General features: G+C 33.8%; 6 protein-coding genes, 1 non-coding gene and 1 pseudogene across 11 annotated transcripts; 3 read left to right on the top strand and 5 right to left on the bottom strand.

The window, feature by feature from the left end:
• Positions 1–650, bottom strand: part of LOC109134580 (probable carboxylesterase 12) — a 1,914-nt pseudogene extending 1,264 nt beyond the window's left edge.
• On the bottom strand, positions 404–1,771 carry LOC104887862 (probable carboxylesterase 7). The gene has a single exon (XM_010672624.2). The coding sequence runs from the start codon at positions 1,626–1,628 to the stop codon at positions 657–659; it is 972 nt and encodes a 323-aa protein (XP_010670926.2). The 5' UTR covers positions 1,629–1,771; the 3' UTR covers positions 404–656.
• A 1,714-nt stretch (positions 1,772–3,485) lies between these two features.
• Positions 3,486–22,200, bottom strand: LOC104887860 (uncharacterized). 3 transcript variants are annotated; one of them, XM_010672622.4, is made up of 25 exons: positions 22,050–22,200; positions 21,125–21,315; positions 16,551–16,768; positions 16,194–16,299; positions 15,992–16,093; positions 15,855–15,914; positions 15,641–15,719; positions 14,763–14,910; positions 14,276–14,399; positions 12,793–12,973; positions 12,324–12,352; positions 12,073–12,221; positions 11,004–11,106; positions 10,823–10,918; positions 10,397–10,452; positions 10,178–10,313; positions 8,436–8,498; positions 8,252–8,311; positions 8,004–8,165; positions 7,354–7,427; positions 7,162–7,255; positions 6,205–6,341; positions 6,040–6,120; positions 4,355–4,460; positions 3,486–3,926 (listed from the first exon to the last, which is right to left on the bottom strand). In XM_010672622.4, the coding sequence occupies exons 2-25, from the start codon at positions 21,296–21,298 to the stop codon at positions 3,846–3,848; spliced, it is 2,619 nt and encodes an 872-aa protein (XP_010670924.2). In that variant the 5' UTR covers positions 21,299–21,315; positions 22,050–22,200; the 3' UTR covers positions 3,486–3,845. The 3 variants fall into 3 exon arrangements, with proteins under 3 accessions (XP_010670924.2, XP_010670925.2, XP_048496669.1); XM_010672623.3 differs by lacking the exons at positions 21,125–21,315; positions 22,050–22,200 and adding an exon at positions 17,588–17,870; XM_048640712.2 differs by lacking the exons at positions 21,125–21,315; positions 22,050–22,200 and adding an exon at positions 16,933–17,112.
• Positions 22,201–29,880: 7,680 nt separating this feature from the next.
• Positions 29,881–37,713, top strand: LOC104887859 (uncharacterized). Of its 2 annotated transcripts, none has more exons than XM_010672621.4 (14): positions 29,881–30,041; positions 30,128–30,226; positions 30,409–30,555; positions 30,675–30,790; positions 31,054–31,208; positions 31,893–31,978; positions 32,090–32,636; positions 33,167–33,298; positions 34,357–34,520; positions 34,630–34,709; positions 35,300–35,411; positions 36,265–36,339; positions 36,415–36,572; positions 37,413–37,713. In XM_010672621.4, exons 2-13 carry the CDS (start codon positions 30,137–30,139, stop codon positions 36,562–36,564), a joined length of 1,854 nt encoding a protein of 617 aa, XP_010670923.2. In that variant the 5' UTR covers positions 29,881–30,041; positions 30,128–30,136; the 3' UTR covers positions 36,565–36,572; positions 37,413–37,713. The 2 variants fall into 2 exon arrangements, with proteins under 2 accessions (XP_010670923.2, XP_048496667.1); XM_048640710.2 differs by lacking the exon at positions 37,413–37,713 and adding an exon at positions 36,703–36,957.
• Positions 37,714–38,794: 1,081 nt separating this feature from the next.
• On the bottom strand, positions 38,795–40,532 carry LOC104887858 (extensin). Of its 2 annotated transcripts, none has more exons than XM_010672618.3 (3): positions 40,382–40,532; positions 40,165–40,271; positions 38,795–40,063 (listed from the first exon to the last, which is right to left on the bottom strand). In XM_010672618.3, the coding sequence occupies exons 2-3, from the start codon at positions 40,253–40,255 to the stop codon at positions 39,054–39,056; spliced, it is 1,101 nt and encodes a 366-aa protein (XP_010670920.2). In that variant the 5' UTR covers positions 40,256–40,271; positions 40,382–40,532; the 3' UTR covers positions 38,795–39,053. The 2 variants fall into 2 exon arrangements, with proteins under 2 accessions (XP_010670920.2, XP_010670922.2); XM_010672620.4 differs by having other exon boundaries at positions 40,165–40,249; positions 40,382–40,513.
• Positions 40,533–49,530: 8,998 nt separating this feature from the next.
• On the top strand, positions 49,531–57,074 carry LOC104887857 (uncharacterized). The gene is made up of 6 exons (XM_010672617.4): positions 49,531–50,655; positions 50,936–51,147; positions 55,651–55,927; positions 56,007–56,092; positions 56,207–56,298; positions 56,390–57,074. Exons 1-6 carry the CDS (start codon positions 50,191–50,193, stop codon positions 56,650–56,652), a joined length of 1,395 nt encoding a protein of 464 aa, XP_010670919.1. The 5' UTR covers positions 49,531–50,190; the 3' UTR covers positions 56,653–57,074.
• A 2,333-nt stretch (positions 57,075–59,407) lies between these two features.
• On the bottom strand, positions 59,408–64,606 carry LOC104887856 (protein DEHYDRATION-INDUCED 19 homolog 4). The gene is made up of 6 exons (XM_010672616.4): positions 64,413–64,606; positions 64,195–64,306; positions 63,652–63,794; positions 62,489–62,566; positions 60,786–61,039; positions 59,408–59,732 (listed from the first exon to the last, which is right to left on the bottom strand). The coding sequence occupies exons 2-6, from the start codon at positions 64,265–64,267 to the stop codon at positions 59,627–59,629; spliced, it is 654 nt and encodes a 217-aa protein (XP_010670918.1). The 5' UTR covers positions 64,268–64,306; positions 64,413–64,606; the 3' UTR covers positions 59,408–59,626.
• Positions 64,607–64,782: 176 nt separating this feature from the next.
• Positions 64,783–64,856, top strand: TRNAT-AGU (transfer RNA threonine (anticodon AGU)). Its single transcript has one exon. It is a non-coding gene; the product is annotated as a tRNA-Thr (tRNA).
• The last annotated feature ends 6,319 nt before the right edge of the window (positions 64,857–71,175 follow it).

The following is a 71,175-nucleotide window of genomic DNA, read 5'->3' as shown; positions in this document are numbered from 1 at the left end:
ATTTCTATCTTCCCACTTTGGTAAAGGTGGAATACTGGTGAATTATCAAAGATGATTATGTAATCAGTTTTGTTTGAAGAACTTGAATCCATGTTTGTCTAGATTAATTAGGCTCTAATAACAAGAAATAAGATGGACCTCATCCAATTGCTTGATTAAAGGCCAAGTTTAGAAGAGACCTACAACCTAGGCTCTTATCTTTTGGACTAAACTAACTGAATTTGTCTAGACTGAACTGAGTTATAAATGTGAGTGAAAATTAACTGAAACTGAATTTGTCTAAACTGAACAGAACTGACGAAACTGATTTTCCATGAATTCAAGTTCAAAGAAACAAGCCTTAATAAGAATTTTTGATGTCATGGAAATTCAGTTTAGTATTTATAACAATACTGTACTTAACTAAATTTTCATCAAAATCACTTTTTCATAAATACATATATAACGCCAGGTCAATCGAAAACGAGAATCACTAATAAATATCAAACGGGTTGGTAGATAACAAGCGAATGGAAAGACCACAACAGCCTCACCACACAAGACTTAAAAAAACATCCTTACCCTCAATTAGTAACTATGCTATTTTACTAAAAGTATCAATGTCATATTGTCATTACTCATTACAATTTGTGATTCTCCATCAAACACATTGTTATTCAGAGTGCAGAACGTTGAGGATTAAGGAAAGCAACAACTTTTGTCATAAGATAAACAGAGTTAACAGAGGAAGGTTTACGCAAATGAAAGGCATGATTCTCCCCTTTACACTCTACCACATCTACTCTTCCTTGCCACCCACTCTTTACCAAAACCTCCTTGTAGTACAACCCTCGGTCTCTCAAGAAATCATTCCCTGCAACCAAAACCAACACCCTCTTGCACCCTAACCTCCTCAAGTTCGGATCTCGAGCCGGGTTAAACCAAGGATCATCAACACCATCACTACTAGTAGGGCAAGCAAATGCCCATACTTGATCAGCTAAATCCGGGGCCGACATTAGGCTGCATCTTGCAGCCTCATTGCCAATGCGTTGCTTCCCCCAAAACATAGGATGCACCAATATAATGCCACTTATTAAGTCACAAGGTAAGCCCTTAACCCCTAGTCGCATTGCCAAATAATGTGCTATGTTGCCACCTGCACTATCACCCATTAAGTAGACTTTAGTGAAGTCTACATGATCCTTAATCCATACTTCCTTAGCATGAAAAACCACCCAATTTAGAGCATTGCAGCAATCATGATAAGCTGCTGGGAGACGGTGTTCGGGTACTTGTCTATACTCAACAGAAACAATCATTACTTGAGCTTCAGAGGCTAAATTGTTAAGGTAGTTGTGATATTTTGGAGACAATGTACTTTCAAAGATAAATGCACCTCCATGAAAGTATAGTAATAGTGGTACTTTTTTGTTTTTAGGGAGGTTTGGTTTAAACAGCCTAACTAAGACACCTTCTTTTGTTGTTGCATCTTTAGATTCCACCTTTGTTTTGGGATCTAGTGATGGTTGGACAGGAGGAACTTCTGTTAGTCTCTCCATTCGACCGCTTTCGAAAAGGCGAAAATATGGTGTATAATCAATCACCACCTTCTCTTCTATTGTGTTTGTGGAACTTGGAGCATACATGGCTGAATTAGAACTATGCAAAAGAAAGAGTTGGTTAGTTTAGGATATTATTTCAATGGAGATGCTAATTGCTAAGTTATATATAGTGAGGAAAATGAATATTGTACATGTGTGTTATACGTGGATAGAAATGCAAATATTTGGTGTTGATTTTTCATGATTACTTAATGTCATCTGTGTGATGAACAAATCAACTAGTAGATAGGTTGATCAATACACGTAATAGTAAATAGTAATAGTAATAGCAATTATGTAATGTAAGGATAGGACTTGGGAGAATCTGATGTTGATCTTCTTAAGATGTTAATTATAGTCAATAAGCTCCATGCATATCGCGAAGGGAATAAAAAACTTTGATTTGGCAAATTCGTTACACATGCATCAAGAAAAAAAAAAAAACAGCTGTTCTACTCCTATACTTTTCGTCTAATTTAATTATTAACAGATGTATAGTAGAATAAAATCAATAAGGCAGATTTGCTATGTTATGTTCAACTTTGTGGCGGAACATGAACAAGTCTAGAACATAATTTTGATAATGTAAGAGTAGAAAGAAGATGAAAAACAGGTGTACCGTATACATGGTTCAGTTCGTATGACGTACTCCATCTCGAAAATAAAGGATTCCTAGAAAAGAGGTTCTAACCGCCATAAAATTAGGGCCGATCCTGAGGGGTGTTTATTGTTTAGATGGACAAGGACAATAGCCTAGAATCCAAGCTTGGACTATTTTAATAGGATTACAATCATAAGTTTTTTTTTTCCTGTTAAATATGTATTTTTTTAAGGAACCCTCATCTACTATTTTGCCTAGTTCCCCAAAATGATCAAATTCGGGACTGCATAAAATTAACAATTAATGAGTTCGTCGAAAAAAGAAAACCGACCCGACTCAACAATTCGGGTGATGGGCCTACCCGCCCATACCGCCCGAGCTGCCTTTGGTCCAAAACAATGCAGGGACTTGAATTGGTCTTTGGTTCACCTACACGGGCTACTATATTTTGCTCGTCCGAAACTTCTACAACCAGATACCGGATGTCTTGGGGTTATAAGAAACACATAGCAATAGTAGAAAATATGGTTAAAGGGGTTAAGATAGCTAGGTAGGATAGTATAATTTCATGTGATCATCATGATGCTATGTACCTATTCATGTCTTATATTAATGATTACATCCATACCAAAATAAAAGCTACTGTCTCATTTATTTATGTCATCATATGTGTCACTCATTCTTATTGGTTTATATCACCGATAATATTAAATGACACATAAATTGATACAAAAAACTGGGACCTAATTTGGAATTAACATGTGTTTAATGTTTCTATAATAGCAAATACATAATGATAATGATTTGATGTCTACAATCTATCAAATTCAAAAGAGATTAAGTTTTGAAATACTAAGTCAACTAAAATATAATTGAATTTCTCCATAAATGAGAATGGAAAGAAAATATAGCACTTCTTGAATCTTGGGTACGCTGTACGCAACTACGCATACATATTTTATAAGCCTGTAGGAAAGGTGAAGAGTTGTTTGTAGGAGTATTACTTTACATTATCAAATATCTTAAGACATAGCTGTTCTATTATCTTCAATATTATAAAAATTCCATGCATGTATTAGCATGAGCATAATTCAATAATAATTGATGTAATAATGTAAATAAGTTGAGAATCTGATCTAGATCTTTTGTAAGATGTTGGAAGTTTTAACACTTTTCGAAGTGTTACAATTAAATTGGAACATGAAAATGTATTGAAGTGTCGCAATTTAAAAGAGCGAAAAAAGTATCTAAGTTGCCATGCCAAGGGCCAAGGCATTAATCAGGTGCACAAGAGACGAATGTATGGGAAAAAAGCACTTCGAAAGCAAATTCAACAATAACTTTACTGTAGGCTCCAAAGCACCCAGACACGCATACAAATACAATCTGTGTAAGCATATACGATGTGAATACTGCAGGAAAACAACTATATAACGGTATGAAATACAAGACTTAGTACTACTATCACTTATTATACAAACCAACTGAAGGCTAAAATAACCACACATTTAGAGGTTTCAGTTTCCAAAGCACTCCAACGCGCACATGAAGGCAAGAATTAACATAAAATAGGCCTGAATCAGCTCAGCAACTATCAAATCTCTGACAGAAGCAGACAGGTTCGCTATTCTTACAGCAACGGCATTGAGCAGTATATGTTTCTACGGGAAAGAATGAGAGGAGGGTATGCACTCATAAGGATCACTGAACGCAACAAGATTTCCTTGACGTGAGAAAACAATCTGCATCAAGAAAATTTCCAGTTATTTTAACAGGTCTAGTAACAAACGCCGTATCACAGTAATCAATAATAAAGTTCTATAACTTCATAGCATAACTGTAGGTGGACAAGCTATATGCCATTTTGCTGTCCTACACAAGATTCTAGAAATAATGTAGATGATTAATGGTACATTTTTGTGTTTTATATACTGCACATGTATTTCTCAAATTCACCTAAGGACTTAATGAGATATATTTTGAAAGGGAATAATGTCTTAGCTCATGTTAACCCCCATACCTCACGTATCAAATAGCAATGAATTTCTTATGGTGTTCAACCAGAGTCTTGTTCACAAATGGCTGTAATGGATTAATATGTTCTTTGAAAAAGATCTCCATGCCAACTTAACATTCAAAAGAGGAAGTATGCATATTTTCACAAAAATACCTGGTAATCCCCGAGAGTCCTGGTCTTAAACATGGATGCCATATAGTCAAAGTAGTATTCCCATGCCCGCATGAACTTGTCATCAAATCCAAGTGAGCGAATTTTGCTGGCACAATTCAGTAATTATCAGCTTACAACAGCCAATTTAAACAGATTACCTATATGAAATTTTCAGAACTATATTGAATAAATAAAACAACAATGTCAAAGCCTTATTCCCATTAATAATGGGGCCGGTTGCATGAGTCAAGATTTTATATCTTTAAGAAGATATAAAAGAACTACGAAATGCTAGAAAAATGGAAGATGAGCACTTTAGTGCCAATCTACAAAAGTAAAAGAGATGTGAAGGAGTGTTCAAAATATAGAGGGATATAAAAACTAATGAGTCACAATATGAGATCACGAGAAAGGATGAACAAGAGAAAGCAAATTCAGCTTTCATCGAGAACCCTGGTGATCAACTACAGAAGTCATTCCCCTCAAGGAAACTCATGGAGAAAAAACATGCGACTAAAAAGAATCTGCACACGATACGTATCGACATTGAGAAGGTTTATGATAGGTACCAAGATACGTACTACAGTGACCAATGACAAAGAAGGGGTGTCGGTTGTCATGTTGTGAATATATTGCTATAATGAAGGATATGTACACTGGACCCAAGAACATACGTTAGAACAGTTGTGAGAGTGTCAAAGAAGTTTCCAATCACATTAGGCTACACCAAAGATCAAGACCAAATGATCTGACAAAGTACAAGTCGAGGTACCATGGTGTATTTTGTTGGTAAATCATGTTGTTTTAGCAGATGAGGACACTGCAGGTTTCGATGATAAACTAGAACAATAAAGTGGAGCTGGAAACTAGAAACTTAAGGTTGAGTTAATGTACAAAAGAAAATTTTAAGCGCAAATTTGTTGCGGAAGGAGATTATCATCAAGAAATTATGTGGACTTTAGTTCAACGTACTAGATAAGCTTTAGTATTTTAATTCAACGTACGAAATTATGTGGACTTTAGTTCAACGTACGAGATAAGCTTTAGTATTTTAATTCAACGTACTAAATTAAGCGGAAGGAGATTATCATCAAGAAATTATGTGGACTTTTCAATGTAATAAATTATGCCGACTTTAGTTCAACATACGAGATTATCATCAAGACATTTTAATGGTACAAATGCAATGTACGAGATAAGCTTTAATATTTACAAAAGGCTGAGCTGCGTCTTAGTACTGCTTCGCTCGAGTGTCCAATTTATTTATTTTTTATTTAAGGGAAAAGCTATATGCAGCCCTAAGGGCTGTATATAAGAAGCTAAAAATGGAAATAAGTTGCATTAATTGATCATTTATTACATCCCAAAATTTTCCAATAAATTCAAAACTTATTTCCATTTTAAGTAGTGTATTTATGTCTTATATGCAACCCTAAGGGTTGCATATAGCATAACCCTTTATTTAAATCCCAAGTGTCCAATTTTAGAGATTTCTTGATTTATTTTTGTGAAACAGTGAAGCTATTTATTTGAGAAAGAAAAACAGTTTTTGCCTTTTCAATGCAGCTACAAATGTGATGCCAATGGTGCCCACTCATTTGAAAGGTTTCAAAAGAAAATAAAAAGTGTATGAAAATCATATGCTTTTATGTATAATAATGTCAAACGAATTTAAGAAAACTAACCCCTGATTCTCCAGGAAATTCTTCCTCCAGCATCTTAGTGCTTGTCCATAATGAACTCCAATATTCTCCACATGTTCCACACTGTAAAAGGAACAATTGAGTATTTCCAAAAGATAAAGATTTTAAAATATCAATATGTATTTCAATTGTTGCACTTGCACATACCAAAGTCTAGATGCAGAAGCCATGGCTGTTGTCAATCGGCTCAAAGAAGGTAGGCATCCTCCTGGGAAAATGTATTCCCTCATAAAATCTGAACTCTTCTTGTGCCCGTCATACCGTTCATCCGGTATCGATATGGTCTGAAGAAGAAAAAACCACAGTATATATCAGCAAGAGACATTATTAACATGCAACAAGTAAAAGAACTGCACTTGTTTTTGGGTGCACATATAGGTTATAAACCCCCCCCCCCCCAAAAAAAAAAAAAACAAAAAAAAAAATCTCAGGTATACAAGCCATTCCAATGCGCAATTCAAATTTGTGAGGGAGGTAAACTACCCACAAGCAGTAGCAGCGAGACTCGAACTTGGGAGTTGGGACCTTCAAGTTACCAAGTGGAGCTACCACTAAATCTAGCTACGCATAAATTGGCCCGATGAAATGGTGGGGCTATATGCCTATATCTCTATTATATAAGCCAAGGGGGGAGCTATGGTGTCCCCCAATGAAATATCTTTTTTATCCTTAGCTATATATATATATATATATATATATATATACATACTTAATTGAATATTCAGATTTTGTAAAATTACATCCTTTCCTAATTTAAAGATGGGTAAAAAATTCCAATAATTAAAATAAGCATTAACAAAGTAACTTGACATAATGAGAAAAATGGTTACTCGATAAAAAAATTACAAATTTAATTTGACTACAAAACTTTACATCTAAATGTTCATCTCAATTTCTAAAAACTTTATTAATTACAGTAGTTTGTATAATAATAATTATAAATCACTTCTATAATTATTATTTGATGAAATTTATTAAGAACAGACCCAAACAATCGAAGCACGCATCGCGTGCATAGAAGACTAGTGAGTATATGACACAACATGATCATGACAAACATAGACACTAGTTGCTCCCAAAATATTACTTCCAACATGCCATTACCTGAAGGACAAGAAGTCCGGTATCTGCCAAAAGGGATTCACAATGGCGGAAAAAATCCTCATAATATTCATCTCCCACATGTTCTAGCATCCCACTATTAAAAATTAAGAAAAGCACACACAAGAAAAAGGGTCAGTTCATAACTAACCAGGTTATTTGCATACTATCCACTATCCAGTAAGAGGGTCTCACCAAGATATTATCCTATCAAATTTGTGGGAGGCTGGCAACTGACGATAATCACAGAGAAGAAACTTTATGTGATCCTGTCAGCAGACAATTAATCAAAGGAGGCATAAGCATTGTATCAGGTAAAGAGGAAACAAGAATAATGATGATAGCAGAAAATTCTAGATACAATGGGCATCCTATCCATCCCACTTGATAAGTAATCCAGGGATACTGGTACATAGTATATGATGTGAGGTTTAAGCTTGCTGATACTATTAAATTGAATTTAGGTGGTTATTAGTTTTGTAAGACGACGAGAGGAGAGTGCTTGTTTGTTCCCCCCCCCCCCCCCTTTACTTCTATTTGTGCTAATTAATAGCATATCTTGAAGCTTTTCCAGTAAAAAAAAATAGAAAAGACAATCAATACAGAAAATAATCGCACTCTACAATCAATTACTTCAACATCATAATATGTTAGCAAAATTTATTACTAAATAAAAAAACAGCCTGCTTCTTGTACAGTAATATATACATGATATAATATGCAGATGAAACTAAGGAGAGGAGATGAGAATTTGGAAAAACAAAGTGCACACATGAATGTTGACAATGCTCATGAAGTTGCCAATAAAATCAGAATGCTATTGAAGTTGCCAAAGTAGAGAATACCTGTAAGCCAGCCTCCTTCACCCTTTGTTCTGCTAACTTTAATTGCTCTTCAGCTAGAGTGATACCAGTATATCGGCATCCAGTTTTCTTTACAATTTCAATAGCAAGGCTACCCCAACCACAACCAATGTCAAGGACCTCATGTTGCTTCTCTACTCTAGCCTAGATTATGTCAAAAGTTTAAATGTCAGCATGTATGCAAGTCAGGATTATTTCGTGGACAGTAGAATGAACTGGAGAATACTCACCTTTTCTATCAGAAGATGGAGTTTTCTAAGCTGTGCAACCTTCAAGTCTTCATCTTCCGACTATCATGCAAAATAACAGATATACAAGAAAAATATATCCAAATTAATAAAACCAAGTTGCAAGAGAGATTATATTTTGAAACTTGCCTAATACAGCATTGAGCTAAAAGGCTTAAACTCTGACCTTAAAGACCGCACAAGAATATGTCATTGTGTCATCCAGAAAAAGGGAAAACATTTCATTACTCTGTGGATAACAGAAAAATAAAGTCAAATCAAAAGCTGGCCAAATCGAATTCATTATGTTTCATCATCTATTATTTAAAAAAAAAAAACTGCAACATTTCATTATATAACCTATCAGGCTATCAGCTATAATTTCTATCTGTACAACCAGTCAAGACCAGTGAAATCCTTCCGAGGAACTTATGTCAGAGTATAACTATCTACAATCTACATGCAGCATTAGGGTAGACTAGAATCATGACAGGAAATTTCTAATCCAATAAATTTTGTCTCAAATTATCGCATGATACTATTCTGCTAAGCATTGTTCTTTGGCAATAGAAGGGGGGGAGGTCAATCATGGACGTTTTTATGTTTCTGCATTGCAGTTACCTATCCCTGTCTCATGAGTTCGAAGATACCACTATACCCTAGTGTAAGATACCGTCATAGTATTTCATAGATCTGGAAAAGGCAAGACAAATCTGGAATGAACTTTCAGTTAGAAGAGTTTCTTTTCCCACACCCTATAAGCTAAACAAGCAATTAGATCAGGAATTTCAACCTGTCTGTGCCTCCAACTACCAAGAAACCTACAAGCCGTCGTAGCTAGTTTCCTCTCTCCTTTACAACATAAACTAAGAAAAAAGTATTGTATCATGTTTAAAATGTCCATAGCTACTTCAGAGATGAACTGACATGAACATGATTTAATGAACTGACATCTTTAAAGCTGATTATAGAAGAAGATTAAGAAATAAAAGTGATAATTTGATTAGTTAAGAACTGAAAATAACAGTACAAGCTTTCTAAACTCTCCAATATTTTCAGTATGCTCTCTCTCTCCTTAATGTCCTGCATTTATTGCATTTCTTTCCTCACTAGCTCTGTAACTGTACCTCAAGCTACTACTACTACTAAAACTAACTAATTACAAGAGTGCCCCTTTCATGAGGTCGATTGATTACACATGATATAGATAAATCCATGACTAATTTGGTTTCTTCACCTAAAATAAGGTGATGTGGTCTAAATAATCAAGATTTGGTCTGAATCTTTCTAGTTTAGTGTCCTGGTCTAGCGGAACTGTTTGACCATATGTTTAAGCTAATATAGAGAAATCTTGTTAGATTCTTCACAATGTGTATTTTTCAAAAATCTAATTCGCATAATTTTTACTCATATGGAATCAAATATATATATATATATGGTATAAATAGCCGAAAAAAGGTCTGGTACTGAATTTTTTTGTTTTTTTTAGGAGTTTTTGGTATGATATAATTAGATCTCATTTTAGCAAAATATAAGTAATAAGTTCCCAAAATAAGTTCTTAGATGTTGATAGTGTAATTATCTTCTTCAACATTCTTGTTAATAGTTTGTAGTTCGTACTTCGTTGTACTAAGCGAGCCTTCATTGCTGTAGAGCTTACTTAATTCCTTTTCAACCCTAACTATTGATTCAGTTTCAGTTGCTATTCCTTGACCCGGGGGGTTTATGTTCTTTCATTTAATATAGCTCGGACATGTTTCCTTTTGATCTATAGGTTTATATAGCTTTGTATGTAACCAATACCGCTTCAAATCTTTAATTACTCTTATCTTAGTAGAAAACATATGTGCAAGCATTCTTTGTAGCCAGTGAAAGGTTTAAAAGTTCGAAGGAATGAAAGTGAACACATAGGTGCTTAATAAGTCATACCAAGTCATAATGGCGAGCAATATTACGACGGGCTAATGTAACCGAGTTTTTTCTAGAAAGATGTTGGTAGAAATATTTTGCAGAAGCTATCCCAGCCGTGAAAAACATAGGCGTCCACCAGCCCTTGAAATCAAAGCTGGAAGAAACAAAAGATTTGAATGAACCGCATATAAGTGATTGGTTAATGAAATCTCATTTAAGCGATAGCAAAAAACTTGCCTCTTTTTCTCATCCATTGACACACAACGATACAGATACATGTTGGCAAGAAAGATCTGCATGTAAAGTCAATAACAAATAAATAAACACATAAGCAAGAAAGATTAGAATGATACTATGCTAAGGAAGTACGTAATGGAAACTACTCCCTTCATCTAGATCTTGTCATAGTCCTATTGCCACTTAAGGGTATAACATGATTCTACCAAAAAGAACCTTTAACATTCCAGACTCTGCCAATTACTTAATTTTAGTGGGGGACTCTTTGGAGGAGCCAATCACACTTCACAAATACTACTATTTTAACAAACGCGACAACAATTTGACATCCTAAAATAGTATATGTAATTACATATTTCGGATGGAAGACGAAAGGAGTAGTTATTAGTATCTGAAAGCAGTGCAAACTATAAAGACTTCTTTTACCCTGAAAAGATCCAGGAGCCCATCATCCTTGTCGACAATTGAGATGTCTCCATTAATAAATGCATCTGCGAGACCTAGGTCAGCCTCTAGAGCAACCTGAGGATAAAAAAAGGGCTGAGCACCAATGGCACCAGATGATCCATATACTTGACATGAGACTTTGTTAATTAAGGAGATATACCTTCCAGTAAAACTGAGGATTGTGCACTCTTATTGCAGTTTTCCAAGTACATCTTTTGTCTGAACCCTCAAATTTCAGAACTGTGCCTCCGTCCTCCAACAAACTGCCACAATAAAAGAATGCAAAAAGAATAACCAGGCCAACAAATGGTTACATGAGAAGATACATGAAAAGATGCGCCTGCATTAGGGACGACTAGTCTGCAGTCTACTGACCTTGTAACATAAAAAAAATAGAATGCAGAAGCAGAACAGAAGATTATGAACTCCAAAGATCAAATGAAGCAAGCAGACAACACTTGGCATGCGACAAAGAACAGAGGATGCATCCTAAAGCGTTGATGATTTCATCTTACTTTTATTTGACAGCCACAGCCCACGAGCCACCAATAGAGCATAATGAGACCCAAAATTTAAAACACATAACTAGAGACTCTTCCCAGCCAAATTTGCCAATACTTGAGCCTCTTGATGCATCTATACCAGAAGGAGACTACTTATTCATAACAGGGGCATTTGCATAATTGCATCTAACAAAATATTAGGTGTGGGTTTTCAAGTAGGTGCCTACAAAACCACAACATCTTGCACAAAGATATCTTCGTATGTTTGCTCTTCAAAAGCTTCACTCGCAACGGAAAAGATGTTAACTATTTCATGTACACAAAAAAAGGTTGTACAAGTCTTACGCTAGGTTCCAATGAAAATTAGCATATTACTCAACTGTAAGCTGGATACAAAAAAAAAATTGTCTTCATAAATGGTAACAGAATTGACACTCAATAGTCAATAATCTTTCCCTTCTCATTTCAAGATTTATACCTAATTGACCAAATTATATTAGTAACATTTTACTTAACAAGCACTTATCAAAAATTTTAAAGAAACATCACTTTGATAACAGTATAACACCTTCAAAATCATCACTAGTGTATGTTATCATTATGAAAAAAAGTCAAAGGTACCCTCAAAAACAGTAGTCGTCAAGTTGGAAGATTGTTCTGGACAAGGGGGACATGTTAAAAAAAAATGACACAGAAATCGCACATACATAAAAAGAGAGAACTCACAGTAAGCAGCCAGCAGAAATAAAACTCTTAAGATATCTGATTATATAACGTCGAGCTGTTGCTTCAGTCCAGGAAAGCGCCATCTTTTTGGGGTTTGGGAGTGGAAGGAAGGTCCTTTTAAGAACATCATTTGCAGCAATCAAGCCAGCCTGATAGATAAGTATTAGGCCACACCAACATGTTCAGTATCATAGAAGATTAATTATATTCTATTGTGTCAGTTTTTGGGACCAGAAAAGCAGATGACATACCTTTAATCCATCCTCATGAAAACCATTGCCTAATAAACATACATAAGAAAAAAGATAAAGTTAAGTAATTCAGACAAGCACTGATAGTTAGCAAGTATATGTTCTTTGTAACAATAGCTACTCTATATATATTAGCTTGACAAAGATAAAAGTTTCCAGAGTGCAGGTCTTCCTAATCTGCTTTAACCAAAAAGGAAATAGGCTGTGAACTGATGCACATTATTGCAAAACAAGCCAACAGTCACTAAAACCAAATTAAGTCATTGATGAAGCTGCTCTTATAAGGTGGGGATAGATAAGATGATCCCAGCCCATAAGGAAACCCTCAGCCAGTTAGACTGATAACTATGAATTTCACCCAGAAAAAGACCACCGAAGTACCGCAAGTTGATTCTCGATAGCACGACAATTGAAGACCAAATGCATGTATGATATATGAGTTGATCCAAAACTTCTTTGATTAACTTACCATGACGTGTTCCGCAAAACCAAATTCCTCTCTTTCCTTGAATATTACGAAGCTCAAGTGAGGCCTTCATTGAAGCAACAGAAGGTACAAGAACACCGGTTGATCTTTTTAGCAAGAAATTTTCTGGTGGATGAGGTGGATTAATGGTGAGAAGAAGAGGCTGGTCTGTTTTGGAAATATTCTGCAAGCAAAAATAACCAGAAACTAAGCCAGCAGTAAAAAAAAAATAGGAGTAAAACACTTCCATAACTATAGTACCAGAACAAGATGGATTTTGTATATGTTCTGTTCCAAAACTATTAACATCCAGAAGTCAGAACAACACTCATGAGCTATTCAAAGAAGAAAATAATGTGCTCCAGTGATATTTCTGGAGTCTGGACAACAAAAGATACAAAGAAAGTAAGGATGAAAGCTCTTAAAAGTGAAGAAGAGCTCCAGAGCTCATTCTATTACTAGGCCATGCTCATCTAATCTAACACATGGAACCTCTTTTGAATGCTAATGTCCCCTCTATTATTTAAGGAAATAAAATATGGTTTACATGAAAAATACTTCCTTCGTTTTTTAATACACTAAATTAGCCACGCGATTTAAGACATTAGAGATGGTAAACGGACATATTCACAAAATATAACTTAAAACACCAGTTAGAGGGAAGGGTTATATTAATACTACTTCGTTCGTTTACCATCTCTACTTTTTTTGTTAAACCGTGTGCTCACCTTTTACATTGCAAGTATTAAAAATGGGGAAAGTATTTGATCATACTAACCATTTTCTAATACTTGCAACGTAAAAGGATAGTATGATCAAATACTTTTGCCCATATTTCAATACTTGCGACGTTGAAATGTGCACAAGGATAAAGGAAAGAGAGAGATAGTGAGAGAGAAAGAGAGAATATATATCCAAAGATCAACCTTACAAGTAATAGAGACCTTCCTAAAATGGAAAAATTGCCGGTATTAAAACATGGAGGAATTATAATGTTCCCATGATTGTATATATAATCATAGTTTTTTTTTTTTTGAGGGGGTATATATAATCATAGTAATAGAAGAATCTTCTCAATATATAAAAAAGTAGTTGAAATTACTAATCATACAAAATATTTCCATAATATTAATTTTCAATCAACGGTTGTAGTATCTAATGACTTTTGAAAATTATCTTATTTACGATTAAATTTTTGGTATTTGCTCAACTAATATATAGGCTACTATATTTATAAATAAATAAATAAGTATTTGTATGAAATGGGTCACAATTCTAGTTATTTGAAACGAGTTTCTGTGCACCATTAAATTCTGTATGGACAACAATAGCATTAGCTGTTGTATTTCAGTAGCAAATATTCAAACGTCACATATATAGCATCACTACAACAGTTAACCATCATTAGACATCCCAAAACACATAAGAAAGCCTTAAATAATCATTGACCCAGTGTAATCTTATAACAGGGAGAACTGGTACACACCTGCAGCACATTAATCCAGTATGTCAAACATACTGTATTGTCTGTGCTCCCCTGAAAATTCAATGCACTCCATGCTGCTGGATTTTGGGGCATAAATTTTTTGTCACGGTGAAGAAATATATCCCTGCCAATACATAGTTGAAACTTGAAAATTAGATATTGGTTTAGGAAGTAGAACAAATACGAATCAGCATCATCATTTTACAGAATATCATAAGACATTTGAAATATATGCACAGAGCACAGCTTCTGAAGAGTTTAGACCAGGATAAATTAGAAGTTGCACACATCACAAGACTAGAGCATGAACAGGATCTCCAAAATGATTACTGGGTTATAAAATGCGTAATCAAGTTTCTAGAGAGATGATGAGATTTAAAAGTATATACTAAAACGACAACAGCAATACGACGAGCCAATCTTATCATAAACTTTGATTTATCTGCATACACTAACTAACTTGTCATCTAAAAGGAGGAAGGTGCACCTGCCGACATATTGTAAAGCACCAAGTATTCTTGTTTCGTCATCTGTTGCTTCTTTTCCTAATATCTTCAAGGCATTTGGAGCAGGCACAGCTATAATGCATCCATCATATAAATCCTCTGACCCATCCCCATAAAGCAATGCACATCCTGAAAATTCATTTGTTATGCTATTAAAAACTATATGTGGACTTCAGCCCCAGAAAAGGGGAGGGGGGAATCAAAGTTAATAACTTCATTAAACTTTGATTCGGAAAGAAAATAATACTGTGCTTTTGGTCCATTGATTAGGATAGAGGTATGTATTGTTTCCTTTCAAAAATGTTCTATTCCTTAAACTATCTCACTTACATTCGCTTCAAATTTCTTGTATATAGGTCTTCCTAAAACAAAATTCTCTACTAGACTGCCGGGGAATCTCAATAACAACAAAAGGGCGTGTTTGTTAAATAGTGTATATAATGGGCATGTACTTTGCATTTGATTTTCACGTGAAATGAAGTATACATTTCTTGAATTCAATACAACGATCTCCTGGAAGCAAGAAAGTTTGGTGATACTTTAAGGAGAATACTAATAAATCACTTCCATTATCTAATAAGCCTTTGCTGCATTTCCCAACAATAATATACTAATAAATCCAAAAAGCTCCAGCTTTATACTCGAGATAAGAGTTCACTTGCATGATGCAATAGTCACTATTTTAGTCAAGAGATACAAGATTAACAAGTCGGTAAAATTTGCTTGCAGAACTTGAGGCATTGGGGAATGAGGCCATTTGCGTGTCTCTCAAAGTTTCCATATTTCTTACAGTAAAACTTTACCAACAAGCATTAGACATCAGGTGTAACTACAAAACATGTAGAATTTGACTACTAACCTTTGTCACTTGTTGAAACAAAATTCACTTCACAGCTGGTTCTTATTTGACTTCCTCTAACCTCCAGCTCTTCTCTTAGCTGCAAAAATATCAGAGTTATTAAGACACAACAAAACAAGAATAACATAAACTAGCAGAGAGGGAAACGACAATTGCCGATATTCTGCCATAAAGTGAAGTTATACATCCAAAAGACAGAATAGATAAGGGAGACCTTATTCACATATTGCTGTGAGCCTCCGCTCACAGAAAGCCATTGTGGACCGGCGGATAGCTGTCAGAACCATCTTTAGTAATCAGTAAGATGGAAATGACCACAATACAACAAACAAAAGAAATTTTCAGTGAAACCTCAAGCAGGTGATGGTTGCGACAGAAAGAAAGCACCGAAAATGCAGAGAAGTCCATCACTCTCTCTGATGAACAACACCAGAAGGAAGCAAATACAGGAATCTACATAAAAAAAAGTTTCAACATTATTACTCCAGAGATATAATCATTTTTTAGAAATAGAAACACTAAAACATGCGATAAACAAATATAACGATCTTACCAAATAAGCTTTTTGGAACAACTCAGAGTAACTCCTAGACTTGATGAAATGGCCAAAGGTTTCAGCACGGTCGATTTCTGGATTAAGCTCAAGACCATCAAGGTACCTTCAGGAAGGAGTGAAGAATGAAAACTCTCAGTGCAACATAACTACTGTATATGATTGGTAGAGGTGAATTAGTTCTTGGAGAATAAGCTAAAACTTCTCAACATTTGAGAGAACTCTAATTGATTGCTTAAATATGTCTTGGCTATGCCGTAGTTATTTTCATGTATCCATTTTTATTCGCATTACTTGTTAGGAGACTGTTAAGGTAAAGTTTGTAATTGTTCTTTTAAATAGCAAAGAATGTCTTACATGATCACATCATCTTTGAATTTCTTGATTTCTTGGACCATCCTCCAAAAGTTTGGCTTCAGTGCATTAGTTGTCTGTGCTAACAAACTTCTGAATCCATTTCGGCTTCCCCACTCACATCCTTGGCCCTTGTCTAAACTCACAGAAACTGACATGTCAAAGGCATCCACGTCAATACCGAGGCCATCAAAGAGCTCTGCCGTATGGGGGTATGAAACCTGCCAAAGGGGACAAATATTTCGCAGTTTAGGACAGGGAAACAATTCAATTTAGACATGAATACCGTTATATTGCCTTCACTACCAACAAGATGTAAACACAAATCCTTATAGACATGAAAAATGACATCTAAAGCTACAAGTCCTACTATAATCCAACTCACCAGATTGATAGTCACTAGTTTTTCTATTCTTATGTTGATAAGGATAGTTCACCCTATGACAATATTCCCTTTTGTACGTACAAACCAAATAGGATCGTCCAGTTCCTATAGAACCTATCACTAAAATACCTCTAGAGAGGGATAGGGCTAAGCGGAGCGAAAAGGGTTTTCCATGGGAAATGAAAACTGTTAGCCTCACACGAGGTTATGTTCTTATGAAGCGTCTTCCAAATGTTGGAACACCCTACTAGTGATTACGGATGATAAGTTTGCGTACTCTCGTATTCCTCGACTTCAGCAAGTGGAATTCATGAGATCATAGTTTATCTAGCATTAGATATCTTAGCCAACTATTCATCAATTATAAGATTAATCAAAGAAAATTTAATAAAATTAGCATACATTATTATTCCTTATTTACAGTCAATTTGATCTTTTAGTTCAATAACAAAATAATCAAATAATTGACCTATATTCTAAACATCAATCCATAAATCAATTGATCAAATACCAATTCAAGCAAAAAGTTCACCAATTTCATATCCCTTTCAAGAATCAACTGATCAACTGATCAAGTACCAATTCAAGCAAAAAATTCACCAATTTTGAACCCTAAACCCTAAAAAAAGACCAAAATGTGAAACAAAAAGGGTACCTTCCATGATTTTGACTATAAATTGAGTTGAAATTCGACATTATAGTAGCAATCCAACTCTTCTTTTTTTTGGATGGTGAAATGAAGGAAAGTAAAATCGAAAGAATTCCCAAATCCAAAACCCTAAACATGGAGAAACCCATATCATTATCATTAATTCCTAATTTTATCACTCATTCTTTTTCTATAGACATCATCTCTCTCAATCTCTCTCCTCCAGAGAGAATTTTAGCATTCGTTCAGTCGCTCTACTGGAAGTCATAATTTTACCTACTGGTGTGTAATTTTGGCATTTTTAAGTCGAATCTTACCATTAACCATTCGGATATAAAGGGGTGTTTGGTAAATGGCTTTTTGCTTGGTTTTTAGGTTTTACGTAGCTTTTTAGTTTGGTCAAACAGCCAACAATCATGTTTGGTTTGTGACTTTTTTGTTAGTTTTTAAGCCGACTTTTCAGCCAAAAGCCAAAAGCTACTCCAAGTAGCTTTTCTTCCTTGGTTGTTGGCTTTTTAATAATAAAATTACAAATATACCCTTATGGCATAAGTTGGATGAAAAAAATCAATGCCCATATAGTCATTTTATAGTTTAACAACCAACCGTCAAATACAATTTTACCAAACATGTTTATAAAATAAGAATAGTCAAACAACCAACACAAACAGCCAAATACAAACAGCCAGTTAAACCAGCCACACAAAACAGCCAACAACTAACAGCCAACCGCCAATTACCAAACAAGGCCAAAGTAAGTACTACGATTAAAATGGTAATCCGTGGATTGTGTTGGTTATAAAGAATTTGCTCCCCAAATACAAAATAAAACATTTATGAAAATGAAAATGAAAACGAACATTTTACTATTGAGGTAGAACATTACAAGAGTTCACTTGTGAAAACGAACATTTTACCGTTGAAGTGGAACATTATCATAAATCATTTACGAAAATGAATATTTTACTATTGAATGGGAACATTACTATAATTCAATTACTTAAATATAACATTTGCTCATCAAATATAGAACATATTTTCACGAAAAATAGAACATATTTTTTTTGCTGAGAAATAAGTTTTAAACGAACATTTTTTAAAATAAAACATTTACTTATCAAAAATTCACGAAAAATAAAACATAACTTTCAGCTGAAAATAAATTTAAATCAAACATTTATTGAAATATAACATTTTTGCGGAAATTAAAATATTCTTTTGCTGAAAAATATGCTTAAAATGAACATTTGTTGATATAAAACATTTGTTTATTGAAAGAGAACAATTTTTAAGAAACATTGACCATATTTTTCGCTAAAAAATATGCTTAAAACGAACATTTGTTGAAATAGAACATTTACTTATAAAAAAATGGAATAAATTTACTGGGTGCATTTTGTCCACCGTGCTCCTGGTAATCACAATAAAGTTTTCATTAAAATGGGACACGGGGAGTATTTTGATTTTTTGTCATAAGATATACTACGACTTTTTGTTGATTAACCCTAGCATTCTTAAGATGTAAAAAACTTATATGGACTTGGTCTATACTAAATTAGTGCGTGGACCAATTTTAATTTATGTGATTTATGGGAAAAAAGGGTCACTATAAAAAAAAGATATAAAAGATGAGTAGATATAAATTGTGAAGTTTGACTATGTGAAAAAAAAAGGTTACTATGTCACAAAGTGAAAATTTCATCATGATAAACTAATGTGAGAAAAGGTGACTACTTGTTTTAAAAAAGAAAAAAAGTCTTTGTGGTATAGTTGTTGGGTTGTTTGGCAATTAGAGTTTTGGAGCAAAGACCACTTTTAGAGTTTTGACTAGTCAAAAACTTTAAAATGGGCGTGTTTGGTAAAAGAGAGTTTTTAGAAAGATCTAGGGGATAAAACTCGTAAAATAACTTTTTTTGTAGAAAATTAGGGAAAAAAAAATTTCGATAACTTTTTTACCTCTAATAAGAATACTATAAATATGAGATTTTGTTGGATTTGTCAATTAATATGGAGTAATGCTTACTAAAATATAAGTAAATATATTAATCATGTAAATTGTGCATTGGTAAAAGTGAAATAAGACGTGTTGTAATCAAATGGAAGTGGAGGAAATAATTTTCTAAATGATCTATCTTTGTCTATAATATTAAAGGGAAATATTTAGTCATTAATATAAGTTTTCATATACATTGTTATAGATTAAGATAGTCTATTTATCTCACAATAAGTACTTGTAAGATTGGAATGATGCACTTCTTTCTTAATAAAAGATGTTAAGTTACATCATATAATAATTAAAAGGTTGTCTATTCCGTTCATTATTCTGAAATTATTCACGTGCATCATGGTCTTTTAGGCACCTTTGACCATTAAAGAATTTATATCATCTCTTATATATTATCAAAAATTATATATTTTTTTAATGAAAATACACATCAAAAAAGATTTTTACATGATCTTACACACACGCATGTATATATATATATATATATATATATATATGAAGTGCATTTTCTTGTATATAAATAAAAAATAAAAAATTATATCTATGGTTCACTTAAATGATAGTAAATGAGTATAACTTAGAAAAATAAGAGTAATATCTATTATATAAGTGAAGGGGAAAAAAATGGTGTCCCCTTATAAAAGTATGATGTATCTTTAATGGATTTAAATTTGTAATATACATTAAATAACCTTTTCTTCTTCTTACTTGCCATATATTAAACAAGTTAACAATAGAATTGAATTTGAAATTCAATTAAATATTAAATTAAGGAGAATGATTTTCTACACTAGGTGGAAAACTCTGATAAAAAATTAATTTGACAATATAACTTGATTGACACAATAAGAAGAAAAAAATAAAAATTTGAATTTCGTATTAATAATTATAGTGATAATATTTTAAAACTTAAATGTTGATTGTTATTCGGTAATCTCTATTATATAAATCAAACTCTTCCACTTTTTAAATATTCAACAATTGAACCTAATACAAAAATTCTTTCAGTTTATTTGAGCACAAGCTTTCTTCTGTTTTAAATTTCCTTCTCTAATTGAGAAAAAAAAAACGTTAATATACAACACATGCATCGCATGCAAAAAATGTTAGTATATATTAATTGAAGAGCATATCATCTAAAACTCGATCTACTATTTTTCTAGGGATTAATTAGGGTGATATCTAGGTGATGATTATGTATTTATCTGGTATATATCTTCCTTATTGATTTCCTAAAAATATACTACTATTTACAATATCTAATTTCTCATTTGGTTTACTTCTACCATACATAATTAATTAATTAATTAAGTGATTACTTGCTGACAAATCTTTCTCACAATCCCCATAAATGTGGACTGATAAGACAATAATCAGTAATAAAAAAAACACGCAAATGATTGACATTTTCCGATCTACCCCCTTCAGAAAATTTTTTTGGGGGGTCAAATAATGGTGGAAATCAAAGTGTTTAACTACATTATATATTCATCCATGGATGTTAGACAGAAAGAAAGAAGGATAACAAAGAAAAATACCCTGTTGAAGACCATGAAATTAAGGTCTACATCGATGCCATTAACGTTAACAATTTGAGCATGGCCACCCAACAATTCCTCTTTCTCGTACAACACCACTTCAACTCCTGCTTTGGCTAGCTCAAATGCTGCCCCTAATCCACTTATTCCTCCACCAATCACTGCAAATCTCATCCTTTTTAATTATAATCCTGCAAATATAAACTATATCAACCCAAGTCCTAATTTAATTAGATTAGCAAGAACGTAACATTTTTAAAACAAAAACTACGCATAAAAAGTTATTTGTGGATAAAGATGCTCAGATATATATATATACTGTGCTCCTTTCATTTCATATTCCGAACTCATTTAGTGAATTAACTTTTCTCGTTTCTCAAGAAATACTTTTGCTTAAAAGGTTAAAAGGAAAATGCACTCCATCAATGAATTGAAGCTTTAGTACGGTTCAACATGTATCGATGCAAGGTTGTGTTTCCATAATTAGTTATTATATATCTAAGTCTCTAAGGTGATTAGAGAGGAAACTAGTTCTTTAGATGAAAAGAAAAGTTAGATCATTTAATTGACTAATTTAATTTAAAATCATTAGAAAGTTATTCCAAATTATGGTACATGCATAAGAAATTTACAAAATTATCTACTTAATTGACCTAGGTAAAAGTATATAAGAAACACATATCTTTGTCTTATTCATTCTTACAAACTTAAATCATATAGAATTACATTTTTTAAAAGTATACTAGTTCTACAAAAAAAAAAATCATTGAAATCTGACGTATTAATAGTACAAATTACAATTCAAAAAAACTCTTAAAAATGGTTAATGAATTAAGTTTCATATAAAATCTTTTTCCAAGAAATTGGCAAAAATGGTATGAAAAGATTCGATCACTTCAAATTAAGAAAATGTCAGATAACTTACGAGTTTAAAGATGACTAATTACTCGACACTAACTTTAGTTCTTCGATCGCAACCCTTGTTGTATTATAGCTCGATCAGCTTACAAAAACAACCCTGAATCCCTGATAAATAGAAAGGTGTACATAGAAGATAATTGATTGGATTACATATAATAAGTCTAAGGCAATATGTCCTATTTATAACCTAGATTGCATTGATAAATTAAACATCTCCTAATATTTAAATAATTCAATTAGCAACTAAGGTACTCAACCATGTGAATTATCATAATCTCCAGATCATGATGGCTTACAAAATCAATACTAAGAAGCAAGCTAAGTTTGTTATTACTTATTAGTATGAACTAGGATTATTAAATAATTATTGACGCAACCCTTTTGAATGGAATTCAATAACAAAGCTAGCCATCCATATTTTATTAGGTATTGTTCCATTTACAACTTGCTGAATTTCTGCTTGATTATTTAATCGGTCCTCCCCGACGACTACGTCACAAAAATGCTGGAACTACTTCAATGAATCTCGCACAATCTGCCCACCGGATTAATCAATCAAGAGACCTAATTGGCAAGCTAAGTATCGTGTTGTATTTCTTCGTCGTCGTTTCTTGATACATGCAATATTGGCAAATAACACGTAAATAAAGGAGGAGGAGAGAAAATAAACACGACTTATGTAATAAAACTTTATTTGTATAAGAATTTTCCAATAAGAGAAATATTGCAAGTATTATGAAACATTTGCATGTATAATATTTTTGTTTGTGAGGAAAAAAGTTGTCCATGCAATGATGCAAATTGCAACTCACGTTACTCACGTTATTCCAAGTATCAAACAATGCAAGAGCAGTAGTCCAACATGTCTATCTACTCACCATAACATCTGATCCCAGTAATTAAGGCTATCTAATTAAGCAATGCATGGAGTATTTTGTAGATGAGAATTGTCAACGTAGTAGTTAAACCAACGGTGTAGCTTATTATATTTCTATAATTCAGCCTAGTAAACCGTGGCCTTGCAGCCGATTAGTTCCCGTTCTAACAATTGATTTTGGATTATATTTCTTCCGTTTTATAATATAGTGTTTATATCTCATTTTTAACGAGAATTAAGGTAAGTGAGGAATGATAAATAAGTAATGTTGTGGGAAAAAAAATTGATTTTAAGAAAGAGAATAATGAATAATGGGTGAAATAACATTAAACATATGACTAGTTCAACCCTTAGGTTCAATAAACAAAGAAAAAACTAATTAATTCAAAGGAGCAAAGAAATGATGGTTGCATGATTTTTTAGACAAATTAAGGAGAATTGTGGAATTAAAAACTATAAATAAGAACAACATTTTGAGACACCCAAAATAGAATGCAAGCAGTATACTATGTGACGGAAGGAGTAGAATATAGAGGTTTGAAAAAATGACGATTGTGTTAACTGTATACCAATTGGATGAACCATGTGCATGGTACACCTAAAGATTTTTTTTTCTCATTTGAAACTCTCCTTATGTGTAACTTTTCTATATTCGGAGTTTTCAAATGAGCACACAAAAATAGCATTAGATTTACCTTGCTCACGTACGAAACACATGAGTGTAATAAAAGTTGTAGAAAAAGACTATTACTACAATTTTTAAAATTTAATTCTCTTAATAACAGACTGAGTGCACATTCGTCAGTTGTCAATTGTCAGTTTAGTGCACTCCCAGGTACCACCATTTACCCTTAACGATAGGCATGCATGAGAACATGAGGATAAAGATCGTCAAAATATATAATGGTATTACAAGAGGAAATTCATCTTACCAAAGATATTTTGCCCAATATATATTTAAGAAAATCAAAGAAAAAGAGAAGCAAAGCATTCAATATCGACATGTGGGAGAGAAGGAAAAAAAAAAAGATTTCAGGCACCTTATATCATTCAACGGTTAATAATACGTAACTAGTTATTAGGCCCGAGCTATGTCCCGGGTAAGAAAAAATTTCATTTATTAATATAATACTTTATTATAGTAACACTAAATACAACTTAGCCTAGTGGTTAAAACTCTAATATATGTAATTGAGGTCTCGGGATCAAACCCTATACTATGCAATTTCTTAATTTTTTTATTGTACATGGATTACATGAACTAAAACTCCCTAGGGAGAGCGTCATTACAAAAGAAATCTCAATACCAAAATCACTTATATGAGGAAACTTTACAAATCACTCATAGAATTGAGAAAATTACATTGTAAAAATCACGCAAATCACTCAAATGATCAGGAAACTTTACAAAAACTAAAAATTATCTTACAAATTAAACTAATATACTAGGACGTCAATACATACAAAAACATTCACAAATTTCACTTAGAAATCATTGTTCTCAATAACCATTCACAATTACACACCATAAAAATTACCTATAAACACAAATATGAGAAAAACATAAGATTTTGACATGATATCACACATCGTCCATCGGCGATTTGCGAACTTTCAAACAGTACATAATTTTTTTAATCTTAAAGTTATTTCACATTAGTCGACTGTTATGTAGTTGAAAAAATGGAAATAATAGCAATTAGTTGAATAAGGCTTTTATATAATTAGACTTAAATTTGATTCATTTTCATATAAAATCAGAAAACAAAATGTATATGAAATTTGATTCATTTATGACACTGATGAAAAATTTACAAATTTAGTTCTTTTTTAAAAAAATTCCAATATAAAATTTTTCCCAAAACTTTTGCAAAATATCCAATGTTTAGAAAAAAATTTTGAAAAAAAAAAAATATCAAACCTTTTTGCGAACAACTTTTGCAAAAATCCATTTTAGAAAAAGTTACATTAATTTGCGAAAACATTTCATCAAATCATATTGTGTATGAAAAATTTTAAATTTTATTTCAAATATAATTGAAACTCAAAGTGTTAAAATTTAGAAAAGGAGAAAAATTAAAAATGACCATTTCATGCGAAATCAGATTGTGTATGAAAAACTTAAAATTTCATTTCAAATATAATTGAAACTCAAATTGTTAAAATTTAGAAAAGGAGTAAAATTAAAATGACTATTTCATGCAAAATCATATTGTGTATGAAAATTTAAAATTTCATTTAAATATAATTGAAACTCAAAGTGTGAACATTTAGAAAAGAGAAAAATTAAAATGATGAAAATTTTTAAATATCAATTTAAAATCATAATTTATAGACAAGGAAAATAAACTGAAATTGTATTATACTTTTCGGTTACAGTTTTGGGATCATAGAGAAAAGAATGAAATCCATGATTTAAGAAATTACCTTTCTTTGTTACAAAATCGACCCAATTAGATCTACTGCTGCTTAAGACTTGAATTGAAATGCTTGATTTTTTTGATGTTGTTCTTTGACGTTGACTTGAAAATCTATTGTTGCATGTATTTCTTTGATGTTGTTCGCAAATTAGATTTCTGCTTAAGACTTGAAACGCTTGATTTTGTTATTGTATATTGCATATATACTTGGATGAATTGGGTTCCTTCAAATATGAACTAGGTTCCTTCAAAATATAGGTTGTAGATTTGTAGGGAGAGAGGAGAGAGAATGAATAGTTAGAAAAGTACTGAAATTATACACTGAAAGGAGAAAGAGAATGAATAGTTGGAGAAATTTTTTTTGTTGGTCTGATGGGTCTTCACTCGATATCGATTTAAGTGGCAAATAAGTACATGGACCAACTATTCCCGGTTAACAAGCATGGTTTTTTTAAAAAAAAAAATCCTCCTAAATTAAATCAGACAGACAGTGCACAAGTTTTATTGCTCAAAATAAAAATTACTCATACCAACCCATCATGATTCATTTGGATGGAATTTCAATCTATCACCTTAACTACTAACGCATCATGTGGATAAAAAAAGAAAATACTCTTATCTAAATCAAAGAATTACTATCACAATTTTCCACTAACAAACCACTTTTCACCAATTATGTAAAAAAAAGTATATTGCAAGTTAAATTATAATATGGTATTTATATGAAAAGAACACTACAACAAAATTTTTATGTACTATTTTTTTAATGGGATACAATCTTTTATAATTTTTCTCACGACTTAAAACTTTACAACATTTTGTATTTTTCTGCGAGAAATCAAAAACTATTATAAATTACAAAAATGAATAAAACCAAAAAAAAAGAACATGACGATATTTAGTAAAGAACATCAAGTGGTTATAAAAGAACATGCGCATATAAGACTTGAAAAACAAAAAACTATTCAAAATCACAAAAATGAATAACAACATACAAAGAACATGAAATAATCTTATTCACAAAATGGAGGTGAACTTAAATACTAACTTGCGTTTTCAGTTTGTTTACTACTTAGTTATAATTAGGCCTAAAAATATCCTCGCACGCATCGCGTGCACAAAATGCTAGTATGTAACTATTGGAAGTAAGAAAGAGTTGGTTCGTGTATGAGTTGTGTACTCCCTCCGTTCTTTATTAGTTTACCCCTTTTGACTTTTTACATTTATTGATGTAGAACTTTGAGTAATGATATCTCTAATTATGTATTTGTCAAAATTATAAAAATTTAATATTCCAAAACTACATATTGAGACGAATCAAACAATATCACACATGATTATATTTTTCTTACATATAAAGTACAAATGACGGTCAAAGTAATAAAAATGAATAGTGTTATAAGTCAAAATGTGTAAACTAATAAAAGACGGAGGTAGTATAATTGATGGTGGATAAGAGAATAAGTAATTAAATACTCCCTTCATGTCCTAAAGATGTTCATACGTTTTATCTATATCTGTTCTTATAAGATGTTTATACTTTTACTTAATTTCTCATTTTGTAAAGGGTTGTTCATTTTTCACACTACTTTATGGAGCTTGTTTGACCAATATGATTTTACACTATCTTATATATATAGTAAGTAACAATCACAATTATTCTCTCATTTAAATTTCAATAAATGTACAAAAATGATCCACTTTGACACTCTCGCTCTCTCCTTACTACATTAATATTTTTTATAATTAATAAGAATAATTTTTGGGCATGGAGGAAGTAATACATGACCATAATTGGTGTGATCACTGTGGTCCGTGTACACAGTTCATTTTTTATAGATAAACGCAATTGAACAATTTTTTTTTGTAATAATAAACGCTGAATTTTCTCTATTTTTAAAAATAGTGCCTCTTAATAACCTTTTTTTTATTTTTTATCTTTCTTAAGGAAGAATTTTAGACAAAGATTATAAGTGTGAGTTGAAGGAAAGATAAAGTGATAACAAAGAAGGATCGTCATTTTTTTCGCATTGGTCATAATAGCATCGTGATCCATGAACTAGAAAAAATGGTTAATTTTTCCCTCTCCTCCATATCATTCTTACATCCTATTTAAATTTCACTACTTAACCATGAACATATTCAAAAAGGTTCATTACTCTCTCTTTTTAGTTTTCCCTAGTTTTTCGAAGAAAAAAAAATATATCAAATGGATCTTGATTTGTAGAGAATGAAAAAATATGAAGTTTGATAAATTTATTATATTTTTGTGATAAATATATTTCAATATATAAACATTTTCAAAATTGAAAAAACCTTGTTTTTGTCAACAGCAGAAATGTGACAAGTGTCAGTTGTCTGGCGTTGGCTAATTGACACGCGTCAGGTTGTTGGGTCCTTTTCGTTTGAAGCGCTGAGTTCTTTCACCAGGAGCCATTTTCAAAATTATTGAAAGAACGCATTGCTCCAAACGAAAAGGACTTCACAACCAAACATTATCCATAAACATCTCACACCAAATAGTCGTCCAATCCCTTCTCATTCTTTTGTTTCTATATGAATATCAAACTACATTAGATAATTTTTAAAAAGAACTTGAGAATCTTGTCAGATGGATTAAGCTAACTACTAGATGGATCAAACTGGCTATGGATTGTGAAAACTTAATGGATTAAACTGGTCAATTTTTTTTTTTTTTTTTTTTTTTTGATAAGGAGAACAAGCTTAGACTAACACCCTAGTCCGGGGGCCAGCCTAAAACATCCTTTCGGATGATAAGGGAGAAATCCATACAATAAGGAGGAAACCAATATAACAGGGAAGGGAAGTCATGCGCCTTCCTAGCCATAAAATCAGCAGCCTTGTTAGCTTCACGAAAGCAGTGACGAAACTCGCACATTTGGAACCGAAGAGCATCCATACCTGCATCTTTAACAATGTTAGAAATCTCCCACGGAATACGCCAAGAATTTTTCATAGAATTGATGACTCCTAAATTATCGCCTTCTACAATGAGCTGAGAGATATTAAGGAAAGAGGCTCCCTTAATACCTTCACTAAGAGCCCAAGCCTCAGCTTGGATAATAGAAACGTGAGACCCCAAAGACTTAGCACCAGCTAGAAGAACTTCTCCATCACTATTTCTAATCACAAAGCCCAAAGAGGCATTACCATTACTAAGCTTAGAACCATCAAAATTTAGCTTGCAAAAATTGGAAGGAGGGGGGACCAGATGAGATTAGTTCCCGCTCGAGAAATGGGGGGAGGATTATTCTTGAGAGAGGAAGAATAAATAGAGGATGAGTCGCCTACATCAAGGTCCACTCTAGACCACTGAACAAAAAAACTATTAATTTCGAAACTAGCACGACGAGGGGAAATACCTTCATCATTAAAAATCACTCTATTTCTAAAGAACCAGATAAACCACCACACAAAAGAAAACTTTTTGATTACTTCCAAAGAGAGCTCAGAATGACAATAATCTAACCAATAGCGAAAAGAAAATTGACTAGAAAAGTTAATCTCTTGAGGGAGATTTGGCCAAGCACCATTTTCATGAAGACATTCAAAAACATCTAAAGTAAAGGGACATCCAAAACAAAGGTGAGAAAGGGATTCAGGAGCATTACTACATAAAACACATTGTTGAGGAAGAAAAACCTTACACTTTTCAAGTCTATCCTTTGTAGGAAGACCATCATGACAAGCTTTCCATAAAAAGTTTTTTATTTTGGGAGGAACATGAAGCTTCCAAAGCCAAGCAAATTCAACTTTTTCAAAGTTCGGGTTATGAAGACCCTGAGCCAAAATGGACCCTCTGGTCTCTGAATAGATTAAACTAGTCACTATCGAGACAGGTAGGCTCTATTCTGGAGGTGCTCAATATTAGCTCAACCTGATTCTCAACACGTTTTTTCGACAGACGACCGGGCCCGACTCGTTTTTTGGGGAAAAAAATTTGGACTACGGGAAACCTAAATTTGGAAAATAGGCCAAATTTTGGCTCGGTCCGAAAAGCCCGTTAGTAACAGCCCAAAAAACCGGACTTTGGCCCAAAATGGGAAACTTTTTTTTTTGCCAAAGCCCGTCCCGGCCCGACACATGATCACCCTCGATATATTCATTTCGACTGAACCGAACTGAATTAAATTTGTGTGAACTGAAATGAAATTATTGAACAAAACTAAATGAAAATCGTGTGAGCAAAATAACTAAACTGAACTAGAATAAACTGAATTAAACTGCAATGAATGTGTCTGAACTAAACTTTTATTAATCCAGTCCAAAGAACAAAGCTGTAGCACATTCTCTTCTTAATATTAGATTTGAATCGTCATCTAATGCCAAATAAAAAAACTGTCTTTTTACGACCAACGAACTGTTTAATTTTGTGGGTAATTTGTTTTTTTTTTTTTTTTAAAAAGTGCCACAAGCCCACAACCACAAGTAACATTATACTTCAGATTTTAGGAAAAATATTACTTTATGTAATTTTTTTTTGGTGAACATTTTACATAGTTACCACTTACTCCTACCAAATAGAAGTTCCAAGAAAATAAAATTAACACAGTTGAGGTTAACAAATTCTTCAGTGTATATTTCAAGTTGCCCGCTCTTAAACCCGCCGTTCTCTACCGCCTCCCACCTTCCACCCCTCTCTCCCTAAACTTGCTTTGTCTTCTGTAAACCTTCAAAGGTAAAACGAAGTAGTACCTTTTTCTTGTGTGATAATTTTGGCTGAATAACTAGCTTAATTTAACTTTGTTTTATTACAATCTTCAGAATTAATTGATGGGTTCGTCCAATATCAGAGACATCTTAACTTGTTTTAGCCCTTCACTTGATTTCTTTGCCATTACTTCCGGTGATGGTAGGATTAAGGTAAAAGATCAATTCATTTGTTTTATAATTTTGAATGGTTTATAATGTTTAAAGTAGTTGTTTTTGTGTTTATGTAGTAATTATTTATGGGAATTTGTTTGAAATGAGATGTTTGAATATGTGAGGGTTTTAGTAGGGTTTTAGGGTATGCTTAAAACTGAATATTTTTTGGGAAATTTCAGATATGGGATACAGTGAAAGGGCAGCTTCAGACTGAATTTTCTGATATTGCATTAACCGGTGAGACGAATTTGTTTGATAAGCCAGAGAAAAGAGGACATCTTTCAATTGATTACACTTGTATGAAGTGGGTATCTTTTGATAGAAAGGTATTGTTTAAATGAGCTACTTAAGGGTTCTTTTGAACTTTTTCAGAATGATTATTTCGCATTTCGAATGTTTTAATGAATTGGGTGGTTGATATTTTGATGGGTCTTGTTTGTTGCAGAAGAAAAGAAAGTTGGGTACTTCATTGTTAGTGTTGGGAACAGGTAGTGGCGATGTCATGGCTTTGGATGTTTCGGCCGGTCAATTGAAGTGGAGAATTAATGATTGTCATCCTGGGTGAGTAGTGCTGAACTGTGAACTCTTATAAGTGTTTGTATTATTGTTGCAAGAACTTGGAGGATGGCATGGAAAGAGCGGAAGAATCGCGAGTGTATTTTGAAATAAGACATTAAGATTATTAATTTTGACAAGATATCGTGTGAGTGTATTATATATTGCATATAAGAAGAAGACAAACATTTTATAAGTTTGTAAAATTTGAAGACAATGTTGGAACTAATAAAAAACGGTGTGCTGAAATGGTCTTCTCGTTCGTGTAGGGGTGTCACTGCTATCACATTTGCTTCACGAGGTTCTTGCATATTTACTTCTGGTGCTGATGGAATGGTTTGTGAAGTTGATCCAGTTACTGGAAACTTGTTAAGTACTTTCAAAGCTTCAACTAAAGCGGTGTCCAGCATGTGTGTTTCACCCGGTATGTACATTATTAAAATATCATCCTTTGGAAGATAACAATATAAACCTATATGAGAACATATAAGGAAGAAGTGAAATGCTCCCCATGGAAGTAGTCTTTTTCACCTCATCTGCCCACTCAATAGAAAAGAAGATAGCAAAGGATGTGAGAATACGATGGATGTTGGAAAGCCAGAGAAAGTTTCTGGGTATCCTCCTTTCTAATTCGAAAATTAGGGTGGAATTTAGGCAAAATAAAGCAAGAGTAGTTAGTTGTCCTTTCCTTGTTTAGGCTCCAAGAGACTTGTGAGAACCCATCTATGAGATAAAGAAGATGATGCAATACCACTTGAGCTGTACCCACTAAATTTTATTTCATAAAACTCACTTTGAGTTGCTCTAGGATAACAAAACTCTGGGGAAAAGAATATTGCCTTTCAGCTATCCTGGTTGTGGCTAATGATATATTTTTGCTGGTGATTTGTGTTAAAAGTTTACTAACAATTCTCCTAGTCAGTTATCTTGCTGCCTTTTCTTGGACATAGTGGTCCAGAACAAAATGTCCATGTATCTTTCTGGCAACTTTGATGTATTTATAGTTTTTGCCTATCAGCAGAGTTTTTATTTTCATTTTGCCGGAAAATCTGGTATATGATTCTTAGTTTTTCTGCTGATATTCTGGTTCAATGTTGTTCTAAATTAGATGGGAAAACAATAGCCACTGCAGCTTCTCAAATGAAGATATTTAATTCAGATCACAAGAAGATTCAGAAGTGTACTGGTCATCCTGTATGTTCTACTTTACTTTATCTATTATTTTTGTTCTGAATAATAAACGATAGTATTGCTCTTAGTACTGGCTCTGTTGGCATAGTTACATTTCTGTCATTGATGGTATAGGGTGCTGTCCGTTGTATGACGTTGAGTGAAGATGGAAAGTATGTCTTCTCATCTGCTGTGGGGGAGAGATATGTTGCAGTTTGGAGAGTAGATGGGAGCAAGAAGAAATCTGCAAGTTGTGTTCTTGCAATGGAACATCCTTCTGTTTATCTCGACTGTAGATACATGGACAACAGTGCTGCAAATGTTGCAGGTTTCTATATCTTGTCCATTTCAGAGGTGGGCGTGTGCTACTTCTGGTATGGGAAAGATATTGAGGAGTTACAGAGGGCAAAACCTACCAGGATTTCTTTACTCATTGAGAATTCCTATGACAAAAACAACAAAGCTACTTCAGCTGCCATATATGCTGCGAAAATTCAAAGCTCAGCTGAGCCCTCCGTAACATCCGTGTTTCTTGCTCATGGTTTCTTGATCAAACCATCGTTCGAGAAAATTCTGGTTCATCATGGGGAGGATTCACAGATAAATATTTCTAGGAATGGGTTGCTTCTGCCATTTAGCCACCCTCGCCAAACTAAGAAACAACTGGAGGTACAAACTGGTGGTAAGTTTGCTTTGGTTGTGAGTTTTGTTTTTGTAAATTGACCAATTCATGGTCGTGACCAGTGCCTTGCATTTGTAGTATTCAGAATTAGAGATCCCTCCCGAGCTCCACAAAGTATACCAAAGTAAACACCCTTAGTTAGTTCTATGGTTTGCTAAAATGCAATAACATAGTTCGTTACGATGTTTAAAACTGTTTTTTTTGCAAAGCTTCAACCTCCTTGTTTTATTTGTCTTTGTTTACTTTATTCTCTTCCATTTTCTGGTGCTGGAGCCTATTGGCAACCAGTATAGGAGGCTCTCCACCAGGGAGTCCCTGTGATTGTGATTCTACCTGTTGCCGCTGTTACATTAGCAAGCTTTTGCTTTCCAGAACCATTTAGCTGTAAAATGCAATACTCTAATAGTAGTTTGCAGCTTCTTTGTTTGGCTTTAGAGGGCTGAAGTCTGCTCCGATTTCCTTCTGATATTAACGGAGTTTGTCTTTTTGATCTTCCATGGTTGATATTTTTTTTGTCTACTTTCCAACAGCAACAGCGCTAGATCGTGCCAATGCAGAAGGAGCATTGCTTCCGGTGCCAAAGGTTTTTGATCACGACAGAACAAAGCAGGCTCAAATTTTCATACCTGACTATAATGAGGCAGTAGCCACTGACATGAGAGGTAGAATTTTTTTGTTTTGGCTGACGGATTTTTAAAGAAATGTAATGTACTTTACCCTCTTGTTGTCGATAATCTTTTCAGCTCTCAGATGAAGGAGTTAATGTGAATCATTGATTTATTGAGTGTCAGCTTGAGATTGGAAAGAGAGGGTTTCTTGAATGTTTTTATTTCATTGCTGGGGCTAGAGTTTCATTTTTCTTGGTTAAGGTTTGTGAAATTGGGTACATTTTTAATCCATACCAACCGTCCTTTATGTTTGTGGTCACATCATTCCTGCTCATGAGGCTAAGCTTATGTGCATTTATATGTTACCGTTGAGTAACCAATGAATTACTAGAGGCGACAAATTTAGAAGATAGTCTAAGAAGCCCAAAACCGCATCAAGTATATCTGAAATATGGATGCATACCTACTATAAGCATTCCAAAATTCTTATTTTAAATATCCTACTACGTCATGGGGTCAGCATACCTACTATAAGCACATGGATTGTTTGTCACATTCTTGTTACATTATTTTTTTTCATCACTAGGTCTCTTGTATATGTTGGTTAGATTTTTGTTTACCTAGTGTGTGGATAGTACTCTCTCTATCCCGTTTTAGTTGTCATACTTTGGGAATATAAACTAAATAAGGGAACATCATGTATTGTTTAGTTTTCCACTTTTTATATTATTTTTGACCAATAAAAATTGAGTTGATTGGCACATTAAATGTTTTTGTTGTTTAATAATGGAAACTTGACAACCATCTTCCTAAATAGGAAATTTTGACAATCAAAATGGGATGGAGGGAGTAGAATACTGATGTGCAGGATCATTGAAGAGGCAAAAATTGAGATACACTGTTTTTTTTTTTTTTTTTTTTTTTTTTTTTTATCAAAGCCGATGAGTTCAAAGTTTATTGAACATAGGCCTGGTCCTGAAGCAACTCTGTGGTGGTTTATCTTATCGTGCACTGTATGTCTGTATAGAATCCCCGAATATGTATATTTGCTAAATGACATGCCGTGGTATTTAGATGATTGCTGTTTCATATGTTTTTTTTTCTATATACAGATGATGTTGATGTCCCTGGACTTGATGCTATGTCATGCCCTATGGAGAATCGACTTAAATCACTTGGAATAATTAGTGATTTGGATGGTACTACATCCAAATCAATGAAAACTTCCAGCTTACTAAAGGATATTAATCTTGAAACTCTGGTGCCCCTGAAGAAGGTTGACATCCTTACACATATATCATATACTATCCTCCAAGGATGTTTGAAATTGGAGAGTTGTCCTTGTTAATCTGTTCAGCATTTGATTCTGTTTTATATTTGTGCAGATGAGGGCAGCAATCTTGTCTATACCCCCTAGCAGTGCATTCAAGATATTAAATATATTGGTTGACATATGGCAGTCGAGGTAGGTTTTACTGAATCCCCATGTGAATATGATTTATGGGGTTTTCCATACATAAACTTAATTTCCTTATGATAGATCTTTCTGGGACACCAATATTGATCATTGAACTAGTGTATTTTCTTCACCACCTCCAATAAAAGGAGGGTTGTAAAGAACGGAGAAGAGAATAAAAATGGAAAACAAAGAAAAGCTCCAATGTCTTGTTATCATTATAGTGGTCATACCATAATATGATGGGTGCAGTAGCTATTTATTGGCTTCCCCAGAAAATTTACCTTGCCCATGTCTTATTAATGAGAACAGTTATATGAATCAATTGCCTTGTTAGATGTATACTAAGATCTAATATCCAGAAGGGCTTTTTATAAGTGTGACATTTTATTAGGTGCTCACTCATATGGTGTCTGGTGAACATATTAGGTGGAAGCTTATTTTTTAAGAAATGGTAACCGGCTTATGATTTTTTATGAGCTACCAATAAGGCTTAAATTAGGATTAACTCTTAACCTTTTGGTCTTGTGGATAGATGCTTACAAGTAATAAAGTATATATTCACCAGCGAACTAATTGGTTTTCTTTGTTATGAATAGAGTTTGCAGTGGAAAATACGTTCTTCCATGGATTTATAGTATATTGGTGCATCATGGTCATCAGATCTTGTCTCAGGAACCCGAGAATGTTACAATTCAATCTTTATATAAGGTAATTTTGATCCTAGATTCTTCATTGACATATTACATTTTATTCTGGACTTGACATGTAACCAGCCTTATATTTTTAAGCTGAGAGCCTGAGACTCTGTTCTCTTTATATTGCTTCTAAAGGTGTTCTTAGTGTCTTAGAGGGTGTTTGGTATGGAAAATCTTGATGTAGGAAACGGATTCAAATAAGCATTTCCATTTCTAATTGTTTGGTATGAGTGTTAAGTAACAAATACCGTTTCCGGAGGGAAACAAACATTTGTTACCCTTATCAAACTAGTGGAAACAAATCACGTTTCCTTCCTCAATTATAAACCTCTCAATTGTTTCCATTCCACTAGGATACCAAACAACTATTAAAGGTAACGGTTATTATTTCCATTTCCCCTCCTTATCCAAATCCTTTCCATTCCGTTTACGTTGATTATACCAAACGCCCTCTTATTTCTATAAAAAGCCAAGTGCATAGATTTAGTATATGAGGATCGAAGCTATATAGTTTAGGTAATTGGATGCTCATATGTGATACTCCAGTACTCCACAGCTACTGTTGCAAACAATCTAATCATATGTAAGGTCTTTTTGGATGTGTGATGAGACTGATGACATGACGATTTGCATTACTGAAGTGAAAACCAAATTTTCTCTGAATCACAGCTGAAAATCGAATTGCTCCTTTCAGAGTCCAAGACAAACCAAAGCTCCAATAATACATGATTTCTTGAGCTGATATCATCAATTTGTCACAATATGTAGAAAGAAATTAGGTGGTGTTGATCACTGAAATAGTAGTTGGTGTGACATTTGCTTTTCCTTTTTCTTTGCATCATGGCTAAATTACTTATTTTTTCTAGGTTGCTAAATCAAAGGGGTCAGCTACCCAGTGTTTGTTGCAGTTATCTGGTCGTTTACAGCTTGTGACTGCGCAGGTTTGTAATGTAATGTTCTTCCACAGCTTCATTTTTCCTCTCAGTACCTTATGACTTGTATGTATCCTGTGATAGATTGACAAAGGTACCCAGTTGAAGAGTCAGCCTCCGCTATCTGATAATGATTTAGTTGAAAGTGAAGATGAAGATGAAGGCATCGATGAAGTATTTTTTGGTCAAGAAGATGATGAATCCGCAACTAGTAGTGATGACAATGACGATTAGTTGATGAGGTTATATCTCCTCTCCTGTATTTTTTATTGGCATCTATAAGGCTGTGTCTGTATTTGTCGAAGCAACTGATGTATTTGTGGGCTAGTGTTTTATGTTTCCTTCACTCTCCCTCTCTTCGATTCTTTACAGAAATTGGTCCCTGGCTGGTGTCTTGAATCTGATATGTCGAATGTTCATTACAAACTGATGGACATGCTTGTAACTGCTTGTTCAAATGAGCATGAATGTGTAACTAGGTGTTTCTGCAGGAGTGGTTTCAATGTAAAAAAAATTTATTTCCATCACTCTGAAGATCTGTTTTGCTGCATAAATTCGGTTCGGTCAAAGCAATTGAACAAGTTTTTGCATTAAACCTATCCCCATGTAATATAATTATCAGAAGTAGCTTCTAATTTTCTTAATGGTAAGTACCTCTTCAGACTTTTGCTCCACTACAATTGGACCTTCTTGCACCAGTCTTGTGGAAGGAATTTGTGGAAAGGATTCGAAAGGAACGTTTAAGAGGTGATAGCTCTTTTTGTTTGTGGTGGTGTAGGCTTAGAAAAAAAGACATTTTCTCCCTAGGTTAATCAGAAGGTGCTTGACAGAATAGACCATGCAATTATGGTGATTTAATGTGTGATTTAAATGTCTTGCTGGTTGGGCTAGTTAAACACTTTATATTACTAACTGGATGCTGATCCATGTAATTTTGGGATGACTTTCATATCTGTTTGCATAGTTGCAAAGTGGTTGTATCCTTTTGAAGTCCACTATATGAACTATTCCTATTTTTACTCTTTTGACGAAGGTCACATGCGCTTGCTATGCCATAATGACGGACTATGTTTGTTTTGCAGCACAATGCATGTTAATATCAGTGGACGACCTGATTTGTTTACAATCTATGTTCCTTCCTGATGGCTAGATCTGGCTTCTCCTTCATCTGGTTACCATGATCTCTACGAATCTTGTTACATGTCAACAGAGCTGTATGTCGCTTTCTATCATTGCGCAGCTGCCAATTTTTGCGTCCAATATCTTTTCCATTGTATGAAAATTAGAATTCTCGGTGTAAAAATTTTGTTACATTATTTAACATATATATCATCCTTACGATATCATCTATCCAGTATCTGCATAATATATTTTCTTGTTCTACTTTATCTATTTATTCAAACAATCTCTAACTTATCTTCTGAAAGTACCAAAATGAAATGACTTACAACAAGATGCTTATGGCTCTAAGGTTCCAGTTTACATGGCTGGCAGATGGGAAAGTCCCTGATCTACCGAGTCTTATATACTGTAGGTGGTCTGTCCTTGAAACCTTATAAGCTGCTTAAGCTCTGTTATGGAGCTAGTTAATGCTACAGGGCCAACTATAGCTACCCTTGGCATCATTTATTGATATTTATTTTCAATTTGTCATGGCATACCAAAGATTTGCTTGTGATTTGGCTGGCATATTTTTTTTAATCATTACGTTTAGCCCCTCTCCTCCCATGGGTAACACTGATTGGCTGAGGCTGAAAGGAGTGCAAGGTGGTAGGAGAAGCGAAGTTTTGAAACAAATAATTTGCTACTGTACCCTTTCTGGTTTTATGGCCTGTATCGACAATTCATGCCTGGTAATTGATGGAATGCTTTGGAGGTTACTTGTATTGATCGGTATTTGATAAAAAGCTATACTAATTACTAATACTTCCTCCATAACAGAAAGAAGGCAACGATTGGGTATTATTTGTGAGGTATTAAATATTCAATTGTTGCATTTTTTCTGTTATAGAGGAAGTAGGAAGGTTTTCTTTTCGACTGCATATATGCCTGTACTGGTAGATATGGTATAATTAAAGCAACTTGGTGCCTTGGTGAGATATGTTGCTGGTATGTTAGGAGTGTCTCTGCTTATTTAATTATCTTAATTAGTGAAATAGAGTTGTCCATTAACCTTCAGTTCACTGTAAAGCTTATCATGGGGAGGGTGATAAAATAAGGATGAATAGAAGGATGTCGAACATGTGAGAATTTTGGAACATTAAATTATATGGTAGGAATTTCTTGTGTTTTGCAATCCTGTTAAAGGCATTTAGTGCACAGAATTGTGAAATATATCATGAAATTTATACATTTTGATCATGCTTAAGAGCTTTTATAGTGGAAACAATTTTGATTCTGTAAGGAAGACTTTTTTTTATGATGATATTGAACTAGATAGGATCTTTCTATGAAAACCTGAGCAAACATATAAATGTGCATATAGATTAGTTTTATATATTTGTTTGATAGGGTAGTATATTAGCCCCCTGGAAAAGGCAGCTTTTTGGCATCGATTCTTCTCTAGCCACAAGCAAGAATCTCATTCTGGTCACAGCACTTTCATTGGCTTGTATGTGTACAGTACTGCCACGTAATGTCTGCTATGGCCCGTTACTTTCCAACCAAGCAACATGGAAGGACAAAAAAAAATGGATTTTCCATTGGCAATGAAAATTTTGTACCTATACAATTGTACATGCATTTGGATTTTCATCACTGAAGATAGAGGCAACGTTCCCATTACTAGCACTACCATTCCGATATGGATCCATGTTGTAGTGGTCCATCATACCATAAGTTGGGTACTGCGGTGATGATTGTACATATTGGTATTCCGTGATGGAAGGTGATGGCCTGTACATGTTGTAACTGTGAGTCGCGTAACTTGGTTGAGACGAGGGTTCATGATAACCAGGTCTGGACGGCGGTTCATGATAAATGGGTCGAGGTGGTGGCTCATGATAAACAGGATGTGGTCGTGTTTCATGATAATCACCATGAGGCGGTGTCTCATGATATACAGTTCGAGGTGGTGGTTCATGATAGATGGGCCTAGGACGCTCATGATATACAATTTGAGGGGGTGGCTCATGATAAATAGGTTGAGGTCTCTCGTGTCTATAACTAGGTTCTTGATGGCTGCTCCAGTGTCCATAGCCATGACTGTATCTAGGTCTGTATTCATTGCTATAACCATATCTGTGACTGTATTCAGGCGGATGGTGGTATACTACGTGAACTTCCTCCACATCCTTAGGTTTGTAATTATCTGTTGGCTGGCTTTGTTGAGGTTCAGGTGGAGGGTTCGACTCAGGTTGTGTACTTTGTGGCTGTGAAGTTTCAGGTGGTTGTGGTTGTGGTTGTGGTTGTGGGGGTTGATCTGCTGGTGGCTCTTGTGGTGGAGGAGGAGGTGCTTCTTCTGATCTTGGAGGTTCTGCTTGCTGAGGGTTTCCTCCATCTTGAGGTGGACCTCCTTCTGGTGGTGGTACCCCTCCATCTGATGATGGGGCTGCTGCGCCATCTGGTGGTGGTGGCTCTGTTGGCTGTGAATTTGGGTCTGGTGCTTCTGTATGAGAACATATGGTAGCAATTTTCCTGACTTTCTTTATGGCTTTGATGATTCTTTCAGGATCTGCCCATCCAATTATTGTTAACTTCTGCTGCGGAAAGTCGATGTAAAGATCATATATCCCTGCAGGTAAGCAACAAATTTGATGAAACTGGTGCTAATTAATAGGTTTTTATTTTTAATAAGGAAAAAAAAGAAACAATAAACTTTTTGTGATTACTTACCATTAATGCCATTGAGTGCCTTTTTGATCTTCTGCACACAGCCGTTGCAGTCCATGCGGACATGTATCTCGGTGATTCGAGGTCTCTGCATTTTTTTGGCAGGAAAACTGAAAAAAACTTAGAAGGGTATTTGATGTATGTAAGTGTCTAACACAAAAACTCATAGAAAAATAATCAGAATCTATGCCATTCCTAAATTCTTAGTATTCAGCCATACCTCTATTTCTGGAACCATCTTGTAGGAAGAGAGGAAGATGCTGAAACCCCCCACAATAAGCTTTTAAGATGCAGGTGTGCAACTCTATGAAAGAATAGGTGGCATCATATTTGTATTTGAGGAGGGAATATTTGAAAGGTGATAGAAGTGGGACATGGAAAGGAATCACTTTTATGAGAAGTGGGAAAGTAATATTATTACACTGCTGTTTAATTTTTTTAGGTATAGAGGTCACTGTCTAGCTTAAGAAGATGAGTGAAGGAACGATAGTGTTATCGAAAAGTTCCGATTGCTTTTTTTCGTTGCACACCGAACTTTTTTAACTTTTCCGGAAAGGAATTTTCTTTTTGGGTGGACATCTACTGTAATCGGAGTAGCGTCTGTGTTTAGGTTATCTGAGCTGACTCAGAGATGAAATACAAAACCAACACAAAGTTTTGAAAGAAAATGAAAGAGGAATAGAATAGTGATATGCATTGTGCAATAGTGTTGATAGTATTTGATTTATTGTTCATTTGGTCAAAGTGGCTTTTTAGAGGAGAAGGATGTCCATTCTTAGAGAATCCTTTTATCACAAGGAAAGGAGTGTTCAGACTGCCTAATTGAATAGTTTATATTGGGTTTAAGATGTTATTATGTTAGAAGCTTTTCCTTTTCTTTTCTGTAAGCAGACATCAGATTCTTTTTTAATTAGAGTAGCCTCTTTTTTTTTTTTTTCTAAGTTACAGCTTAAATTAATACTTGATTTTGAAATCTAATTTAGTGGTTATTGATGACAATAACAATCTTTCAGCACTTGTAGTTTTCATCATCTGTTTCTTTAGATTATTTTTTTTTTCAGGTCAACTTTACATCTGCTTTATTGATGCTGTATTAGTAGTTTATGTTGGTGCTCAAGTTTGCACGAGAGGGTAAATCTTACATCCTGAAGTAGATGTTGTATTATTGTGTGTTCTTTTTTAGTCATTCAAATCTCTGTGACATGAACAAGTTCTGTCAGACCATCTCAAAATTAATCTATCGTGATTAGTTATGTCGTTGTGCCAAGCCATGCTTGTGCCAGAGGCTTGGCTAGGAAACAACTGAGGCACAACACTGTCATGGTGCGACTTTGGACGGTCGTTTTCTTTGTTCATGCCTTGTGTCCTGTGCTTTCTCATCCAAAAATGTGGTGCAAGCACATATCACGGGCTGATACGTAAAATATTGTGTTATATCTTGCTTGCTTAGTGCTATGTTTTTTATTTGTTAGATCGTGTCGGGCCAACTTGACTTGTGCCATCTTTGGTCCCATTTAGGGGTGCTTATCGCATGAGCTGAGGCTCGAGCTCGAGTTCAGTTATGGGTTCGAGCTCGTTTGGGAAATTTATTTGCGATAATCTGTATAAAGTGAGTTCAATGATTGCATGTTCGTAGATGATTCCAATAAAACAATGACTCCTACTTTCACAATTAATTACATTGGGATAGTCTCATTTATAATTTTACCCAGATAAAAATATGTTGGGATTATGGTGTAATGCGATGGAACCCAATTAGGCTATGTTCAGTTCACCTTATTTTTGCTTATTTCAGATCTAATCAGATCAGATCAGATCAGATTAGAAAAAATAAGTTCAGATCAGATCAGATCAGATCAGATCAGACCAGATCAGATCAGATCAGATCAGTTCAGATCATATCATGCTTATATTTAAAAACTTATTATTATTAAATATCTTTCACTACATATTAAAAAAAATTATAATAATTGAATATTAATAAAGTACTCATTGAGACGAATCAAACAAGACCCCACATGACTATATTTTTTCTTATATATTGAGAAAAATCTAAAAGATTATCTCAATTGTGAATAGTGTCAAGATTCTAAGTGACAAGATAAAAAAATACAAAGGGGTATTATTATTTACTAGTACATTTGTTCAAAAGAATTATTATTGTTGTTGTTGTTGTACTTATTAATTATTAATATTGGTAATTATTATTAATCTTGTTGTTACCATTATAAATGTCATTGTATTATTATATTAAGTTATTTTGTTGTATTAAATAATAGAAAATTAAAAGCCACATGTTAAGAACATAAGATTGACGCAAAAATAAGAAATATATAAAATATGATATCTCAAATTCATGACAACGAAACTACTAATTCGGATTACATTTCAAAATAAGCTAAGTGTGAATACAAATTATAAATTTAGATTCGGTATACCTCTTCTACCGAATTCAAATCTCTCTAGCTATTTGAAGTTGCACGATATTTATTTATTTTTTGCTCAAGTCATAGTTGTTTGTATATCTTGTTCTATTTTATATGGAAAAAAAAGAGTTCAGTTTGCCGACTTCTCAAGTGTGAAACTTTTTTTAAGGGAAAGTGTGAAACATTGTATAAGTGCTCTTATAAAATAATGACTTGAGTTATATAATTTTTTTAGTAATAATAATAATTATGATTATAATTATTATTGTTGTTCTTATAATAATGATAATAATAATAATTATTATTAATAATAAAAGTTGTATAAAAGTTGTAATAGAAATAAAATGATAATAATAGTAACACTATAAAGAAGATCTTATAATGTATTGCATAATAATGATTTACAAAGTAATAATATAATAGTAATAATATATTTTATAAAAGATAAGATCTTGTTGAAAAATAAGTTCAGATCAGATCAGATCAGATCAGAAAAAATAAGTTCAGATCAGATCAGATCAGATAACTTCAGATCAGAAAATTTCAGGTGAACTGAACATAGCCTTAGTTGTTCACTTTTGAATATCTTGATTTTTTTCTTCTCCCAAATTTGTTTTGGGGTTTGTTTTATTTTCATTCTATTTTTCCACCCAATTCATCTTTCGTTTCTCTATTCTTCATTGGGATAGAATTCTCAGATTCCTTTTGCAATTTGACGAGGAATCTTGTAAGCTCCACAGTTCGTAAATTCTCCTAAGACCAATCATTTCCTTTTATTTACTGAAGTAGAATTATCCATCCTAATCCTATTTATCAACAGCCTGACATTCATTAGATTTGGTTACATGGCTAATCTCTGGTTGCATTTGTGGCAAGCAATGTAGCCTAAGGATGCCCATTATGAGTTGTGATTATCGCATGTGCTTAAGCCATAATATGCTTATGGTTCGTGTGGCCTTTTGACGGTATGTATTGGGTTTGATTGGTATTAGCATATTTGTTTTGAGGCCGCTCTTTTTGGTGAACAAGTTTTTATAGATGGTGTTTATTTGGATAGTTCGAGCGTATATCAGATATGTGCTTAAATGACACATTGGTTTAGGATGATTTGGAGGTGATGTAAGTATCGACATCCCTTATTTAGTGAGGATTTGATCACGCTAAATTGTATCGAAGCAATGGGAATCGAGTATTACCCATTGGCTATTGCTTGAGATATCTCGAAATAGTTATTTTTTACATTGTTGGATACTACTAAACTAACTCCTCTTGCAGATCTAATCAATTAGCCTTGCATGGAAGATTATAAAAACGTGATTTATAATTAAAGGGTTTCATATACTTCAATTATATAATAGTGCAAGGACAAGCTAATCCCCTCTTTCTTAAGGAAGCATTGTACTTTCTCCATTTCAAATTAAATGTAACAAAGAGGTATTATTTGTGAGAAATAAAATATATTTTTGTTGTATTTAATTCAAAACGTAGGAAAAACTATTATGTAAGAATCGAAAAACAGCAGGCCATATCTTGGATAGTTGATGTTCCATTACAAGGCCCATTCCTTATAGCCCAAAGAAGACATACAGTAAAGAGGGGAATTTGTCCTTGAGGTTATTGTGATTTAGCATAAAATAGGCGACCCTTTAAAGGTATAGATAAAGAAAAGCTTTTTTTTCAATTAAAAGAAACACGTGACAAAATTTTCTTACAGCTCATTACTTTGTTGTCCTTCTGTTCTCTCTTGTTCTATCTAGTTTGATTTGTTTATCTGTTGAAAAAATTCTAAAAAAAATAATAAAATAGAATAGAGAGAGTATTAGTTTATGTAAGAGCAACTTCAATGGTTGGGGTGAAGGACTTGCTAGCAATTAAAAAAAATATGGAGCAACTAGCTTAACCATTGGAGTAGGTTGTTGAATTTTTTTTTGCTTAACAACTTGGATGAAGTTAGCTAATTTGCCCAAGCAAAAGATGTGGGGCCATGTTGATATTGTGGAGAGTCAGTATTGTGTCAAAAATAAAATACAAAAGATGAATGACAAGTGGAACCTACTCAAGCTAAATGGAGTTTGGCTAAACCATTGGAGGTGTTTTGGCTTAAAGTATAGTTTAGCTAGATAAATCTAGGTGGCACTTTAAGCCAAACTCTATTTTACTTACCATTGAAGTTGCTATTGCATTCACCACACGGTTCCCTAAATTAATAAACAATTAATTTTTTTTACCTAGACGATGTCCCGAGTTAGTTACAATAGATAAATGTGCTATTTTTTAAAATTTTCATAATTTATTTTGCTACTTTTTTTTCATTAAAAAATTGAAAATTTCACGTCACGATGTGATAAGTAAAAAAAAAATTGAAATGCTTGAGTTGGAAAACAATACCTTAAAAGAAATTGTGGTAAAAAAAATATGTCATCAATTTTCTCTTGTAAGTTACTCCCTCTGTATTTTTTTTTTATCTTTCCTACTTTGACTTTGCACGTTTGCCAATGCACTTATTCTACGTTAAATATCTTTCATTACATATTAGTAAAAATTATAATAATTGAATATTAATAAAGTACTCATTGAGACGAATCAAACAAGACCCCACATGACTATATTTTTTCTTATATATCGAGAAAAATCTAAAAGATTCTCTCTACTTGTGAATAGTGTCAAGATTCTAAGTGAGAAAGATAAAAAAATACAGAGGGAGTAAGTCTTTTCAAGTAATTATAATTATTACAAGACTTCGTCATATTTTATTTCGAACATTAAACAACAAAGTCACAGTGTATTGATGGTTATGCTCTTGCTTTTCATTTTAAAGGTCGCGTGTTTGATACCTTACACTTACACATTTTCTTAAAAGTAGTTGCATTAGAAATTTGAAGAGAGTACCATGTGGCACATAGCTTTCTTTCACACATTTTTTAATATATTTATATAGATATTATCATTTTCTTATTGCAAAACAAAAATTTGTTGTCTATACATGAGTTTGAGACAACAAAGAGGTCCAATTTTTGTCCCTGTCAAGCTCACTGATTGAAGGTACTTGAATGGATGATGCTTCTAAAAAGACCACTTTAAAAAGAATATGCCTATTTTCATATTTCTAATATGTAGTACGATTTTGTTAAAGCTTAGAAAATTCATATTTTCTTTGTTATGAAAATCCATTTAAAAAGATACTCCTTCACTACAAAAATCATTCTATTCACGATTCTATCTTATCTTCATAAACAGAATGTTTTGATCATGTTGCAAAAACTTTAACCATTACTATCACCAATAGTCATGTGTCTTTTTATTAGATTCGTATAAATGTGTACTTTAAGATATTAATTTCCTGTAATGTGTAACTAAAAAGCAACCATGAAAACAAATCGAAACAAAAGGAACAATTGTCCTTAGAGTTTCTTTTAACCATATTTGATGTTGCTGGTTTAATACTTTGTGTTGGCAATGATTCTATAAAATTGAGCATTAGAGTTTTGTGGAGTGATGGTAAGAAAAATTGTGTTATATGGCATATGTATAGTAATTGGCTATGCATTATTCATTAGATCCTAATAAGGTTCTATACTTTCACATACATCAAATCTAACTTATATGGTTGTTAGAGGAGTTTAAATTATATGGGTTCGCCATATAAGCGGAGTAATGCCTGAGGAATGATAGATCAAAAGTAAATTTCGATCAATATTTAGTATGTAAAAAATCTGTAATAGTATATGAACACCGGGTCTAACTTCACACGTATTATTACATATAATGAAATAATAATTAACAATAGTTACTATTGATTTATATTTACTTGTTGTTTGGAATAGAAGCAAACCATCACGGCTTCACTAAATAGGGAATAGAGTAAAAGTAAGAAGTCAAAATGAACTTAAACGGAAAATAAGAATAGGAAATGGAGGGAGTAGAATTTTAAAAACAATTACCCATAATCAGTCAATTGATGACATAGAAAATAATGAATACATCAATAAGATGCATGGTAAGCCCAAAATTTTCTTGTCATTTGCTCATTTGAAGCTCTCCAATTATGCTACTTAACGTACATGCTCATAATGTATACTTTCTTTGTTCTATTTTAAATGAAATGTTTGTTTTTTTCACGCAATCCAATGCGCTTCTTTAATCATTAATATCTTTTAGTTGTGTGCACGTTAAAAATATATACAAAGTTATAAGTTAATAGTATGCATCAAGACGAATCTAACAAGATTTCACTTAACTATGTTTTTTCTCTATATAATGGCGAAAAGTTTGAGTCGAAATTGATCAATGAATAGTATCGTTTCCCCAATGTTTCATTTAAAATAGAACGAATGAAGTATAAAGTTTATAATAAAATTTGTACTTGACTTGTCTAATATTCTAAAAAACTCATTTTTCTAAGTTTTAGATAAAAAAAAACTACCAATGAAATTCTATGTAAAATCTTATAAAAATAATACTCAAAATATAAAATCGAATTTCATTTACATTATTTCGTTTTTTCACTCCATTCACACCCACAAAAAACAAATTAACGTACTTTAACTTGAATTTTTAGATGTAGGACTGTAGGTGTAAGAATGTGACATGGCTAGGGAGTAGGTTTTAAAATGGAACCTGTTTATAGTGTGTTTTCATTATTGTATTGGATAAGTATCATAATTCATACTTCATAGGTGAGAGAAGAAGGACCATTATGTATATTATGGATGTCGTGTTTCATGTCCATTGTCCTTCACTTTGTTGTGGTTTTGTGGATGCCAATTGCCAGCCATCGTTTTATATGTGCCATCCTGGGCCCTATCGCCACTCAATTTTTGTTGGTAAAATTTCTATCTCTGAAAATTATATCGTTGATTAATGTGGCAATAGGGCAGGGCGGGTGCGGAGGATGGTACCTTCACACCCGCACCCGTATAAAATTTCAATCCCAATCCCCGCCCCACCGCCCATTGCGGGAGAAAATTCCAGACCCATCCCCGCCACCCCCATCAAGTAATTATTTATGCTCATCCCCGCCCCATCACCCGCATGGGTACCTACACCCGCATGGGTACCTACACCCGCATCGTACCTAGGGGTGTTCAATGTCCCCATCAAGTAATTATTTATGCTCATCCCCGCCCCATCACCCGCATGGGTACCTACACCCGCATCGTACCTAGGGGTGTTCAATGTCGGATATCGGATCGGATCGGATCCGAAAATTTCGGATTGGGGAAATTGTGATCCGAATCCGATCCGAAATTTTCGGATCACCGGATTTTCGGATCGGGTCCGTTGAATTTTTTTTGAAAAATCCCGATCCGTACCCGATCCGAAAACCCGAAATTTTTTCCGGATACCCGATCCGAAATATCCGAAATCTTAAAATCGGATCGGCGGATTTTCGGATCGGATATTTTTGCACACCCCTAATCGTACCCACTTCATCCCCACCACCCTCATGGGTATCCGCACCCACTTCGTACCTGCGTCATACCCACATATTTATATTTTGTAAGATAAAATTATTAATAATATAAGTATATAAGTAGAATTTTAATCATATATATGTGAGGCGGGCGGTGGTGGAGCGGGGCGGGCGGGGATAGATAAAATCCACACCCGCTCCACCACCCATTGCGGGTAGGAATTTAATCCCCATCCCCACCAAACCTATACCAATCCTTGCCCAACTTGGGCGGGGATGGGGCGGGTCTCCTACTTGACCCTCCCCACTGCCATCCCTAATGGTGACCTATATAGTATATACTTTCTCCACTCTTACAAATAAACGAAACACTCTTTTTTTAATCTGACCTTATTAAAACTTATTTTTTAGTGTTATTTGAGACCTGATCGAACTTGATCTAAACTTATTGCATCTGAAACTTATTTCTTTAAAGGTGAAAAGAACACACCTTTAAAAATATATCTCGTGTAGGGTCTTGTGTAATTAGATGTCGTATAGGCGATGCACCCAACCGGTTATGATAGTGAAAGGTTAAGATATGAAAGATTTCTTGCAAAAGTCAGGAGACGTCAAGTATGATTTGGATGTAAGGGCGTTAAAAACGATATGAAAAAAATAGTTGTGTAGGAGCACATAACATCTCAACACCTCGAAAATTGTTAGTGTTATTACTGTCATGTGCTCCTACACATTTAGCAGGGGTTAAATTGTGAAAAAAATAGTTGTGTAGTAACATTTAGCAGGGGTAAATTTGTCAACTTACATGGGACAAGAAAGATACAGTTGTTAGTCAACACCTTGAAAAATGTGATGCAAACAAATAAGTGTTCATGCAACCACATGTGTTCGTGTAAAAAATTACAAATAGTATTTATACAAGTAACAAATAAAATATAAATAGTGTTTACAAATAGCGTAAGTCTAACAAAGAGTTGTGAGTCTAACAAAAAGTTGTGTTAACAAATAGTGTTCATGTACTGTAAGTAATGTTTATGCAACTAATAAATAGAATTCAACACTCATACTCATCATCACTCCATGAAATTTCCGAAACCAAAATCAATCCAATAACAAGCTAGTACTACTATCTAATTAGGAGCTGCCATGGATAATTCCATCTATGATAAGTCCTTTTTTCCTTTTATTTTCAATTGCTAGTTCATTTTTTTTTGTTTTGTTGAATAAATCAATCTCTATTTATGAGATTTTTCAAACCCTGGTATGAAGATTTTACTCTCTTTTGTATAGATCTCCTTCTCCCATAAGGGATTTGCGAGTATGGTATTTTTGTCTTTAGGAATGAGAAATATTTCTTACTTTTTATTGGTTCAAGTTCAAGACTCTATATGAAGGTATTGGAATATCAGATGCGGTCAACATGACTCGATCAATAATGCTCTTTCAAAACTATGTCAGAATGATAGACTTTCTCATCGATAATTGCTTAATTCAGCAAATACAAAAAGGCTGCACTGTATTGCTCGATCTGATTCATTATAATTTCTTTGAAGATTTAACCTTATTTGATTGTATGTCGTTTTTCTTTACTATCTATTGTAAATTTTGTTTAAACTTCAATTAATGTCTTAAAAAAAAAAATTCAACAACTTCCCAAAAGTAGGACCCACAAAACTCAGACTTCTTCTAGCAAACAGGCACACAATACTCCACGTGTCAAAATCTAAACCTAAGATCAAAATGAATTAAAAAAAAACAAAAATCCACTAACTTAACTTAAAAATGCCTCCATTGTAGAAATCTCTAGTCTCATCCTGACCGTTGAATTCGTTACTTTCTCTCTCTATCACTCTCTTAAGTCTTAACTACACTCTCTCTTTCTCTCTCCTCTTTCTTCTTTTGTCCGCGGCGTTTCGTCTTCTACACCATTTTCTCTCTCCTCTGCTAAAACTCATTATTATAAACTTTTCTCCTCTTTTTCTCCTTTTCTTTTTTCTTTTTTTAATTTTAAATTAAATTGTCTCATCTCATCCCCAAAAAATAAAGATAAAATTAAAATTAAAAATAAAAATCTTTAACCTCCATCGAAACCCTAGAAAGCCGAAGAACAGCTAAAACCCTAGCGAAAGAAATCGGAGTTGAATTTCACTGATTTCATCGATTTTTTTCTGTGTTTCTGAGATTTCTGCAATGTCGACGGCGTCGTATGGTCGTAGTCGTAGCGGTGACAGATTCTACAATCCGCCGGCAGTTCGTCGGCAACTTCAGAAGTTGCAACAGCAGCAACAGCAACAACAGCAACAGCCGCAACAGCCGCAACAACAACAAAAACAGCAGCAGCAGATTTTGTTGCAGAAGCAAAAACAAGAGAGAGAAGAGATTAGGAGAGAGAAACAGCATAATCATAATCAAAATCATAATCAGCAGTTGTTGCAGCAGCAGAGGCGGCGGAAGGAGGAGGAGGAAGTGGTGGTGGTGGTGGAGAAGCAGGAGAGAGAGAAGAGTTCGACGACTTCGTCGGAGAATCGAGTGGAATCTGATGATTGTGCTTCTACTGCAACTACTACTACGACGACGACGACACCGAATTCGACGAATTTGGATCGATTTTTGGAGGCGACTACTCCGTCAGTACCAGCTCAGTATTTCTCTAAGGTATGGAATTTGGAGATTGAGGGGTAGTTAGGGTTAGTGGTTTTGATGATATTGAAGTGTTTGAGTTGAATTTATTGAGAATTGGATCTGATTTTTGTTGTGTAATGTGAGGTGAAATGTGATGAATTTTATTGATTTAATGCGGAATTGATAATTAAGGGTTATTAGTTTGATTTGATAGGGTTTAGATTTGCTTCTTATTTGTTGTTTTGATTGAAGTGGAAGATTGAAGAGTTGGTTAGTTGAGTATGAGTAATGAAGGTTTGTGTTTTCTTTTTAGACAAGCATGAAAGGATGGAGAACTCGGGACGATGAGTTTCGAATGTACTTTGTGCTTGGTGATCTATGGGAGTCGTTTAAGGAGTGGAGTGCTTATGGAGCTGGAGTGCCACTTTTGTTAAACGGTAGTGACTCCGTTGTGCAGTATTATGTCCCGTATTTGTCGGGCATTCAGTTGTACATAGACCCATCAAAGCCCTCCCCAAGAACCAGGTTAGATTTTTATCTGAATTTCTGCTTCTTGTGATATGCCATTGCTTTACATTTTTATATTATGTTCCTTATTGGATTATCTTGTTCTATGTTATTGGATGATTGGGTATGAGTGGTTGAGGCCTAGACAATTACAAGCAACCTGCAATGCTATCAAGCACACGATATATATTCTGTGGCCAAGATTAATTAGTTGTTAGAACTCTCATTCCCCGTAAGATTAAAGTCTATGGAGCCACTGATGTGTTAAGATATCACTGATATTTTCAGCTCAAATCTTCTATATGACACTCAATTGTTCGTTGTATTAGCTCTGTGGTTAATATCGTTTCTTCTCCAAAAAAAAAAGTATGGATCTTGAGCAGATTTGAAGAAGCTGCTTTCTTGTGCCAACATGGGTAGAAGGTTGGAAGGAATAAAAACTATCAGAAAACATGGTTGCGGAAAGAGCATTATGAAGATCTGGTGGATGTTTGTGAGATTAGTAGAATAGCGTCAGAGCACCGTTCTTGATTCTTGAATGATGAGGTAGAACTATAGAGAAAATAATCTCTACCTAGTACTCATTATCTCTTTCCGAGATGGCCTAGTAAATGATCTTATAATATGCCCACAGCCCACCTGACATGGGATGAATAAGAAGCTCAGAAGTTGAGCTTATGCCAGTCTATTCACTGTTGTAGTGTTCTACATCAGGCTTTGAATGTCATTTCTTTATGTGGGAGAGTTTCTAAGGACCTTCGGACTACATTGCATATCTTAAGATGTTAAATCACTGATGATCTGATAAGCAGTTGCCAGGATAGCTACCATAGAAACGAGATATGGAAATCTTATGCTGTATCTATCATACAAGAGTTATCCTACTTTATGATCTCTTTGCATGAGCTCTTCTAGTTCTTGCAACCCTTCGGAAATTATCAGCAAGCTGACAAGAAGTTTTTCTTTTTTTTTTATCAGCATGGGCTATACACACTTTGACATTTTCTTTTAACTCCAAATATCAGTAGCCAGTCACCGTCGATCATGTGGCAAAAATATTTCGAGATAGGAATCGGTGTCATTTGCGCTTGGCTTTCTTTAGATAGTTTTCTATCACACATTAAGTTGCATGGACCTCTCTGTATCTGATCTTGGGTCTCTTAGTCTCTAATTACCGGGCATCTTTTCCTTGTGGACTGGAGTAGCCTTTTGAATCTATTACCGTTCTTAAGTTAAGGGATGAAGAACATTGGCCTTTGGAAAACTAGAGATGTTGCTTCTGTATTTCTTTAATCATGTTCTAGCTGTAAGAAGTGCTGTATTGGTTTATTGATTGCGCAAAATCAGTATATCTACAAGACTTCTACCTGTTTTGGATCTTGAGTTGCTGAAGGGGTTGAGAGTTGTGTATAGTGTTCTTCGTTGGACTAGTTATCTCATTATTTGAAGCCATCGGTCTTTCGGGATAATTGTTTATCCAAGACCTCCATATTTCTCCCTAATTCTTGAGCAGTGTAAGCTACAATTTAGCTGTCATGAATGTTCTTGAGTGCTGTGCTTATAGTGATGGAACAGCAATTCACTCGTAGACCTGGAACTGTGATGCACTTGTGGTGGAGTAGCAGTGTAGTTATATAGGTATCTCTGCTATGTATGAGTCTGCTATTCTGCTACCTTGTTTATAGATTTGCATTGGTTGGGCTACTAGTCATTTTTAGATCTTCTAAATTTTGGGATGTGGAGCAAGTAGAGCAGTGAATATTTCTACCAACACTTGAGAGCATAGTAGACATGGAAGCTCCCTTGGAGATTTGGTGGATGGGGAGTTTGACATTATATTAGAGTCATTACATTATAATGCACAAAACTGCAGTAATCATAGTATTTTTGGAGCTCTCTTACTTCGGCACTTTCCATTTGCCTGAGGTCTTGACTTGGATCCTTCATATAAAACCAAAAACTTGACATATTTCTATGAAATGGACAAGTACAACACCTCGACATTCTTGTATTAGAGAGGGTACTGTAAATCACATGAGGACTATATTAATACTTAATTAAGTTTGGTTGACAATTGATCTCTTGTAATTATGAGTTTTGATACAGCTGTAAATGACTTAGACTTAGAAGCATTCAACTATTACTTCTTAAATATTACTCCCTCCGTCTTTTATTAGTTTACCCCTTTTGACTTTTGATACTATTCACATACATGACTTTGACTATCTTTTGTAATTTGTATTTAAGGAAAAATATAGTCATGTGAGATCTTGTTGGATTCGTCTCAATGTGTATTTTCCAAATATCAACTTTTTGTAATTTTTGCTTATCGAAAATTAGAGATATTAAGGTTCAAATTAGTATCTCGGCAAATGTGCCCCAAAAAAAGGGGTAAACTAATAAAAGACGGAGGGAGTAAATTATATGGTTACGTGCAAAAGAAGTTGCTAATTGGTCTCTTGTAGTTATGCATAGCCATCTTTGTATACCTAGTAAATTGATCCATACTCTCAGTTAGATTGAGAGGGTTCATGATGGTAGTTTGCTTATACTATTAAAAAGAGGAGTCATAATCATAAGAACCAATTCTAGCTTGCAGGTTCCTAGTGTCGTACGGCCTCCTCCCAGAATAATTGCAACACTCTCTTGTGCATATAGCTTTAGGAAGTAGATAAAGTAGGGATTATGTTTTAGTATTTTATGGTGGAAGTTGATGTGAGAGAAACTAGTAGGTACTCTTTATATTGTAGGTAAATTTTGTGGGCCCTTTAATTGGGGGTGAATGAGTGGGGTGGCTATGTGTGTTTTTTTGTCTATAAAACTGTGGGGGTAATGCTGCAGAGTGAGAAATGATTAAAAAAATATTGGACTCATGCTGAAAATAGAAGTGTTACGATTAATTTGGGATGGTCGATTATGGAAAGTGCTGCAATTGATACGGGATGGAGGGTGTAATCTTTAGTAAAGATCCTTAACCTGTTTTAGCCAAAATGTAGTCAAGCACATTCATGCTACACCTAAGCCTTATATTCTCAGGCTTTTTTATCTAACTTTTTTTTTTTTTGAAAGAGCTTTTTTATCTAACTTAATTTTCTAGAATTTGTCTTATTTTTTCTAAACTGTTCTTGAATTTTTCGAGGTTTTCTTTATATCTTTTAACTTTGGTGATTTCTTATCAACATTTCCTGAACTTCTTAAAACTTTTTTTAAAATTTTCTGAATTGAACTCTTCTTAAGTAATCTAACTTTTGGAATTTTTCAGATCTTCTCCACAAGTTTTCAAACTTTTTTTAATTCTTTTGTAAGTAAAAGTAAGTCGAGTAGATTATTATTATGTGTCAATTAACGGAAATGTGAGGTCATGTTGTATCTCTATGCTTAGCTTAGAACTAGTGGAGGTGCATGGGGGAGTGAAAGATTTTTGGAGTCTAGGTGTGAGGTTAAGTTGTACACCTCTTGCATGGGCGTGGTTTATGAGGCCAAGATGCCACTGCATGCAGCCGTTATCTTGTGTACTTGCATTTTTGAGCTTCTACTATTCTAGTTGTTAAATCCTCAAATAAATGTCCAACCTAGTTAGTTTGGAGCATTTATTGGTGTGCTGTTTAGGTTATCTGATGTGTGAAGTGTGATGGATGGTGGAAGAATGTTTAGCGGTAAGCTGTTAATGCAATATATTTGCCGTTATCATAGCTGACTTAGCCATGCTGTGCTGGGAGGAGGGGGGACTGCTTGTAGAATGGTATATTATTCTTGATCTGGAGATTCACTTTTTTTGCTCTTTTTGTTGGGTTGTGGGGGGAGAGCGAGCGGATCTAACTTGTGAGTATCAAGCAAATTAAAGCTTCAGTGATATGGTGAGATTGTGCTGCCATTAATTCTTATGTGTGTCATCTTTTGTTTTTTGCATCAATTTGATCTTCTTGGTTCTCAAGTCTTGACTGATTACATTTTTAGTAGCCTGTTCGTCAGATGTAATTCTTGCTTATGCTAGAGGCGTTATGCTTAAAGTACAATTATATTGACCATTGATTCTTATGTGTGTCATCTGTATTCTGATGCTTGTATAAATTTGGAAAGTATTCTTTTCCATGCTGTTGCTTGTAGTTACTAGTTAGGTTATCTATATTCATTAACTGCCTTCTCTGTACTCTCTTGCCTCATCTGGTGTCTTCTCTTTCTTTCTTCGAGGGTTTTGCTTTGAGGGGTGGAAGGGAGGGACGATCAGGTTATGTTCTCAGATTTTTATTACAAATGATCATTGGTAAAGAGAGCTGCGATTCGTTTAGCTTGGAGCTTTTTTTGCACGAATTTTTCCGTGTTCGAAAGAACTGGTTTTGGTTGATGTCTTTGAGTTATAGTGGATATATAGAACAGTCAATTAACAAACACACGAAGCCATAGGTTCTATAGGCTTTCTAGGTTATGCCTGTTTAAAGTTTTTATATGTTTCTCCCATTTGGTGCTGGCTTATTGTTGTTTGCTTTCTTAACACTTGATTTTCTTGTTACTCTGTTGCAGAATACCGGGGGAGGAGAGTGATGAGTCATCTAGAGAAACTAGTAGTGTTGGCAGCAGTGATTGTGAAACCGAAAGAGGTCCTTGCAGTATTGGTGCGTGGAACCAGCAGGATCTTGGAGAGTCTAATCTACAGGATATGAAGGCACTTTCACTGAGACATAAACCCTTCAATGGTTCATCTAGTGATGAAGGGGAATTATCCAATTCACCTGGTGCTCTTACCTTCGAATATTTTGAGCATGCTCCTCCCTTCAGTCGGGAACCATTGGCTGATAAGGTTTGTTCATTTGCTCAATTCTTTATCATTGTTTATATGTCTTGTATTCTTCTACTGATTTCAAGTAACTATTCAACAGATATCGCTTCTAGCATCACGTTTTCCGGAACTTAAAACATACAGGAGCTGCGATTTGTCAGCATCAAGTTGGATTTCTGTTGCATGGTATGGTTTGTCAGCCATATGACTTGCTTTATCTTTTGTGCTGTGAATAATTATAGTAATTTCATAGCATGCATGTACCTGATCTGGATTTTCTCTTCTGGATTTTATAAAAAGGTACCCGATATACAGAATTCCTACTGGTCCGACCCTCCAGAACTTGGATTCCTGCTTTTTGACTTTCCACTCCCTCTCAACACCTTTACGTGGTATGTCTAATTGGTTATTAGATTTGGTACTACTGATAATATCATCATATGCTGAACTGCGCCTGATAGGACCACATCCCCACTTTTACAGGTGGACAGAGTGAGTGGCAAAGTCAATATGGGTCATGTCCAAGGGAGATTCCGAATGGCTTCAATATGGGTCTTAAGATGCCATTGCCAATTTTTGGAATGGCCTCTTACAAGTTCAAAATCTCGGTCTGGGATCAAAATGGAGTTGATGAATGTCAGAGGGCCAATTCCCTGTTGCGAGCTGCTGATGAGTGGCTCCGGCTTCTGAATGTAAATCATCCTGATTACAACTTCTTCCTCTCTCACAGTTTCAGCTGTAGATGAGACCGAGGGGGCTGATGAAAGAGAGCTAATAGCTGACTCTTCACAGCTCAGCTGACTATAAGTATTTTAAATTTGTTGGCTGAGCATTGCAGAATTCCCCCATCGCCTTTCTGTTCCTCGATCTGCAACTCTGGTTTTGCAATTACTTGTATTTTCTGAGGAAATTTAGAAACATCAGCTTTTTGGTAACTTGCAAGCTCAACTGGCGGGGAGGATCAAGCTTATCCATGTAATTTGCTAAATAACTCGCTGTACCATAACTTTCTGATGTGAAACGGTTGTTTATGAGGACGGGATTCTGAGAATTCCTAGGCCTCTTCAAGGTATCTGGGCTTTTGTTTGCCAGTGTATGATTAGGCTACTTTGTCTTCGTTATGAGACGGAAAGAGTAGATAATATATGAGCAAGCTATTATTTGTACACATATGTGCTTTGCTTCGAATGGATAGGTTTCTGGTCGTCGCTTGTGCAATCTTTTCAGGTTTGTTATTATGTTTAAAACACTTCTCACATATATCTTCAATTTCTAATATAGTACTTCCTTTGCTTTCGAATACGTTTGCATATCACTTTTTCATGGTCTTAAGTATCTTTGATTTTTTGTTTTTTAAAATTATGACATTTTGATATCTTTAAGTTACAAAACAGAACATATTTAATAAGATTTCACAAGATTGATTTTCTTATACAATGATAAAAAAAAAAAATGTCGAACATGTGAAATTTAATCTTGAGTACTAAGTGTTCGCATTTCAATTTGGAGGAAGTATGTTCTCCCTTCAAATGTTGAGTTTTGCTGAGATCAACTTTTTGCTTTTCCAATTTGTTGCTTAGGAGAATTTGGAATCTAAAAGTGAGATGCGAAACACTATCCGTTTTATGCATAATTGTTTATCTTTGCTCAATAATAGTATATTTACTCAGTATAAACAAACTAACAACGAACATGAGTTATCAACTACAGTTGTAGGTGTTTTGTTGATTTAATATTCCAATAATACTACTGATGGTAAGTTGGTAGCATCACTATTGGTTAATTGGTCTCTATAAGCCTTTGTCCATAAAGAAAAAAAAAAATTGGACTCTAATAATCACTACGTCTAGAATTGATTAATCTTCTGTATCACCCTTATTAGTGTTATCATAATTCCTTGAGAATTTTTTACCTCTTGAGAGAGCTTACGGAAGATATAACTGAATGTAAATCAAACGGAAGCTGTACATATTTATTACTTTGCGCCGGCACGGGATTAATATCTCCGTCTTTGGTTATGTTATCCTTTTTTGTGTTGGTAAGGAAAGATAATTGATCTGAATAACAACTTTCTACGAGGATATTAGCATATTGAATGTACCAACTTAGAGGTTGAGTATAAAACTAAACAACTTAGAAAACAACATGCTCAAAAGTCCATTGTCGCTATAATATTAATCCTCAACATATAGCCGAGATGAGTATAGGTTATTTCGATTTAAACACTCATTAAAATAAGGTAAGATCACTTACATTTTAAAGTAAAACCTAGTGATTTTTGTAGTGGTATGTTAATATATAACATAATCATATCATCTAATGATGTTTATGAAGGATTTATGTCCTCGACTTAAATGCAATTACTAATGTATAATGGATCATATTATAGAGATAATAAGTTCGTTATATTGGGTCATCTATACGTCTTGCTAGAGAAAGCTATAGAACTTCGGATTAGTAAATAAATAAACCCCTAGCCCAATGTAACGGATCCTACAAGGTCACATATTAAACTTGGATCAACAAAAGAAACCTAGAGCCCAAGAGGGCCCTAGGGTGGCCGGCCAAGAGAGGGGAAAAGGAGAGAATTCTGACCTAAATACTTTTATATATTTGGGTTAGGCAGAAAAGAAAATTATCAGTTTATTCTATTATTATTTTCTCTCTCCTATTCTCTCTCTTTCAAAGTCACGTAAAAACTCCAAAAACAAGAAATTTTCTTCCTTTCCAACTAGCATTGGTGGAGTGTTGATCCGGGTTGGTGGACTAAGTAGAGGAATAACATCTGAGATTCTCAATTCGGATTATTTAAGCTTTCACGCTACAAAGGTTATTTCTAAACTTGTATGTGATCCTTAATTGTATATGCATATGATCCTGATTTAAGTGCTTATGAATTTGATTCATGAAATTCCGCTTTATAGTACTTATAGATTCCTACAGTTTATCAATCTGATTCTTCTCAACTTTCAAAATTTACCACGATCACCTTTTCACTAACTTTATATTATTTTATTCAACTTTACATCCTCTAACTCATTTCCAACTTCAAAACAACTATGCCATAGAACACAAACGAAATATTAGGTACATTTGGCAATATTCCATCTATCGGGTAAGCAAATCTACATGAAGTTGGGCGTTCTGAAGTCTTAACTTGAATCTTTGGTTTCAAAGTCTCTACAAAAGAACCAATACTCAAAGATGATAATAATGAATAGTATGAATTAGCTTATTTTATGTCTTTTGGCAAAAACAAAATCATGGTGACCCACACAAATTGATCAAGATGATAACGCAGATTACATGATCGAATTGCGAAAACTTCTGGATAGATATCCTACATCAGAACCGAATTTAGATGGTACATACCTAAATCCGAATTTGGACAAGAAACATTGGAATTTGGAAAAGTAATTGTTACTCTGTTTTGTGAACTTGTTACTTTAGACTATAAGAAGGCTTGAAAGCTGTCATGGAAGATGAGGAAGGAGCAAGGACTAAAAGCAAGCGAAATTACGATATATTATTCCGCCTTTCAAATATTGCACTTGCATAAGCCGTCTAAATACAACAGATTACAAGAAATACAACACTAATTTCAGACATTACCCTGATATCTAACATATTCTCTCTCTTTCTCTCTGAACATTGGCCTGAATCCTCTTGGCTTTCTCATTCCTCCAACGGCTCACGACGTCTCCAAGCTTGGCATCTGGCTTATAAAATGTCGTCAAGCATAGTGGAGAGAAGCAATCCTCGGACAAATTCACACTTCTTAGCCTTCTCCTCGTGCTCCTTTTCAGAGAGCACAGAATGCTGGGTACTGTATTACATGCACATAATTAGCATATTAATCATTTACAATTCATCCACTTCAGATAACGTGCTATATTTCGAGAATTCTAGCTACAGATGGCAAAACACCCTATAAGATGATGAGAGATGATGGGAATCTCAGCCCACAGGACACTGGACCGATCAGCTTTGTACCATGGCTAATTCTTCTAGGTCACGTAGTAGTACCCGTACCTAATATAATACGTTTCATGTAAGTGTATCCATTCCTAAAAATTCTGAAATCTCGTCGTTTTCTGTCCCCGTACCCGTCTCTGCACAACTAAGCTGATTAGGGTTCAAAATAATGAGAATCGAACCCCAATCATGTCGTAGGTTGGTATCCCTACTACGGAGCTGAGAGTTCTACCATTGAGCTTAATAAGTAAATTAAGCAACCATGCTACGCTAGCTAGGACGACGGACAAAAGATTATCAATTTCCATTTCAGAAATACGAGTCACGACCGTCAATATACAGAGATACTATCATACCACCTTGAAAAAATCCCTAGCAATAATAAACACGTTAACATGCACAATGACAGCAGTGCACAGCTAAAAGCAATGTAACATGTTACTTTGCCCCACCTTATTTAATGAGAAAAAGTAGAAAAGCTGGGTTAACCAACAAGAAGTTATATGCGGCTACATAGTGTTTTTTCTCTTTTATCAAAAGAAAGTGTTGAACAGTACACATCAATGGGGTCCTCCAGAAAACCTTATTGAACAAACATCTGGAAAATAATATGATGATTTCCAAGGTAGATGCAAGTGCGTAATCCAAAACTATGCAAAGATTTTGGACAAAAGATGGTCTTTTAGTTCTTTAGTTCTCACCAACAAAACAAACTTCTTTCATGATTCATTTCTCAAGTAAACTGAAAGATTGAGGGGGTCCACACAATTACATGACAATTTTGCAGAGCATGAGCAGAAAACCAAGAATAATAATCATTGCCTAAAAAAACTATATGGTAATTCAGTGCTAAAACAGATTGATTTAAGACAAGAAAACAATCACAAGATAAGTTAAATAGTACCTTTCAATTTTCTCCTCCACAGCTGGTGGAAGTGAAACTGCTTCCTTGGGAGGTTCTACCTTCCCAAGTTCTTCAGCAGTGGATGAGCTGTATATAAATGAAGACAACAGAGGATCAGGATCTGGATTTGAGGAAGATAGTGCGAAAGAGGACCCTCCGAAAAGGGATTGCCTATTTCCTTCTCGCAATTCCTTCCTCAATATGCTGAACATTGAATTTGGAACGCCTCTGCGCATTCTCCTCCTTCGCTGAACGTAATCTTATAGTCAAAGAAACAAAATAAATTATACATCAACTTATGCAGGGGACAAGGTAGCATTCAGAAGCAGATATAGAAATACACCCACAACATAACCAAACTTGTCTTCGTAATTTGGTTGTTGCCACCAAACAAATTGCACTTTGCATAAAAACTTAAAGAAGAATTTCACCATTATGGAGACAACCCAGACCAGTCAATTAAGGCAAAAATATCAGACAAATGAGTAAAAAAAATTTAACAAAGCTAATGAAATAGCAAAATTAGAAGGTTAAGATTTGACACATCTTGAATATGAGAAATATCTACAACCACCACTAACAAATGTCAAAGCTTTAACTCCAAAAAGATGGGATCGCAAGCATGGAAACTCCTGCAGTCAACTAGATTTTCTTCAATTCAGCCTTAGTCTCTATCAGCTTCTTCTAAAATCCTTACAATCCCTAACTCCTTATTTTCTTTAGCGGTGCATCCTCTAGTCAAAACTCAACATCGCACGTGCTAAACCAATTCTCTCTCATCCTATCATCAATGTGAGACTCCAATCTTCCCTTACATATTCTTAATTTCCCATCACTTGGACTGTTTCCACACATCAATCTCAATATACAAATCTGAACTACAATTATAATTTAATATTAAACGCCCTACATTCTAACTCATAACATCTGTAGAATTTTCCCTTTATCATACATTCACACTCAAGTAGCTACTATTTGTCTGACCCTCCAACACTTCATCCCATGAGTCACATCTTGGTCAATATCTCCATTACTCTGAAAAATCAACCTGAGGTACTCAAGACATTCACTTAGGGGCACCTCCTCACCATCATATTCCACTAGAGCCTCCATTCACCCCTCATAATTCTAAACTGGTACTCTATGTACCCAAATTTGCTCGGCCTTGGTCTAAACCTTCGAGATTCTAACTTGTCTCCATAGCTTCAAGTTGGCATAACCCCTGCTCTAGTCCCATCCATGATCCACCAATAGTGTTTGCACTCAACATGCACCGCAGCACAGTACCTTCATCTTGAGTAGACCATGTTCATATATTACTGTTGCAAAGGACATAATCTAATATCTAGGATAATTCATAATCTGACAGGTAAGATGATATGCAAAACATAGCTGCATCGGTAGGCTATGTATAGAGATCTAGGCTACAATCAGTTTCTCAATACATTTTATAGTCATCAATTGTGGTAGACAGCAGACTTGAAAGATAGGCATTTATCGACTATCACCTCATCTCCACCTATAAAACGAGTGAACAGAAAACACTATGAACATTCTCTCTCTAGCTTCTACTACACCAAATAGAGTTGAGTTACTGAGAGACTAGGCCACAGATCACATAGAATGATAATGCAACAGCCGGTGGGGTTCATGAATTCAATCTATAAAATTCAACTTCGCAAAGCTATTAAAAAGAAGGATATCTTCAATATATTTCCATGCTGCATTGTAATATGCCCGACCATATCCATTCCAACCCTCTTTGCACAAACAGGGCAAACCTGCAAAAAGTGACGCACATCAATTTAGTGATCATTTATGCCCGTACAAGTTGCATATTTTCACAAGGCCACATTGAAATCCTCATTTACAGATTTCCAACTTAAAGCTCCAAGATGAAGAATAAGGAGGAAAACGGAATACCTGAACCTAATAATGCAGAAGTTTTAACAAAGAAATTCTGGATAAATCCAGCAACCACATTGGTGTACCAGAACTGCTATGTGTATAACCCCCTACTTATATTTAAGAGGAGAAACGACAGAAGAAAGCAATATGGCAACGTATGACCTTGAAAAAAAAAAACCATGTACCAAAAAAATGCCCTAAAATCTAGTCATAAATAAACAGCAGGGGGATAAATCTTGCAATAAATGAAGTCAGCAAACTCCAGTATCCAAGATGTCACTTAATCCACAAACATGATCTAATAATATTATACAACATTCAGCAAGAATCATATGTATGCAGAGAGGAGGAAGACAAAAATACAGAAACAAAAAAGTAAAAAGGGACAACTCGGAAAAATCTGTCTAAAGCATCATTAACCAAATATTTCTCATTCACTGAAGAAAAAAGGGCCTAGAAATTTGTCATATGCAACAGGACAGTAAATCTCGACAATAAATGAAGAAACGAGCTACAGTCTCAAAGATGTTGCCAAATGACCTAATATTGTTGATTGTCATACAACAATCCAACACATTTCACATCCAAAGGAACTTATATCATTTCAATGGACAATTCCAATGCTAGACAAACAAAATCATCTAAACCCAGGATCCTAAACCAAATCCACGTGTTAGGATTACGCTGCCAAAGAACTCATAAACCTTTCCTTTCCCCATCAGCAAAAATACTAAGAATGTCATATACCGGCCAATTCTAAGCAACTCTTATGATCAAGATGCACATGCAGACTGCAATGCACACAATCAAAAGCTTCAAAATCCATGTTAGCAAACTAAACTAATATCTACAATGGATGAGCAAGTCCACAACAATTAGATTAATATACTTCTAGACAATTCTGCACAATAAAACTTGAATAAATGTTATACTACTATGATAAGGTAAAGAAAATTACCCCATTTTTCAATTCCACTTGATGTTCTTCATCCATATGGCAAAACAACCCCACAATATCAAACTCCTCCGGGCAAAATGGGCATGAAAACTCTTGTTTGTAATCATCCTCCACCTCTAAATCATCTCCTCCTAAGTAAGCCTCTGTTTCAAGCCAAATTCCCAAAATTTCATTCCATCAGACCATCATATTCAATTATTCATACTAATTCACCCAAACCCAGAAAACCATTTACAGAATTACCCCCAAATAATGAAAAGATACGATTATTACAAGGAAACATTCCAATTACAACAATTTTTCACCTGAATCATCCCTTTTCTCACCTAAATTAAACCCTTTTTCAGAAATTAAGCAAACCAAACACAAAGATAAGATTTTTACAAGATTGGTTCCCCATTTTAACAAAACCCACATCATTTCTCACTTCTTTCTAAGATGGGTTTCCCTCAGATTAACCAAAAGTTCATCATTTCACACATTCCAAAGCAAACCCCCAATATAAATCAAAAAAACATCAAAAAAATAAAATAAAAATCTAACCAGATCGTAGTTGATAGCGCCTGAAAGAGGAAGAAGAAGAAAGACGAGAACTCCATGGATCACTACCCTCCATTTTATGATCTTGATGAAGATGATAAAGGTGATGATAATCCTGAAAATTCCAGAAAAATCACTTGAAATTTTCCTCAAGAAAACCAAGGTAGTAGCTTTATTGCACGTGAATTTTTGGACTAAATATAAAATCAGCAAAAAGTCACCTGGAAAAAATTTCTTTGCTTTTTTTTTCTCAACTTTGTGGGGAAACCCTAAAAGAAGGTAAGAAGGAAAGAAAGAGTATTATTTTGCAGAGAGAAATGTCCAGGAAATTGAGGAGGAAGAGGAGAGAGAAAATGATAAAAATGAGAGAGAGATTTTAGAGCAGAGATAACACTCTCTACCGACCTTTTTCATTTGTATGATGTACACATAATATATACACTCATGTTTTTATGCAAATTAAGCCTTTAACTTTGGGTTTATTTACTTCTTTTGACATTAACCGCCTTTGTTTTTTTGTGTTTATATTATTGTGTTTGAGATGAGGAATAAAATTGTCGTGTATGAGGAATATCATTATGAGCATGTCTTGCTTTCATAGCTCAGTTGGTTAGAGCACCCGTTTAGTAAGCGGGAGGTCTTGAGTTCGACTCTCAATGAAAGCAATTTTGTGAGGTTTTTTTTTTTTTTTTTTTTATGTTGATTTTGTATTGATAGCATACATTATAAAATTTAAAGTTTAGGTATTTTCCATGGTTAATATCGAGTATGAATAGAATGGTGTTTAGATTATCTTAGTTTTCAAGAAGAATAATTTTAGATAATCTTAGGCTATGTTTAGTTCACTTGAAATTTTCTGATCTGAACTTATCTGATCTGATCTGAACTTATTTTTTCTGATCTGATCTGATCTGAACTTATTTTCTCTGATTACAAGATCTTATCTTTTAGATTTTTCTCAATATATAAGAAAAAATATAGTCATGTGGGGTCTTGTTTGATTCGTCTCAATTAGTACTTTATTAATATTCAATTATTATAATTTTTACTAATATGTAATGAAAGATATAATGATTTTTAAATATAAGCATGATTTGAACTTATTTTTTCTGATCTGATCTGATCTGATTAGATCTGAAATAAGCAAAAATAAGTTGAACTGAACATAGCCTTAGTTTTGAGATTACTCTTCTGTTTTTCAATAATTTTTTTTAATTATTATTAGGAAATTAAGTTAGCCCAAGAACTAACCCCTACAAGGCATACATTATAAATTTTAGATAATCTTAGTTTTGAGATTACTCTTCTGTCTTTCAATAATTTATTATTATTATTATTAGGAAATTAAGTTAGCCCAAGGACTAACCCCATACAAGGCTAGTAGCTTGTAGGAAACACATAGCATGCACAAGAAATACCCCAACATAATGTTGGGGGTAAGGATCGAACCTCTGACCTCAAGGGCCAAAGGGGAGCGCTCTACCCACTTGAGCTAACTCCTATCCTTTTCTGTCTTTCAATAATGAATATTTGGTTTTTTGGGGGATGGAAGGTAATGAACTATGGAAATTCATTACCACTAACTCCTCGTCTTATTAGAACAAGTTTTAGTAAGAATAAATCTAATATTTAGCAAAAATAAATTCAACAAAAATAATGTTTAGTAAAAATAAGTTAAGCAAAAATATGTTCAGCAAAAACAAGTTACGTTTAACGAAATTTTACTCTAAGTTTCAACAAACAAACAAAAAAGTTTAGTAAGAGTAGGTTTGGTTAAAAAAAATAAGTTCAGCAAAAATAAGTTAAGTTTATGAAAAGTAAGTTAAGTTCAACAAAAATAAGTTAAATTTACCATAAATAAGTTAAACAAAGAAAAGTTAAGTTAAGTTAAGCAAAAATAAGTTAAGTGAAGTAAAAATAAATTAAGTTGAAAAGAACATAGCCTAATTGATGGTGATGGATTGAAGAAATGTTGAATCAAAAAAAAAGAAGAGAATAGGTATTTAGTTTCGTTTCTTCTCTTTGTCCTTTTTATCCTCAGCTACTACCAATCTTCCATCCGCAAAAGACCCACCCGACACCCTAATCTTGTTTTAGTCCCTTCTCTAGAAACCAAATCCACCAACCCCTATTTAGACCTCTTAGGCTCCTACTACTAATGGTGCATTATCTTCACCTTAATAAATTAAGTTTCAGGTCCAATGAGTCTAATTCAGTTCAAATAAATTCAGTTCCGTTCCAATAAGTTTCAATCAAGTGTATTATTTCCAATTAGGTATAATCAGATTCAATAAGGTCCAAATAGTCAATGATCAATACTTTTGAATTAAATTACCACTATGATTATTATATAGTATTATATTTTTAATATTATCTATTTTTTTATTATTCATAGTACGATTAACTGATATGTTATTATTAAAAAATTTAATTAAATTACTGATATGTTTAGATAGTATTATGCTTGCATTATTATCTATTATTTTATTACTTATATAACTATTGAGTGATTATATTATTATTAGAAAATATTATAATCATGGTCAAATAAGGTTAACAATAATAATTTTCATATTTATAATATTTTGCAATTCGTCTTTAAATAACTAGATATAACATGTTTTCGTTACTAATAATAATGAAAGATATAGATGTTGTTAATTGATTTCCTACTAGTGTTTTATGAAATCAAAGCAACACTATTAGATATATTAGTGGTAAAAGTTATGTATAGACAAGTATATGAATAATTTTTTTTTTGTTAAAATGATAATCATTATTACGAAATAACTAATAATAAATATATTTTGAAGGATAATTTTTAATGATTAATTATTATGTTATAATAAAAATTGAGAGATAGTATTATGTTAGAGGTAATATTTATGTTACTACTCATCATTTTTTTTTTGTTAAATAAGATAAAATAGGTTCCAATCAGATTCAATAAAATCTAATAAGTTATAATCAGGTTAATGAGTTTCAATCAGATTCGATAAGTTCCAATTAGGTTCAATAAGTTGAACCAAGTCTAATAAATTCAGTTTAGTTTAAATCTAATAAGTTCAATTCAGATAAGTTCAATTCATAATTATTCAGGTTAAGAGAATGCACTCTTAACCTTCACGAAAACTATCAACTTAAGCTAGTGAAAACTATCAACTTAAGCTAGTCCTTTTCCCTCTAGTCCCCTCCCACTCTCACTTGCTCTTCGTAGAGGATTTCTCAAGCTCTTGCATTCCTAATTCAAGGTTGTAAAATGACATGTAGATAGGGGAAAAAAAAAACTTATCCAATATCCGCACAACTTTGTTTATCTTGTTTCATATTGCTCTTGGCTCCTCTACACCCTTCGTCTTTGAAGTACATATTTCTGTTCATTTATCTTAACATTTCCTGTCATTATTTCTCTTGTATATTTAGAGTTGATCAAAGGGAGTCTGGTTCTATCCCAAAAATGTTGGACTTGGGAAATTTTTTGTGTCCGATTTCGGATCCGCTTCTTTTTTATTTGTTTTTTAGGACAGGTTTTGGACAACCTAAAAACAATTTTTTAGTTCAAATTTTGACCCGTGAATCCCATTGTTTTCGACCCAAAAAGGCGAGTTTTTGCCAAAAAAAATTAGCTGGGATGGACAAATTTTTTTTAAATGGCCCGCCTCGCCTTTTGGTCACTTCTACATAGTACTAATAACTTTTCTTATAATAAATTATAGGTCTAATAAGTTTCAATCAGGGCCAATAAGGTCTAATAAGTTTCAATAAGGTCAATAAGTTCCAATAAGTTCCAATCAGGTCCAATAAATTGAATCAAGTCCAATCAGGTTTAATAAGTTCCAATAAGTTCAGTTCAGGTTCAATAAGTTAAGTTCAGATAAGGTCCAATAAGTTGAATAGAACGCACCCTTATTGTCCTTAATCTATTGTTCTTCTATAAACTTTTCTAAAATGTAGATAATTGATTCCCATCAAAAAAATGTAGATAATTGATTTTCTTCTCACTGGGATTGTGTATTTTCTTAATTGTGATGGCAATGATTGTTTCTTTTGTTATCATAATTTGGTGCTTGCAAGAATAAAATTGTGAAAAACTAATCCTATTTTTCCACATAAATCACTATAGTAGGGTACGTATATTTTATATCAGGTTATATATTTGTTCTTAGATATATTTATGGTCAAGATCATTACATAAGTAGTTTACCAAGTTGAATCGGAAACATTAGCAAAATAAAGACTTGGAATTTGTATTTTAGTTTTAGCCATACTTAATAACATTTACCTTATCAATGAATTCTTCTTTTACAATATAATTTTCATATAGAGTAATATAATCTATTTCTTCCTATTGGGACCAATATATAATCATTTTCTTTGATATTAGCGTTCTATTCTCCTTAAAATATATAAATTTCAGGTCCAATCAGCTAAATTTAACCAAGTTTATAGGTTCAATCAGGTATTATAAGCTCAATTCGAATAAAAAGAATGCACCCTTATAAGCACGAGTAAACTAAAAACTCTTTTTCCCATACCACTACAGACTACTACTAGATACCAAGACCAAAATTGTTGTGATTTCTTCTTTAAGGGTATTTTCTTTTGTTATATATATCTATATAAATATATTAAAAGACGTTCATAAATAAGGAATTGTGCTATGTGGCGCTCTTTCTAGGGAATTTTAGTTCATGTAATTCATGTACAATAAAAAAAATTAGAAATTGCATAGTATAAGTTCTAATACCGCGATCTCAAGTTCATATACTAAAATTTTAACCATTACACCAATTTGTATTTAGTATTATCATTTCAAAGTACAATAATATTAATAAATGATTTTTTCTTACCCGTAACATAGTTCGGACCTAATAACTAGTTCATATGTATTTGATGTTCTCTTTTATTTCAATTTGTTTCACTTAATGACACGTCAAGTATTTACTTATTATTAGTTTTTCACCTTGCTATACCTTGGTTTCATAAAATAAATCTCAATTATCTTACTTTTTATACAATATATTTTCTACTAAGATGGAGCTTCCATCAACCATTAACAATTAACAATTTTGTGAAACTACTATTAGGTGCCGAAATTTCTTATGTAGGAGTAGGAGACTAGGAGTACATAAAAAGATGGCATGCATGATGCATTACCATCTCTTCTTCACATCCACAAATTTGACAACTTTGCTCCTCCGCCATGGCGCCACATCCCACATGATAATAGTAGTAATGTAGCCTCTCCTTCATAGTTCAGAGCTAAGCTGCTTTTACAAGACTGCGTGCTGACACATAACATTGTAATATAAGTTTTAACACTAGCTTTTTTAGGTCTAAGGTCGTGTAGTGTGTGTACGTATTATGGCTAATACCCCCTATAATAACATTGTAAGTTGTAACAGTAACAGGGAGTTCATTACTATTGCAGTCTCCATCATTTCTTAGCTAAGGACGCTTTATATAAACATTTCAGGCCCAATAATATCCCGTTCATCCCTTTTTGATTTGAAAAGACGATGTCTCAATAGTCTCCCTTACTCCTTCAAACTACATTATCGACACACTTTTAATTTCTAAAAGCCATCTCGATTGATTGAGATTGACCATTTCACTAGATGATTTAACTAATGTACTTATTAAATTATCAACTTTAGTGCATTCCTCAAAACTAGATTTAGCTAACAAAATGTTTCCCCCTTTACTACTTTTTACCGTCCACATTAATCCCTTATCTTATGAAGCTTTAGCGATCAACATAAAAAGTATAATAGGCAAAAAGACATTGGAGAATCTTAATATAATCCTCTATTTGAAAATGAAATCATTGAGTCGGTATTTCTTAAACCTAGTTGCAACTGATTATATCCGTCTTGTACATTACTCGACTTAGCTAGGAAACCTCACTCCATTATGTCATATGTTTTACTTATATTCGATTTGATATAAAAAAGCCATGCTCCCTTCGTTCCTTTTTTTTTTCCCACTAGCTACTTTGACATTTGCGATCGAATTTTGAGAAAATTCACTTTTAATATATTAAAAGTTGTAAGGATTCATTTTATGAAGTCATTAGTAACTGATATGTCTTCAAAAATATACTGTCAAATCACTTATACATAGACAATGATAATAGAGACTATTATAAGAAAAAAAAAATAGGGAAACACAAAAAATCAAAAACTATTTTGTTAATATTTAAAACTCAATATTCTATACTTCCTTCGTTTTATTTTAAATGCAACAAATAAATATTTTATATCTCACAAATAATACATTTTGTTGCATTTAAGATGAAACGGAGGAAATATTTTCTAAAAAAAAAAAAAGCAAATAACAGTTTACTGTAACCGGGCTATAGCTGCTGGTTTTGGGGACACTGATTCTCTAACTTATGTCGAAGTTTGAGTAGTAGTTTTGGGCCGCTAGACCCACTTTGTTTGCCTCGTTTGAGCAAGGTACATCCACAAGTCCATAAGAATCACATAAAAAAATTATAATGGGAAAAATAAAGAAGAAATGTCAAGGATTCCAAAGTATATACTACTAGTCTACAATATGTTTTATTTCAATTAATTAAAAAATTATGTTTGGTATCACATCTCGGTCTAATGTGCATCTGAAAACTGGAAAAGTAAAACTTGCTTAAGTAAAGGTCTAAAGACTTAGCCAGACTATGCTCCCCTTCACATATTATTTTAATATAAGAGGTCATTAGCACCTAAAAATTAAATAATATGAGAGATATTCTGTGGCATTTTGTACTTTATTAGTGTACATCTACGTCATTTAATTAGACTTCAGACTATAAACCCGTATGTCATTACTCATTACTCCATCAAGATAGCGCTATCAACTATGAGGAACTAGCTCATGTGTAGAGCACTCCTTTCTAATTTCTAAGGTCGGGGGTTCGATCCTTACCCCAGCATTATAGTGGGGTATTTTCTTAGCATGCTTTGCATGCATTTCCAGCCAATGTGC

This window comes from Beta vulgaris, chromosome 3 (assembly GCF_026745355.1).
Source record: "Beta vulgaris subsp. vulgaris cultivar EL10 chromosome 3, EL10.2, whole genome shotgun sequence".
In the NCBI taxonomy this organism is placed as follows: domain Eukaryota; kingdom Viridiplantae; phylum Streptophyta; class Magnoliopsida; order Caryophyllales; family Amaranthaceae; genus Beta; species Beta vulgaris.
Note: the sequence above shows the minus strand (reverse complement) of the source record. Positions and strands in the feature narration are given on the sequence as shown.

Excerpts from the sequence above, each read along its gene's own strand:
- LOC104887862 (XM_010672624.2), bottom strand. The coding sequence starts at position 1,628 with ATGTATGCTCCAAGTTCCACAAACACAATAGAAGAGAAGGTGGTGATT.
- LOC104887858 (XM_010672620.4), bottom strand. Across the intron at positions 40,064-40,164 it reads GGCACTCAATGGCATTAATG|GGATATATGATCTTTACATC; the intron begins GTAAGTAATCAC and ends GCTTACCTGCAG.
- LOC104887857 (XM_010672617.4), top strand. The coding sequence starts at position 50,191 with ATGTCGACGGCGTCGTATGGTCGTAGTCGTAGCGGTGACAGATTCTAC. Across the intron at positions 50,656-50,935 it reads CAGCTCAGTATTTCTCTAAG|ACAAGCATGAAAGGATGGAG; the intron begins GTATGGAATTTG and ends TTTTCTTTTTAG. Across the intron at positions 56,299-56,389 it reads CCTCTCAACACCTTTACGTG|GTGGACAGAGTGAGTGGCAA; the intron begins GTATGTCTAATT and ends CCACTTTTACAG.
- LOC104887856 (XM_010672616.4), bottom strand. The coding sequence starts at position 64,267 with ATGGAGGGTAGTGATCCATGGAGTTCTCGTCTTTCTTCTTCTTCCTCT. Across the intron at positions 63,795-64,194 it reads GCGCTATCAACTACGATCTG|AGGCTTACTTAGGAGGAGAT; the intron begins GTTAGATTTTTA and ends GGCTTGAAACAG. Across the intron at positions 62,567-63,651 it reads AAGTGGAATTGAAAAATGGG|GTTTGCCCTGTTTGTGCAAA; the intron begins GTAATTTTCTTT and ends CACTTTTTGCAG.
- LOC104887859 (XM_010672621.4), top strand. The coding sequence starts at position 30,137 with ATGGGTTCGTCCAATATCAGAGACATCTTAACTTGTTTTAGCCCTTCA. Across the intron at positions 33,299-34,356 it reads AGTAGCCACTGACATGAGAG|ATGATGTTGATGTCCCTGGA; the intron begins GTAGAATTTTTT and ends TTCTATATACAG. Across the intron at positions 34,521-34,629 it reads CTCTGGTGCCCCTGAAGAAG|ATGAGGGCAGCAATCTTGTC; the intron begins GTTGACATCCTT and ends ATATTTGTGCAG.
- LOC104887860 (XM_010672622.4), bottom strand. The coding sequence starts at position 21,298 with ATGAGATTTGCAGTGATTGGTGGAGGAATAAGTGGATTAGGGGCAGCA. Across the intron at positions 16,094-16,193 it reads TGTTCCAAAAAGCTTATTTG|ATTCCTGTATTTGCTTCCTT; the intron begins GTAAGATCGTTA and ends TTTTTTATGTAG. Across the intron at positions 10,453-10,822 it reads GGCTCCTGGATCTTTTCAGG|ATCTTTCTTGCCAACATGTA; the intron begins GTAAAAGAAGTC and ends CTTTACATGCAG.